Source organism: Vigna umbellata, chromosome 4 (assembly GCF_029865625.1).
Source record: "Vigna umbellata cultivar VRB3 chromosome 4, Vumbellata_1.0, whole genome shotgun sequence".
Lineage (NCBI taxonomy): Eukaryota > Viridiplantae > Streptophyta > Magnoliopsida > Fabales > Fabaceae > Vigna > Vigna umbellata.
In genome coordinates this window covers 38,984,671-39,056,759 of record NC_142168.1, presented here as the reverse complement: position 1 = coordinate 39,056,759, position 72,089 = coordinate 38,984,671, and the positions used below count along the sequence as shown (strand labels likewise).

The 72,089-nt window shown below is 31.2% G+C and overlaps 5 protein-coding genes across 8 annotated transcripts; 3 read left to right on the top strand and 2 right to left on the bottom strand.

Moving 5' to 3' along the window:
* The first annotated feature begins 24,219 nt into the window (after window positions 1-24,219).
* LOC124839185 (cytochrome P450 85A-like) lies at window positions 24,220-28,345 on the top strand. 3 transcript variants are annotated; one of them, XM_088114676.1, is made up of 10 exons: window positions 24,623-24,746; window positions 24,965-25,229; window positions 25,310-25,631; window positions 25,730-25,879; window positions 25,984-26,229; window positions 26,463-26,549; window positions 26,713-26,791; window positions 27,265-27,371; window positions 27,580-27,704; window positions 28,137-28,345. In XM_088114676.1, the coding sequence occupies exons 3-10, from the start codon at window positions 25,362-25,364 to the stop codon at window positions 28,222-28,224; spliced, it is 1,152 nt and encodes a 383-aa protein (XP_087970802.1). In that variant the 5' UTR covers window positions 24,623-24,746; window positions 24,965-25,229; window positions 25,310-25,361; the 3' UTR covers window positions 28,225-28,345. The 3 variants fall into 3 exon arrangements, with proteins under 3 accessions (XP_087970801.1, XP_087970800.1, XP_087970802.1); XM_088114675.1 differs by lacking the exon at window positions 24,965-25,229 and having other exon boundaries at window positions 24,220-24,746; window positions 25,757-25,879; XM_088114674.1 differs by lacking the exon at window positions 24,965-25,229 and having other exon boundaries at window positions 24,234-24,746.
* An 11,318-nt stretch (window positions 28,346-39,663) lies between these two features.
* Window positions 39,664-42,646, top strand: LOC124845016 (UDP-arabinopyranose mutase 1-like). The gene is made up of 4 exons (XM_088114391.1): window positions 39,664-40,281; window positions 41,057-41,307; window positions 41,426-41,594; window positions 41,975-42,646. Exons 1-4 carry the CDS (start codon window positions 39,952-39,954, stop codon window positions 42,302-42,304), a joined length of 1,080 nt encoding a protein of 359 aa, XP_087970517.1. The 5' UTR covers window positions 39,664-39,951; the 3' UTR covers window positions 42,305-42,646.
* A 2,211-nt stretch (window positions 42,647-44,857) lies between these two features.
* LOC124845013 (tRNA (guanine(26)-N(2))-dimethyltransferase 2-like) lies at window positions 44,858-50,631 on the bottom strand. 2 transcript variants are annotated; one of them, XM_047322034.2, is made up of 13 exons: window positions 50,261-50,631; window positions 49,529-49,876; window positions 49,273-49,360; window positions 48,592-48,713; window positions 48,365-48,504; window positions 48,203-48,275; window positions 47,921-48,009; window positions 47,691-47,796; window positions 46,545-46,757; window positions 46,244-46,438; window positions 45,940-46,017; window positions 45,255-45,450; window positions 44,858-45,118 (listed from the first exon to the last, which is right to left on the bottom strand). In XM_047322034.2, exons 1-13 carry the CDS (start codon window positions 50,534-50,536, stop codon window positions 45,105-45,107), a joined length of 1,938 nt encoding a protein of 645 aa, XP_047177990.1. In that variant the 5' UTR covers window positions 50,537-50,631; the 3' UTR covers window positions 44,858-45,104. The 2 variants fall into 2 exon arrangements, with proteins under 2 accessions (XP_047177990.1, XP_047177989.1); XM_047322033.2 differs by having other exon boundaries at window positions 44,858-45,450; window positions 50,261-50,629.
* A 7,536-nt stretch (window positions 50,632-58,167) lies between these two features.
* On the top strand, window positions 58,168-60,600 carry LOC124845011 (COBRA-like protein 4). The gene is made up of 6 exons (XM_047322030.2): window positions 58,168-58,399; window positions 58,485-58,564; window positions 58,887-59,343; window positions 59,432-59,579; window positions 59,708-59,985; window positions 60,078-60,600. Exons 1-6 carry the CDS (start codon window positions 58,348-58,350, stop codon window positions 60,356-60,358), a joined length of 1,296 nt encoding a protein of 431 aa, XP_047177986.1. The 5' UTR covers window positions 58,168-58,347; the 3' UTR covers window positions 60,359-60,600.
* A 353-nt stretch (window positions 60,601-60,953) lies between these two features.
* On the bottom strand, window positions 60,954-65,989 carry LOC124845010 (protein COBRA-like). The gene is made up of 6 exons (XM_047322028.2): window positions 65,707-65,989; window positions 64,609-64,688; window positions 63,535-63,991; window positions 62,927-63,086; window positions 62,550-62,833; window positions 60,954-61,632 (listed from the first exon to the last, which is right to left on the bottom strand). Exons 1-6 carry the CDS (start codon window positions 65,810-65,812, stop codon window positions 61,343-61,345), a joined length of 1,377 nt encoding a protein of 458 aa, XP_047177984.1. The 5' UTR covers window positions 65,813-65,989; the 3' UTR covers window positions 60,954-61,342.
* Between the last annotated feature and the right edge of the window lie 6,100 nt (window positions 65,990-72,089).

The window sequence follows — 72,089 nt, the reverse complement described above, 5'->3', positions numbered from 1 at the left end:
ATCAACATATATCTTTATTCAATCAAGACTAGATAATGTCAACCACACTAATATTAGTTACAAGACTAATTAGTAATTAAGTCATGTGGTCTAAGGTTCATCTAGGTAGGGATCTATAAACAATAATATAACACATTTAATTAGTGTACTTGTTATCATATGATGCATTAATTGACTTAAGTGTTAGAGTGTCTTCTATAGATATAATCATTACTCAGAATAGAAAGGACGTGTACCCCTTGGAGAGCACGAGTACCTGGTGTGTGGAGCTAAATGCACTTGAGGTTGGAAGTCTTTGTAGGATATAATTGACCTTGGACGAACAATTGGAACTTATCGTGGAGCCCGCTTATATTATGTGAAGAAAAGAATTTATGGTGTCAATGAGAAGCAATATGACTAAAGAAAAAGAAGCAGAACCCTCATTGAGAGAAAGGCTACTAAGAACGTTGTCTTGGTTCATAAGATTTCATTGCACCCGCATACACTCAATGAGAATGAACGAAAAAACAATTACAATATCAAGATTGGAGGAGCAACTAGCGCCTCCTTGGCAGTAGGAGAAGCTCGTGGGCACCCCTTCATAGATGTCATTACAGATACCCCGCTCCCTAAAGAGATGAAAGCCCTTATCTCGAATTGTTATGACGACAACATTGACCTTGATGAACATGTTATCATATATGTCACCCAAACCAGACTTTACTCGATTGATGATGTTGTCAAGTGCAAGGCCTTTCCTACGAGCTTGAAAGGACCCGCTATAGAATGATTCACCTGCCTACCCCCTACTCCATCGATTGTTTTGATACCCTGACGTCGTCGTTCACGATACAATTCACCACTAGCTGGCACCGTCATCTCACCTCCCTGACTCTTCTTAATGTTAGGCAGAAGAAAGGAGAGCCTCTATGAACCTTCAAGTTTTAAAATTTTTAAATCATGCTTCTTGAAAACCCATGTGTTATGGCTGAGCACCAAAAATGACACTTGAGCACGCAACATGTATTTTCAGTTAAAGCTCAACCTAACCACTCTAATTGCTTTCTCTCAACATCATCTCAACCATAATGAACTTAAACTTATTGCATCCTAATACCACTTATTAAAAGACACTTATATACAATATTAACAAATTTAGGGTGCCTCCTAATAACGCTTGTTTAACTTCATTAGCTCAATCCCTTTACACTTTTAGAGATCATCAAAGTATGTGATGGTGGTACATCCTTTAAAGCCACCACCCAAATAAGCCTTCAACCTTTAACCATTAACCAACCATCTCCTCTTATTGATTGGATCTTCTATCTATATGGCTCTATATGACTTCACATTTCTCATAATTAATGGTCTTAAGCATTTGGACCTTAGTTTTCCTACAAATAATTTTCATCCTTGAATTGAATAATAGGACTTGTTGACCAGGCTTCAATTCCCTCTTCAGAATCCCTTTGCTATAATAGGCCTCCACCTTGACTTTGTATATAGAGGATGATTCATAGGCATCTAGCTTTATTCCTTCCAGCTCACTGATTTGAAGCTTCCTCTTTTCACTTGTAGGTTTCAAATCAAAATTTTAAGGCTTTCAAGGCCTAAAGTGCTTTGTGCTCCAACTCTATAGTTAGGTGACAAGCTCTGTCATACATTAACTAAAATGGAGTTAGTCCATAGAGGTTTTAAAAGCAGTTTTGTATGCCCACAAAGTATCATCAATCTTCAAAGACCCTTCTAAAGCTTACAATAGTTTTCTATAAAATTTTCTTAAGAGACGTCATTGGTTAGGGGTGATATGGGTTGGAATTCTATGCTTTACCTTATAATGCTCAAAGACCTTCATTAGATGCTTATTGCATAAATGAGTACATTTATCACTAATTAGCACTCTTGTTGTGCTAAATCTGGAAAAGATATTCTTTTTGAGAAATTTGACTACTATTCTAGAGTTAAGCTTCTTGACAACATCTACTTCAATCCATTTTGAGACATAGCCCACTGCCATAAGGATGTATTCATTTGAGTAGGATGTTGGCAATGGTCCTATAGAGTATATTCCCTAATCATAAAAAATTTATACTTCAAGCATGCTTTATAGGGGAAGCTCATATCTTTTAGAAATTCCCCCAGCTCATTGCCATTTACCACAACTCTTGCAATGCTCATAAGCATCTCTAAAGATGGAGGGCCAATAAAATCCATATTGTAACACTTTTGCAATTGTCTTTTCCCCACTATAATGTCCCCTATATGGTGAGTTATAGCAATCCCACAACACATCCCTGACTTTCTCGCCAAATATACATCTTCTTAGTAAGCCATGAACATCAATTTTGAACAAGAATCATCTCAAATGAATTAGTTGGCATCTTTTAACAACTTTTTCCTCTTTAACAATTATATTTCTCTATAACTACTCCAATCATTTTGAAATTGGGCATGTCAGCAAACCAGGGCCCTAAGTGTACTAAAAACATCTTCTCATAAGGGAATTCTTCCAAAATCACTTCTTTATGGTTAGTAACATCTTCGTTGGATAGTCATGATAAGTTGTCTGCTACAAGATTTTCACTCCTTATTTTATCTTTAAAGGTCAAATCAATTTCTTACAGAGACAAGATCCATCTGATCAATCTTGGCTTTGAATCACTCTTTATCAAGAGGTATTTAATTATTGTGTGATTAGTTTCAATTATGATGGGTGATCCTTTGAGGTATGCACAAAATTTTCTAATCCATAAACTATATCTAGAAACTCTTTTTCAGTTGTGACATAATTGACTTGGGCCTCATTGACCACTTTACTAGCATAGTGGATTACATTAATATGGTTATTCTTTCTTTGTCCCATAACAACTTCAACTACAAAGTCACTAGCATCACATATAATTTCAAAGTTGTGATTCCAGCTTGGTACAGGGGCTAAGCTTAGTTTTTGTTTCAGCATTGAAAAAGCTTCTAAGCATTCTTTGTCAAATGAAAATTGGTCTCCTTTATCAGCAAATTGCTAAGAGGTTTACCATTTTTTTGTTTAAGAAGCTTCTAATGCCCTTTACATTGGTTGGGGGAAGGAGTTTTGCTACTACATCAACCTTCGCTAGATCCACTTCTATGGCTTTTCCAGAAACTTTGTGCTCAAGAACAATTCCCTCCTTCACAATGAAATGGCACATCTCCCAGTTCAAAACCAAATTAGTTTCACACATCTCAAACAAATTGTAATAAGATTCTTCAAGCATGACTTAAATGAGGGTCTAAAGACTAAAATGTCATTTATGAATATTTTTATGTCTTTCTCCACCAAATTTGAAAAGTGGCTAACGTACATCTTTGGAATGTGGTTGGAGCATTGCATAACCTAAATGGAATTTTTCTTTAACTAGACACTCTAAATGGGTAAGTAAGGGTTGTTTATTCCTGATCTTGTGGATCCATTGTTATTTGGTTATAGTCAGAGTATCCATCTAAGAAACAATAATAAGCTTGGCCAACCAACCTTTCCAACATCCAGTCCAAGAAGGGAAGTGTGAAGTGGTCTTTTTTAGTGGATTGATTAAACTTTCTATACTCAATGCACATTTTTCATCCAATGATAGTTTTTTAGGGGACTAATTCATTCTTTTCATTCTAAAAAATTGTCATTCCTCCTTGGGGACCACTTGGATAGGGTTGACCTAAACACTGTCTAAAATTGGGTATATCATTCCAATCTCAAGTAATTTCATCACTTCCTTCCTTACAACGTCCTTTTGTTTAGGATTTAGGCACATTTGTGGCTGGTCTACTGACTTATAATTTTCTTCCATCACCATTTTATGCATACAGTAGGAAGGGTTAATTCCTTTTAAATAAGATAGGGTCCATCAAATAGTTCACTGACTAGCCTTTAATACCTCCACCAATTGTGTTCTATTTTGATGAATTAGTTGTCGAGAATAACAGAATTACCACCATTTTCTTTAAGAAAAACATATTTCAAGGTGGCAGTTGCTTCAGTTTTAGTTGTTGTTCTTGTACCTCTTCATGACTGAGTTCTAATTTTTGAGTTCCGAAGAAGGAGATTTTCTTAAAACTATCTGAATCTCATATGCTTTTTCTAACATTGTTAGTGATGGCCTTCTCTAGTAGCTCAACAGTTATGAGTTTCCCTTGCACTTCACAACAAACTACATTTAACACGTCAACTCTAAAGCAATCCTTCTTGTCATAGGATGGTTTATGGCTTCAAATGCATTAAAATTGACCTCATCATCCTATACCCATACTTTTAGTTTTCCATTGTCAACATCTATGATGACTTTTGCTGTCTTCACGAAGGGTCTTCCTAGAATGAGAGGGACTTTAGGTCTTCTACAATTCCATATTAATATTTAACAGATTTGTTATCCAGTTGAAGTGTCATTTTAGTAGGCTAAATTTCCATATCTTCAATCCTCTATAGCATAGATAAAGACATCAAATTAATACTAGCACCAAGGACAAGTAGTGCCTTGTCTATTGTCAAGTTACCAATTTCCACAAGTAGTGTAAAGTTACTTGGATCCCAAGATTTTTTAGGTAGAGATTTTTGAATGATCGTGTTGCAACCAACTTCTAATTCAATAATATCTTTCTTATGAGTCCTTATTTTCTTTGTAAGCAGATCTTTCAAGAACTTGACATAGGTCGGCATCTGCTTCTTTGCCTCAGTGAAGGGTATTGATCTGCAACTTCTTGATCATATCTACAAATTTGGTAAATTGCCTTTCCTTATTCTTCCTTGATGGTGCATGAGGATAAGGCAAATTAATCACAGAAGGACTTCTTCGTCAATGTTCTTCTTGGTTTTCTCTCCTTTTTCTTCCTTATTTTTTTTTTCCGTTTTATTTTTCTGTATTTATATCTTCTAAATTATTTACATCTACTTCTATTTTATTTTTACTTTTATCTTCTACTCCATTTTCTACTTCTCCCTCTTTCTATTTTATTCTTCTTCGGCTTCTTTCTCAAACTCTCTTGCTAAATTGTCTCAAATCCCCGTGTTTATCAATATATCTTATCTAGTACTGATAAACTTACATTGCTCTTTGGATTTACTTGAGTGTTGGCTAAACATTAACTTCATTCTTAATAAGTTAGTTGCTTAGATATCTACCTAGCTTGTACTTCCACATTTTTTAAGGAGGATTCAATATATTTCTGGTTAGTAGTTGAGACTTGAATGAACTGAGTCAAAGGTTCATCTATTTTGGAAAACTATCTTGTTGGAAATTTTGATTTCCATGGTAAGTTTTTTGCTGAGATTGCCTTTATGAATTTTCAGCCTCTTATTTCTAATCAGAATTTTGGTTCTAGTTGTTCTTCATGTTTGAATTTTGGTGTTAGTTGAAATTGTGTTATCTTCTTGGTCCATTCATGAAATAAGCTTGCCCTTCTTTAGATGGCCTTATTATTGGGAAAGAATATCCCCACAACCTGCACTTTACTCATTTGTTTCTTTATTTTCTCCATATGTTGTGAAATCAACTTGTTCAGAGCATGCTGCCTAATTGAGTTTCACCCACTCCTGGTTTCCACTAGACAATCCTGGTATCTACTTGTTACCCTGCCTAGTAGGTTTTTAACTCAACTAAGCTAACAATTAAGTGTTTGAATTCTTTTACCAGATAGATACCAGGAGTGGGTGAAACTCAATTAGGCAGCGTTATATTCAAGTGTTATAAGCAATTGATAAAGTGAAATCTATCCCTAGCATCACAGGATATCAAGTATTCTTGTTCAGATAAGATTTTAGAAATACTTTCCAGTCAAAACTAAAACCCACATTCATGAAACTATTGATCAGATAGAATCAAGCACTAAGAGAAGAACAAAAATACCAATATTGAATAAAATAGAAATGCTATATATAAATATCATCAGATTACATCCGAGTTTGAATCGATTACATTCAATCCCAAGAGAAAAGATCAGCCGCTCATCGTAGCCATTAGCATTCTAAGAGATGAAGAAGAAGATCCTACAGCTAAAGTGGAAGAAAAACTCTTTGGGTAACTTCTTTCTTCGCAACTTTCCCTCTCTTTTCTTTCTGAATCGTGAGTATATGCTAGATGATTATCGCTTAAGCAAGAAGAAACTTCTTGGAGAAGAGAGTCATTTTGGCTTAAGCTAAATTATTTTCGCTTAAGCGAGAATGACTTTTAAATCAATGGCTTCCTAGATGAATCTAGCTTAAACGAGATCATTTTAGCTTGGGTGAATTGTTGCAGGATTTACTATTCTCTCTTTTCTCTTTTCTCTTAATTTACCTGGAACATATACAAAATAGGGATCAAATGATTTCCTTTCAATCAACAACTTGGAAACATATGATTACATTTCATCTTTCTTAGATTGGGGAAAATTGATACAAATGTACACAATTTAATACATAAGTGCCAAAATTCCATATGAAAATTTACTACTTTTTTTGCACTTATAATGTACGTAGTCTCTTGATCTTCTCTTCAAGTGATCTTCTATTTATTAACTTCATGGGAAAAGATCTGTCATATAATGCTTGTGTTCGATCTTCAAATCTTCGTAGCTTTTTCGTAGGTAGCAGTCATAGGTTAAAGTCAATGTGTCTGAGCAGGGATCCTATTTCAGTACTTTAACTAGAGTAGGTTGTACGATATGTTCAGTGCGTGTTTTGATGCTAAGACCATTTCGTGAATGTCTTCTTTGTTTCTAACGTCCACTTTTGACTTTTACATGTTGGAGCAGGTGTATACTTGAAATAGGAAATTGCAAAGAGTAGAGTAGATATGCATGCAAGCATATATGTCCTTTCACTTATAAGTTTTTAAACGTTGTGCATTTAATGTTTTTCATTGTGTGTTGAAAATAACTAATGCTTTTCAAGTTTTCTATTCATATAGATAGTTTAAAATAGATCTGATCGTTTAAGAATTTATGGAAAGATACCAAGGAATTCATAAAGGTTTCATCGTTGGATGAAAACACTCTTAGGTACAAGATATTGTTTAGCCTTTAAGAGGTGTATACCAACAGGACATCATTTAGTGATCTTTGCTCAGTACAAGAGCACCTTTAAGAAAGTGTTACCTAACACATTGTTTTAGGAGCATTGTTTGTAGCTTTAGCGCATATACTAAAAACATCATTTAGCACTTTGTTGCATTGTTTAGTAAAATACAATAGAAGCGCGTTTAGTATAAATATCATAAAGCTCATTAACGTGTTTACTGAAATATCATTTGATAGTGCGTTGACTGTTATAATAGCATGTTTACTAAAATATCCTTCAGTGACCCTTTCATAAACCATCTTCGATTACTAACGACAGGAACGTTTGATCCTAACACGTTTACTTGAAACATTTTCTTGTTTATTCAGACGTCATAGTGCTTTTTCGTAAGGCGTCTTTCATTCAACGATATTAATTTCACAAAGATAATACTTTGTCAAATACTTATTTCATTTATCGTTGTTTGTTAAACTTCAAAACATGGAGGCGTTAGACAGTCTTGTCTTATAGATGATATTGTTTTAGCAATCTCCCCCTTTTTTATGTTTAAGAAATACACATCTAAACAATATGGTTTTCAATTAGCACAAGAAGTATATTTTTATTATGTGATTTCATGTGCTCTATGTGCTCCTTCTAACTTAAATGTCCTACCATCTATCATAGTTGACTTAGATGTCCTACCGTCTATCATGGTTTTCTCTTCTCTTCTTTTGTTTAACATTTCATATCATATCTCTCCCCTTTATTTGATAAAGATAAAAAAGGGTGGGTTGGCATACCTGTCTCCTTTGTTCGTATATACATTTTATGGACCAATCCTTTTAATACGAAGGAAAATAACCAGCAAAATTTGAGAGATCATTCATGAGAAGAAATGGTTAAGATTTCTCGGAGGATGGAAGATGTAAGGAAGGAAGATAATATGCTTGATTTAAATAGAGGTGAACGTTGTTTATAGCTTGTGTACAATGATCAAGGAGTTATGATATTTGTCAAATCTAATTAATGTATATTGTAAGCTTAAACCTGAGATAAGATTTTGTTTTTCTTGAGAATAGAGATATTATGAGAAAGGGGTATTGATGTAACGAATAGGTCTTAGAAAAGGTGGAAGAGTCATAGGATTCATTTTCTCGATAAAGAATAAGAGTTGATAATTTGGTTGACATGCAAAGAGTGATAAGACAAGTCATTACAAAGACTCTGATTTATGATTATGTTGATATGACATTTAGAGTCCTTTTGTAACCTAGACGATTTACCATAGATATCGTTGGGGCTCAAACCTACACGATATACCATAGATAACGAAAGATTCTTTTAACACCACTAAGGTGGGTTTCTCTTGGGGTTTCTCTTGGATTTGACTGAAATCTAGCGCATAGACAGACGCTAAACATTATATAAGGTCTAGACGTTGTAAGATATAAAAGTTAACCTATCATTTATCAATAAGTAGTGTTGTCCACTTTTGTAGAGCATTTGTCTAGATGAAGATCGATAATGCTAATGAGATTGTTGTCACACACATTCCTTACATCCTTAATAATGTGTATAAGTGTATTGTGAATGAAAAATATATGAAACTGAGTCTCTGATATCTAAGTATAAGTGTATGTGTATAACTCTTCTTTAATGAAGGAGAAACTCCTCTTTAATGAAGGAGAAGAAAAATAAAAAGAAAAGAGAAATAAAGAAGGGGAGAGAATTAGTATTTCAGCATGATGAACTTCAAATTATACTTTTTGTTAGAACTAATGAACCTTGTTTCTCAATACCAAGAGAGGGTGGATTGGTGCTTTATAAAAACGTACACTTTTTAAATCTTTTTCGCAAATATCAATGATCTTGAAATCTTTATTGTGCAATAAGCAAATATGTATGCAATGAAACTGAAAATGTAAAGAGATAAGGAGAGAAGATCAAACACAATTTTTATCTTGGTTTGGCCTCAATGCCTACATCCAGTCACCTTCCCGATCAACCTTAGATTGGAGAGTATTTCACTATAATGATCAGAGTATTACAGTAAAGGCTTTACAGAGCACACTCAAATGTAAACACCTTACAAACTCTCAATCAAATATACAACGGAATACACTTGCAATCACATAACCCTTTTTCCCTGTTGTAGAAACCCTTTGAGAATCCCCTCTCAAAGTCAAGAGCTCTTCACTCTTCTTCATGACGCGCACGTCCAGGGAAATAACAAATCAAAGATTGCCAAATCTTCTCCTGATCAAAACAGATGCACCTTCAGTCGTGCTAATGTGATCAACCAATAGAGTCCAGTCAATTACCTCTCAAGAATTCCTCAAGATTCTTCAAATTCTTCGCATTCTTGATTCTTGGAGCGTTTGTTCAACCTGTAACACTTTTCTCACAGAGAATATCAAATATAACAATTTTCAATTGATCAAAAGTTACATAAATTCAAACAATGCGTCAATATATAGTTTTTATCAATTCTGACGCAAAACAATCGATTATTATACTTATGTAATCGGTTACATTAAACAAATGTAACAAGATTACAACAAACTCAGCTCTTAATTGAATGCTCAATTAATGTAATCGATTTGCATTTAATGTTAGTCAAACATATTTAAAAAATATGACCATTAAAACATTTTGACTAAGCTAAAAACAATTTTCAAAACTTAATAGACTTAATTGAATACACAACACATGTAATCGTTAATCTTAACACTTAAAAGAATTTTGAAATCTTTTTCTTCTCAAAAACTCATGACAACACATTTGAAAATAGTATATGTAAACACACGAGTTTTAATCGATTCAACAACTAATGTAATCAATTTAAACTAGTTGTTTTGCCACAGTTCAAAACATAAGCTGTCTGATGACCTTAATTTATTACTACAACACATGTAATCTATTATTCATGTAGATATGCTTTTGTGCATGTGGTTTTTCTTTATACAGAAACATACAATGTGCATACACAAATATAATCACATCATAATCACCATAGTATGCATAAGCAACACAGTATGTCCAACATATGCATTTATCACAATATATGCATTTATCACAATAAGCACGTACAAAATCACATATGTATAACACAACACAAAAACACTTTTCTGTTGTGACATTGCAACATTCATGTGTTGTTGCTATTAATGTGTTGTCATCATCAAAAATAGCTTAACATGGATTGGGTTCAACTATCACATTATCCCCCTATCAACACTTTTCATTTTGGTTTGGAAAATGTAGCAGAAAAGCCTTTATCTATGTTTTTTTTTCAAGTAAAATCCACAGGACATCAAGCCCATAAATACAATAAAACAATGGTCCATAACAGTAGAAGTTATAACATTCATTATGAGGCATGATCATCATCTATTATTCATTCACTCTTGAAGCCTTTATGTTTTGTGTTGTTGTATTAACTTTCCTTAGCTCCTTAAAAATAGAAATTTCAAGCTTCAATCTATCATAAGCATTCTTCATTATTTGTTAATTTTTCCTTCTCCATTTTGTTTGTCTTATATTCCCACATTCTATGATGACGACCCACTTGAATTTGCTCTTGGTAGAGAATATGATGAATGTAAATATGTTTAAGTTACTACAGGTATAAAGGCTCACTGCTATGGGATCTATGTGTTGTAAAAATGACATTAGCTTTGTACACCTGTACACAATTGCTTGTTTAACCAAAAATGACTTTAGCTTTGTAAACCGGCACACGTGAACCTAACTTTATCTCTATAAACCTGTACACATATTCCTTACTCTAGACCTTCAATCCTAACCTTAATTGGTGTATGTTGATTATTAAGATAATTTTCATGATGTCATTCTTGTAAAGTTGCGAATATCTGCTTGTTTGACCAAAATTGGTTTTTATAGCCAAGTGCAACCTAATATCCTAGAATATGTTGGTTTTTTGCTTGCTGAATTTTTCCACATTCCTATTTGAAAGAATTTTGGTTACTTCATAGATGACCAATGCAAGATCACCAACAAACACTTAAAAACAAAATGATGTTTGAATTTTTCTTGAGAAGGAAAGGATTGTTGTACGTTGGAATGATGATTGTCAACCAATTGGAGATGGTGGAGCGTTGTGAATTTGTTCTTGAGGAGTATTGCTAGAAATTTCAAGGCATTTCCTATTTGCTATTCTACTTGGAAGAATATTTCTAAATATTGCAAAGAAGACATAATTCAAAATACCATTGTAAGTAATGTCTATTTTCAATTTCCAATTCAGTTATTGGGTACTTGTTAATTTTAATTCAAATATTTTCTTAAGGCAATGTTTGCAGTTAATTATGATGTTCAAATAAATTGCATCTTGAAAGTGCTTAATCATAAATGGAGATATTATCAACAATAATTGTGACAATAAAGAGGTGATGGCACGCGTACTAGACATGAATTGATTGTGATGGCTCTAGAAGGAATAGATAGAGATCATTAGACTTCTTTTGTTAACTATCAATTTAATGCAAGAAGAAAGGTAAAACATATATTTGTTCTCTTAAAATTATGTTATGATTTAATTAATTTTCTATGACAATGTTAAGAGATTGTCCTAAAAACTAAACACAATAGGACAAAGCAAACTCTTGCTCGCATAAAGGGGTCCAAGAGAATCACAAGGAAGAGAGAATAAATGGTGAAGCATTATTGTTCTTCAGTGTTCTACTTCTCATAATATTTATGACATACTTAATATATATAATCATCGTTTTCATAGGAAAGAGAGTGTGGGCACAAAGTTAGTAAAGGAGAAGTTTCGATAGCTACCCATAAGAAGACCAATAGAGCTTTTGTTAGTGACGAGGCAAGGGAAATTGGTGTAAGTTACCTTGGGATTGATTTTTCCATTCTTGCTTATTAACTTGTTGCTTCGGCAAGATTCCATCCACACTTTGGATGTGATAACCAATTTTACAAACTACACTAGTAGTTCTGACTTTTCATTCATTAATATTTATATCATTAGTGTTCTAGTTTGACACACACTATAATTTTCTTCTATCTTTATCCATTTTGGTGGTAGACTACTACATTGCTAGTTAAACTTGTATTCGTTCACTAATATCTGAGGGTCTAAATGCAATTTGAAATGAAGTAAGATAATTGAGCAATTTCATACTTTAGAAAGTTCAGTGCAAAATTGGTTCCATCATGCTGACTTATTTCTATCCTTATCTACAAAGATCAGTTGTTCCTACGCAACAGTGGAGATGTTAATACAATCTCTTTACATCATTTGTATGTGTTCAGTTCAACAAATTTATCTATTTTAAAATAAGTCAGTGTTTTCAAGGAAGATAAAGTGATACATGAAAAGGAGGGTAAGTGAGAATTAATAGATGAAGCATGAAAACCAGTATGCAATGATTTTTTTTTTGTTTTTTTTTTCTATCCCTTTTAAAGACTTTTGATTCTTCACTCTCTCTGTGTTTTCCTTTTGTTTCATTGACATGTCTTGTATCCTGGACTTTCTTAATTCAAGTCTACAATGTAGATGTAGATATATATTATGTAACATAAAATGATTGTCAAAAAACCCTTTATCCTTTTTTAACTAGTAGCATTTTTTAACACCATTTGAAGACTAGGAAATAAAATGGGGCAAGTGATCTGACATAAGAGGTTGATATATGTTAGAAATTTTAGATGCTGAGAAAATATTGTTGTAGGAAGAAAAAAGAGTCATGAAGGACAAATTCAGTATTTATGCATTGGTTCTGATTAAATTTATTTTGGAATTCTACAATGTTTGGTTCTTTATAAATCTATTTTGGAATTGCGCACTTGTTTTCTTTGATTTTTACTATTATTCTATTTTATTATAGCTATTAAAAATATGATACAAATTTCACTAGTCGTTTATTAAATGTTGTATGTAGGAAAAAATAGCAGCATATGAATCCACAACATCCTTTTATCAATCAAAAGAAATATCTAGTTCAGGTTCATTGGCTCATGCTTTAGGAAGTCAAAAGTATTGTGGACACATTTGTAGTCTAGGTTTGGGTCCTTGCCCATCTAAAGTCTTTGCAGTTAATGTTCTTTGTCATAGTGGATCATCTTCAGCTTCTCCTTCTTATGTTGAATTACAAACTTAGGTTGTGAATTGTTGCAAAATTATTAGGGTCAATTGCCTTCATAGTTTGTCATATTTTAACCATCACCAGTGATAATTGTTAAATTTATGAAATAATTTTTTTTAAAATATATTACTCACTAACTATTATTTTATATTGTAGAAAATGATGAATTTAATAAAAAAAACAAAATTGATCATTGTCATTACACATGTTTCTTTTTAATGTTTACTATTGAATAATATTATTATTTCATGTTGAAGAATTAGTTGTATCAAAACATATTTATTGTTTTATTTTATATAATATTCAATTTAGTTTTAAACTATTTGATTATTTGGTTTAGTAAAGCATTTTTATCATAATGAAATAAATTAAATAATACAAAAAAAAAGAAAATAATAATTTCCTTTGCAATCTTGACGGTTTTAAAACCTCCATTAATATCGACAGTTTTTCAAACTCGGTAAGTAGTGACAGTTTTGTGAACCCCTTCAAGTAACAACAGTTTTTAAAACCCATGTGGGTAATAGGATTGCAAAACCCTAGTTAGTTTTGGCAGTTTCCAAAATCCTCTGCAAATAGTGGTGATTTTCCAAAACTCTTGGAAGTCGCAGTGGTTACAAAAAAAACCGTCAATAAATACTTATCATCACTGCTTTTCCTGAAGAATTTCGTAACCACGAAAAATGTATTTTCCTATAGTGTTAAAACCACTAATAACGAGAAAAATAACCCCTTGTAAAATTTCATATTTTTATAGTGCATGTGCCAAGTCGTGTGGACATACATGACATATATACTATACAACAATGTTTGCCACATCAACAAATCTTTAACATAGTTTGTGTACAAGAACTACATTCATTTATTAATAAACTTTAAAGGTAAGAGTAATTCAAAGTTTGGAACATAGACAAAATCCAATTTGGTGTTAATGTTCATGAAGTAAAACGATTTTTAAGCATTTTTTGTTTCATTCTAGACATTGTTGTACGAAGATTACGATGAATATTATTAATTATCTTTAATGTAATTGATTTATGAAAGGTATTGAAGAAAAGTCAAAGGTTGGAAGAGATCTCAATCCCATGATAATAGCAACCGACTTGGAATGGCCCCAACAAACAAACAGAGTTGAGACTATTAACACTGAATTAGGTTTAGACCACTGAAAGTTTGTTCAAAGGATCCTACGTAAGCTGGAACATCCGTTTCGTGCTACCTAGTAATGTCCTTTTCAATGTTCACAAGATGACATTCATAGAGAGTGAATAAGAGAGGGGTAACAACTTCAGCTTTATCTTATCGTTACCGAGTGTCATTATTAGGTCAATTATGTAGAGTGTATTGTTTTGATGTTGTCACAAAATAGAGTCGAAGAGGCTACATTGAGAAGCAGTGTAGCAAACGACATCATAAAGCTTACAAATGAGAGAACAAATATAATAGTATCGTCCTCTCCACCAACAAGACACACACACAGATTGCATTTAATTGTCTTATACAATATTGTACACATGTAAAACACTAATCTTCATTTGATGTACCCTTTTTGAAAGTTTCCCAACCTAACTAATCACTCATGCCACACCATAAAATTTCTGTGGAGATTCATACATTATTTGTAATTAAACAGTAAAATAATTGAATCTATAGCTTAGAAGATGATTTTGTCATTTGAATGCCTAACTGAAGGCTATATACAATATTAATATAAAAGATGATTTTTCAAGGTTGTATTTGAGATACGATCGAGAAGAACTTTTAGATATTAGTAGGGTTCAACCAAATCTAGGCTTATGTTCAAGAGTGTAAAACTTGCGTTCTACCATAGATTAAACATGTTTCCAAACACATCCTAAATATAACAGAGCTCAAAGTGAGTTTGTAATGACAAAAACTGTGATCAAGCTCTATTCAAGAACGACCGAGTCAAAACAAAGTTGCAAGCATTTATATTATAATGTATAATAATGAAAAAAAAAAACATGATATGATAAAAAAAGAAAAGTAGCAAGGAAGGGAGAGTTTTGAAGGTTGAAGAGAATGTGTATGGAATAGAATGAGCCAAAAACGGAAGCGTAATGAAAATGGTATGCATCGGCTTTATTGAGACAAAGTGATCAATGAATGTTTGTGGCTAAAATACCATTAATGTGTTGAAAGATGGGATATAGAGCATTTAGTATACATCAAGGACAAGCCAGCTATGATTGGGAAAGTTCAAAATAAGCAGCCAAACAATGTTGAGAAGTAGAGGACAACCCCACGAGAATTGACCAAAAGGGTCGAACGACAAAATCTCATTCCTAAAACAAGAAAATAGCTAGCTAGGGGTTAAACCCTAAAAAGCTTCTGTTAAACCCTAAGGGGGGGTGGGGGGCTTTATAGCTAGGGTAAATATGTTGACTCTTTCTCAAGTCCTAGTTGGACCCGAAATTGTCTTTCAATTTCAATAATTTTTGTTTACGTGGAAACCCACTCACGTGTGCACATGTGCAAGTACATGTATTTTAGAGAGAGAGAAATAGATAGATATACATAGAGATAGAAAGAGATAGAGAGAGATGCCCGATTGCCATTATTAAAGAACAATAATAATTTGATGGTGGAAGGGAGAAGGTAGAAGGGAAAGGTACTCAATTTCTGGGAGGAAAAAGAAAAGCACTAGAGAACAAAATAGAGGCCCTCGTGCAAAGTTGATGTCTCAATGCACATCACAAAATTCGATTTAATCATAAATAAATGAGAAGAGAATAAGCAAATGGAAAAATGGTATATGCTACATGCGTGCGTGTGGGTAGACATTCTTCTCTCTTTTGCATCCATTGCTATGTGCCATTCTCTTTCTCTCTCCAAACCAATTATTACACACTTTTTCTCCAAACCCTAACGTGCGTCTACGAATCCTACCTGTAGTTCCGTGAATCATTTTCATCATGGATTTCTATATCATATTCACATAGATATATAATATATAATATATTCATATCTTTCTTTTTTCATGAATTTATTTGTTTATTTCACTCCTTGTTTTACTTTCGTTTTTTTTTTTTCATTTTCTTTTAGGGTTTGTTTACCATGATTGGTCCGACAGTACCCAACTCAATTATTTGATCTTTAATTAATGTGATCCAGAAAATGGTCCCTGTTATGCCATTTGTCTCTTCACCCCCTGTCCTCAAGTTTGCTATGAGATCCCTAAATCCATCAGTTTATTGCAATGTTCATTTCAGATTTGGAAAGAATAAAAAAGCTAACTTTCAAAGTAAGAATTTTGTCCTGTGAAAAACTGTTCATTGCTCTGAAAAAACTTCCAATCATAAATAGATGACAATCAATGTGTCTTTAATTGATAATCCCCAAAAAACAATTTATATAGATATAATGATTTGACACATTTGTTTAACTTAGTAAGTCAGTATTATAGGACGATTATCATTAGGATTAGTAAAATTATTTAGAATATTACTCATAAAGACTTTCTAACAAATTAATTTGGCGTTTCAAATTTTTCTTGCTGACATAAAAATTTATTTGAAAAATTATTCGGTAGAGTGGTCCTGACTCATTTCCAATTAATTGGATATCAATGTGATGTCTGCACACTCTACAGTTTTAGCCCCAAAAAGTCTTTTTAGTTTACCAATTATGTTTAGGTTATTAAGGGAAGAATTTGTCCAGTATAATAGTTTCGTACCACTTTTAAATGAAATTATTTTTCATAAATGATGTCAGTAATCTTACAAAAAGAAAAACAAGCTTCCATTTTCATCCTAAGTTGATTGTCTCGTTATTAAAAGTAATAATTTTTAACATTCCACTTGCTATGCACCATCAATCTTCTTCGGTTTTTACTTATCCTTTTCTTCTTTCACGTACATACAATATATAATTGACAATGGTTCGGATCACATATGGATAGATACTATCCGTAACCTGACTTACAAATAAAAACTTAATATGCAATCCGCTTATAAGTATTTATTTCAAAAAAACCTAAATATGTTTTTAAATAGAATAATGATATTTTGACAAGATTTTTTTTTGAGAACATCTTAATATTATCTACATGTCGTTCTGTGATTAGTCCAAAATTACTCCATAATCAATAATAATAATCATAAACACCAACATGGACCAATCATAGAATGACACGATAATGTTAAGATGTTGTCAAAAAAATGTTGTCAAATATAATTATCCTTTAAAATATGTGAATACTCATAAATATTAAAATATATATGTTTTATATATTTTAAAATAAAATTTAAATAAAATTAAAAAATGTATATAAAAGATAACATAATATAAATTAAAATTTATTTTTAATTAAATTTAATCTAATAAAATATAAATTAATTTAAATTTAATTTATTTAATAAAATATAAATTAAACTTTTACTTTTATTTTGTTGTGGATAATAGATACCCACGACTTAGATATTATACCCAAACCATTTACAAATACCAAACGAGTGAATTTTATTTTTTATTTTTCAAAATTCTATACATTTATTATACCTCATATTTTCAAATTGCACTCTCCAAAAAAAGTCATAAGTGTTTCAACCTTGTTAAGATTACATAATTAGAATCAATAAGTATAAAAGTTTAAAATCTTTATAATTTTTTCCTAGACATATAGACATATTATTATTTATTTAAAGTTTAAAACATTTTTATGTATTTATTCGACACTTTTAAGAATTAAAAAGAAAAATATATTTAAATTATCTTTAATTTTAATTATGTAACAAAGTGATATAATTAATTTTTTTTATCGAAAAATATTATTTATTAATAGAAGAAGTTAAAACTAATTTTTTTTTATTTTTCTTTTAAAAATTTTCAAATCAATTTTAGAAGTTTCAAATTAAAAAAAGTTGATTTGTAATCTCTTTCTCTCCATTTAATTTTTATGATTAAAGTAATAAACCAATCTTGTAATATAGATGAATGAAGTAGAAAAGAAAATTTGCAGAGTGATGATAATTAGTACATTATAGAAGGGTAAGCGTAGTTGAAAAGAAAGGCTGCATTTTGTTGTATGATTTGAAATCTCTATGGAAGGATCTGGCTGTGGATCCAGACTTTTGTTCTTTGTCACCATCCGATCTACCTTTTGTGGCACTTGATGACAAGTCCTCTCCCTGGAAGCAAAGTCAAAAAACAAAACGAAGGAAGAGAAGATAACATACAGAAATCAGTCACACTCAAAATCATGTCTCATTAAAATCATAAAACATGCTGATGAGACTTATGATCATCACACACTCCCACACCAACCCAGAAAACTGTACGGGATGTGGCCCTTCATAACTCATTTCTCTGGTGCACTGCAACTCTCTTCATACATACTTCACAGACAATAGGATCTTCATCTCTCTATAATCTCCACCAAACAAACAAACAAACAAACATGTACATATCATCACAACAAATTTTAACTTTTATAATCAAGTTTTTCTGCTTTTACAGTCATGGATTCTACTGAATCATCTTTACTTGATTGTGATTGAACTATGCTCCACAGTGAACATCCATTCACAACTTCTTGTTCATAAATATATATTATTGTATCATTCATTAGGGTAAGTATAAATTTATTAGATTGAGTTAAATTATATTTTTAATAGATTAATTAAAAGATTAATTACGAAAATGATTATGCTAAGATGAAAATGACAGTTTCGATGATAACAGTATGGCAGGGGAAGGGCCTTCATCCCATCTAGATCGAATGACTGTGATTGGCCACCATCCTTTTGTAAGGTTAGTGTCCAATTGTACGTTCATGCACACTGCAGAGATATGAATATCCTTAATTGGCTTTATGTTTTAGAGTCGTGTTTCTAATTTTTAGGATATTATTAATAATAAAGGACTGTCTGAAAGAGAACGTTGTACGTTTGTTTGAACAAATCTTGCCTTCGATGTAAACTTTCATGGATTATAAACAAAAGAAACACATTTTTTATACAAGTTTTTCTTTTGGGGGTGTTTGCTGCTTTGAATTAAGTTGGTTAATTTTGAATAGTTGAAAACAATTCAAGAGTTTGTCCAGATTAATTTCAGAAACTATTAAGAATATAATATAATGGGTAATTTACATAAATTTTCTAGTCAATTTGCATGAAAAAATAATTCTAAATATAATTTAAGTTCTTATCCTCTAAAATAAAGAATATTTATTTTAGTTTTTATAATCGATATTTTTTTCTTTAGATAATTAACACATCTGGTTAAAAGTCTCGTATTTTATTTGAAGTAAATAAAAATCTTATTTTGTAAGTTGATTGTATAAAATTAAATTAAAATTATAATTTACATTTTTTTATTATATGAGAATCATAAATTAGATTCTATTTTAGTCAAATTTATTTAAAATTTACCATTTTGTGTTTTAAAAGTGTTTAAAAAATTTAAAAGAAACTATATTAAATTACCTTATTTTGAACTTTTAAATAATATAAGATATTTATGTCCAATAAAATGTTTCTTAATAAGTGAATAAAAAGATACTATTTTTCCTCTTTATTGTTTTTTTCCTTTATGAGACTATCTAATCAAAAAGACTGGGGACAAACAGAGAAAGGTGAATTGGTTTTGAAATGATCTTGACATGAATGTTTTCAGAATTTGTAATACAAGAAATTGGAAGAAAGATGATGAATGTTGCAAAACTGATTAAAACTGAACTATCCAGTCGTGTTAAATGGAGACGTACCTTATTAATATAAAATTCCTAAGAAACATACTTTCCACTGTGCTTTATCTTATTATCTCATAAAACTCCAAAACTTCAACTCTCACAATTCAATAGTTATTTTCTGATTCTAACAATTTTATAAAATGAAAATAAAAGCAAGCCAATTTGGTAACAGAACTCCATCTTAAAAAAAATAGAAAAGGGTAATATTTTCTGTTTATAGTAATCAGTTATTAGGAATAACGAAATGTTTTTTAATAAGCATAATAAAGGGAATTTAGAATAAATGAAGAATAAATATTTTTATTGTTTTAAGTTATAAGATTATTTATAAAAGAAAACATTTTATTATCTATTTGTGTCTTTATAAGTTCTTGTGAAAAAAATGTGTGGTATTGGAAAATGAAATTGAACTAAAATAGATATATTTTGACTTAGGATGTTAAATTTTTAAATTTTGGTATATGAGAAAAAACATATTTCAATGACAAGTTGATCATGTGATATATATATCTACTATAATGAAATAATTTTCTCTATGAAAGTTTTTGTATAGTATTGAGCTCACGCTATCTGAAAAATTCTCATAATTCTTTTATAGATGGTTTTTTTTCTGGGGGAGATAATATAATTATAATGAGTTTAGCTCACTAAGGAATTAAAATTAAGAGTTAAATTTTAATATTTAATTAGTTTTAAATATTGATCTTTTAAAATATAATATAAATCTTGATTTTTTTTATCATAAGTCTAATTAATTTTTATAGTTTCAACTTTTCATGTTCATATTTATACAGGTTTTTATAATTTTATTTTTTTTGTGTTTTAGTTTTATCATATGGATTTAGTTTCGTTCTCATGTTTTATGTAATTGTTTTTACAGTGTAAAAGTATATAATAATATTTAATAATTTTTTCAATATTTTGTTGAGGTGTGAATGAAATGTTATATGATATTATTTTTAATTAAACACTAATAAAGAATAAGTTATGATGTAAGGAAAATTTTTAATGATCACAATATAGGTTCAAAAAATGAGATAATGAAATAGTTTTAGTTTTCTTTGTTTATATTTGACTATATCTAATTTTTAAGTTAGTTTAGCAAAACGTTATTATTTAAAAACTATAATTGTTCATATTTAACTCTATAAACATTTAAGCATAGATTTAAGGTACAATCTTATGCATGCAGAGAATGTGATTAAGTAAATTTGACTAAAAGTGGTAGCTAGTTCTCTAATAAATATTAGAGGACAAAAGCTAATAAATAAAGGTATGGAACTGGACTATTATCATAAATGAGTGACCCTATGTATAAAACATCTAATAAATATCTTTTTTTATCTTTTATTTGTTGTAAAGTTTCATAACAGACAATAGTATTTTATAAATTTATATTTTAGTGTGTACAACATATTATTTTATTTTATTTTGCATAAAATATAGCCTAAACATGTAAATTAAACTTCATAATTTTGTAGACAATTACTCTAGTTTCAAAAATTCAAACCTTTTAATTTATACAAGAAAATAAAAAGTGATTTTAACTAGAATATGCCAACACAACTAGAATACATTGTAAAACACACTTAAAAATTAAGGTTTAATAGCCAACTTTGTCCCTAGTTTGGTTGGCAAATCTCAATTTAGTCCCTCTTTATAAAAATGTTTGAAATTGGTCCTTACTTTTAAATTTTTGAGTTAAAATAGTCTCTTCCGTTAAGTATAACCAAACGGAGTTAATGGGTTAATGATGTGGCACTACTTATTGATTACATGTCAAAAAATGTGCTTACCTGTTGGTTAATTAGGAAATAAATTAGGGAAGAAAGGATTTTATTCAGAAATGATTTTTTAATTGGGGAAATAAAATAATCTGCAACTGTTTCATTCATTTTTTCTAAAAAAAAATAATATCTCTTGTATCTGGGCCCATAACCCCAATCTATCTTCATCCTCTTCTCCCCTCTCTGCGCCACCCATATCAACACAGAACCATCATCATTTTCATACCCCTTCTTATGCTGCCACCAACCATCACACTCTCCATCTTTACGTACCTTCATTCACCAACATCTCTTTAACCTGCACCCAGAAAGCAAAACAATATCTAGAGAAGAAAAACATTAAGTGAAGAAGACTAGCCAATAAATATCACACTCCCCAAAAATCAAATTCAATCTGCTTCATTTTCTTAATCCAATAAAAAATGAGGCAGAATCTACTCCCATCATCTTCATCAAATTTTAACCTAGGATTTCATTCCCCATTTCCCCAATTTCTTTTTAGTACACAAACCCTAATCCGCACCCTTTAGTGAAGAAATCCGCTGTCCAACGATAACGATAATAGAGACCGATCCTTATTATATGATTGGTGAGTTCATTCGCGTTACCGGTGCCGAGGTTGTTGCGGCGAGTTCCCTCGCCCAAAAGATTGGTTCCTTCTTCGTTCTGAACCGCGGCGTCGTCGGCTACAGTCCGACGGGTAGTATGGTGGTGCTCTTGGTGGCGGTGTCAGCGTGAGTGGTTGGCTGCTGCAACCGGCACGGGTCTCAGCCAGCCGGAGGAGATGCAGCGGATCGAGGCGGTGGCGATCCTGGTTCATGTCATTGGCGTTACAGGAATAGACGAGACTCCTCTCGCGCGCGAAAAGCGGGGACGAAGGTTTCGACCTGCTGCGTCCAGCGTAGGTGGCGTCGTCGATGATGCTCTTTGCTGGCAGAAAAGAGGTGCGACGCCGCGAGTGGGGAGAAGATGGCTGCTCAATTAAAAAAACCCAAAACCCAATTTCTGAATAAAATCCTTTCTTCCCCAATTAAAAAATCCTTTCTGAATAAAATGCTTTCTTCCCTAACTTATTTCCTAATTAACCAACACGTAAGCACATTTTTTGACACGTAATCAATAAGTAGTGCCACATCATTAACCCATTAACTCCGTTATTGAGATTTGCCAACCAAGCTAGGGAAAAAGTTGACTATTAAACCAAAAATTAAAGAAAGCTTTAAACCCTCTAATAGTCCTCCTATTTATAGGAAAATCTCAAATGAGTCTTCTTGTTAAAAACGGTCTCAATTGGATCTCAAATTTTTGAAAAATTATAACAATTATGCCCTTTCCATTAGGTGCTTCAGACGATGTTAACAGATGTTGAGTTGTAATTTTTTTTAAAACATCGGTTAACACTATCTGGAAAGGACGTAATTGTTATGAATTTTCAAAATTTAGGATTCAATTGAGACGGTTACCGACTTAAGATTCTCCTACAAATATGAGGATCATCCGAAAGTTTAAACTTAAAGAAATTACCTATAAAAGGTTTTGTATAAACACCCACCCATGTTTGTTTTAATAAAATAATTTTACCAAATTAAACTATGAAATGAAGTTCATTTTGAAGAAAGTACTCAAATAATTTATATAAAAAAACTGAAAAGACCAAGCACTTGTAAAAAACAAAATCTATAAATTTAATAACTCAGATTTTGAGGGAAAAGTGATTTAAATTCTTCTTATGAGTACAAAATCACATTTAGATAATCTAATCTTTCTTTAAAAAAAAAAAACATTAATAACATGAGAGTTTATAGTTCATCTTAGAACTGGTAATAACAACACCAAGTAATGTTGAAAATGAAACAAAGAGTGAGGTTTTAGGTTCAAAGTTGCAGCTAGTGTTTGAAGAGAAGCAAAAATCCCTTTGCCCTTCTCTCCTCACATATTCACATGGTAACTCAAGGAGAGTGTCTTGTAGTGGGATTGTGTATTTCCATGACCAGATCTTATTGACAGACATGTGAAGAACTGGGGCTGGCTATGACCACCTTTTCCTTTAGGTCCAATGGGGTGCTATGCATGTGCCTTTTCTATAAACTATTTCCACTTTTTCCCCTTCTACCTTCAAGATAAACTGCACAATTTCTTTTCTATTCCCTTATTTTTAAGTCTTTCTTGCTCATACATTAACTTCTGCAAATACTCTTTTTAATACTTTAACCAAATGCTTAAGAAACCTGAGATGACATTATTTATCAATCATTTGTCACATATTTGAATTTAAATTACATATGTTTCTTAAAGTTCCCTGTTTCCTCGATAAACTCTACACTTAATACCAAAGACTGAAGCAGTCACAGTATTTACTCAATTAACTATAATCAATTATAAACCTCACAAACAAACATTTCCAGCTTAAAATCTCGAAGGGCTAAATGGGTTGTAAATATTTTATCTATAAATCATTGAAGACTGCATATGTCTGTTGTATTTAAGTTGCTCACCTCCCTAAAATCCTCATAAAAGCCATCCCCACTTTTTTTTTTTATGTAATTTCCTAGTTCAAATTTGATGTTAAGGCATTTATTTATTATCCTCTGTAAAAAAAAATTATACTGTCAATAAAAGTTGTCTTTTTTTTAATGATTCTTCGGAAAGTTAACCATGTTATTAGTGCATATGACAGTTTATAATAATATTAGATGATAGTTTAGTCCAAAAAGTGCATATGTTACTTATTTTTCAGATTTGTGTTATGGTTATTGTTGGAATAGGAAATGCTACAACCTTATAGAGTGAAGTTTTTTTTTTTTTTTTTGTCTTTATGGTTAATTCTTATTCTTATATGAAATGGAAGCACAAGGTGAAGGGCCTATATATATGTGTGTTTATGTGCACCCTTGTGGTGACTACAACAGAAAAGGTTGTACCTTTTTTTTGAAGTCTCTTTTGGGTTCAGCAATGGCTGTGTTCATGGCAATATTGGGTGTAGTGGTGGTGCTCTGTTTTTGCTCTGCTCTCTTGAGGTGGAATGAAGTAAGGTACAGGAAAAAAGGTTTGCCTCCTGGCACAATGGGTTGGCCAGTTTTTGGGGAGACAACAGAGTTTCTCAAACAGGGTCCAAACTTCATGAAAAACCAGAGAGCAAGGTAACAAACAACTACAGTAACTAACTGCATCATTACATGGTTTTCCTCATATTTATAGTTGTGTGAGTATGTGTGCAAGGAGTCTTCATCATGTCCACTTGCATAAGTGGTTTGCAACACTTTTTTACAGCCTTTGCTGCTTCTGTTGTTAGTTTCATGTTGTTTCAAAGTTCCATGTTTCAAAGTTAAACTCTTTCTGTGTTTAACTTGTTGGGTAGGTACTAGGCCTAGCACATTGATTCAAGAGTTATTGAGCATAAAACCAATGAAAAGTTGTGTTTGGGGGTGGAGAAAGAAGGGAATTGGAAATGGAAGATCAAGGGGAATGAGCTAAGCTAACAGAGTTTGGTTTAATGGTACTTTTGGTGTCCCTAAAGAATAATTTATGGCTTGCACACATCATCAGGATGCTGCCCATTTGACAAATCTTTTTTTTTTTCTTACTTAATGGTGGTTTCTTAAATTAGTTAAACCGGGTGTGAGGTAAGCACTGTTCATGCATGTACTTTTACCTCATTAGTAATGATTGTTAACTTTTATTTTACCTTTTGTCAAAATGGCAGGTATGGCAGTTTTTTCAAATCCCACATACTTGGTTGTCCTACCATTGTGTCCATGGATCCAGAGCTTAATAGATACATCCTAATGAATGAGGCAAAAGGTCTTGTTCCTGGATACCCTCAATCCATGTTAGATATCTTAGGCAAATGTAACATTGCAGCTGTTCATGGCTCCACCCACAAGTACATGAGAGGAGCACTGCTTTCCATCATTAGCCCCACCTCGATCAGAGATCAGCTTTTGCCAAAAATTGATGAGTTCATCAGAGCCCACCTTAGCAACTGGGATAACAAAGTCATCAACATTCAAGAGAAAACCAAGGAGGTTTGTGTTGCTAATTCATCAATCAAATTCATCAACTAAAGGAAAAAAAAAACAAAACTTACACAACTTTCTTCTAAATTCTCAAACATTTGATACAGATGGCCTTCCTCTCATCTCTGAAGCAGATTGCTGGCAGAGAATCTGTCTCGTTGTCTGACTCATTCATGACAGAGTTCTTTAAGCTTGTTCTTGGAACCATTTCTCTCCCTATTAACCTTCCTGGGACAAATTACCACCGTGGATTCCAGGTCTCATCATTCATCTTTTCCCATCTTAGTTTGCATGATTTATTTCACATCTTAGTTTTCTCTTCATCACAACAAGGCTTTGTTTGATTTAATTCCTCTTGCAGGCAAGGAAGACTATGGTCAATGTTCTGAGTAAGCTACTGGAGGAAAGAAGAGCATCCAATGAAACCTACCATGACATGCTTGGTTGCTTGATGGCAAGAGAGGAAAACAGATACAAACTAAGTGATGAAGAAATCATTGATCTGGTGATAACGGTCATATATTCTGGTTATGAAACTGTTTCAACTACATCAATGATGGCAGTGAAGTACCTCCATGACCATCCCAAAGCTCTTGAAGAACTCAGAGTAAGTGAAAAACACTATTAGTCCTTAGCTTTCATAAAGGAAAATATTTATTGACGCCATTTCACAATCATATCATAAAAAAAATAACCTTTTCTATTTGTAACAAAAAGAGAAAGTGAAAAGTAGTGAAGTTATGTTATATGGTGTAAAAAAAAATTGGGTGTAAAAATAGACAGACTTTAATTTCTTATGTTTCTGTGCTGACTATGTTGTGTGTGAAATATTTGTTGCAGAAAGAGCATTTGGCCATAAGAGAGAGGAAAAAGCATGATGAGCCAATTGACTGGAATGACCTCAAGTCAATGAGTTTTACTCGAGCGGTAAGAACTGTGTGCCATTTCTGTCACATTAAGTGGTTGTTTTTCTAAGTAACCACAGTTAGTGTCTCATAGTGTTTTGAACCACACGTCAGAGAAAAAAAAAAGTAGTTGCTTTTTAAATGATTGCCAAGAAGATTTGATCAAGCTTTTGTACATTTTGCAGGTGATTTTTGAGACCTCTAGATTGGCCACAATAGTTAATGGGGTCCTAAGGAAAACCACTCAAGACATGGAACTAAACGGTGGGTTTCATTAGGTGCTATAGCTTTTTGCTGTGTTATGGGCTCAAGAAGCTGTTTTTTGACTTTAAGAGCTTCTTTTTTTGGTCACTTCTACAGCATCAATGATTCAGTATCAATATAAAATATGTAAAATTGTAACTTCCAAGAGAAATTCATCCGAGATAAGTAATAATACACACACACACACCTGGCAATTTGGCCATCAATTCAACAACCACACAAAGACAATTCCACTATAAAACAAGTTTTCCAGATAAGGAGGTACCTTTCCTCCCAACTTTCTTCTGCCTTTTAGCACTAAATTAAATGCGTTAGCAAAAGTAAAGGATTAGAAAAGTAAGAATGAATGAAAGGATAGGGTGTCCTTGACGAGTTTTGCACCAGCACACAAGTATTCCACTATTCACCATAAATGACAGCAGCACCTTCTTGTTGCAGTCAACAATGTCACTGATCCACATTGTTGTTTTCAGGCTATTTGATTCCCAAAGGATGGAGAATATATGTGTACACAAGAGAGATCAACTATGACCCTTTTCTATATCCTGATCCTCTCACTTTCAACCCATGGAGATGGCTGGTTAGTCTAACAAAACAACCTTTTTCCTTTACTTTTTCTTATGTCAAAAGTTTTTCTTGATCTACCATATCAGATACTTGCCATCACACTCCATATATTGTGACTGTTACTGTCCTATAAGTTTCTCACATAAAAAGCAAAATTAGTATACATGGTCATCACCCTCTTGATAATAATAATAATAATAACCTTCAATTTCCAATTGCAGGATAAGAGTCTCGAATCAAAAAACTACTTCTTGATATTTGGAGGAGGCACCAGACTATGTCCAGGAAAAGAGTTGGGAATAACAGAAATTTCCACTTTCCTACACTACTTTGTAACCAGATACAGGTGACAGATTAAGTTATTCACTTGAATTTATCTTCAATATACTTTCAGTGTAAAAAAATTTACATTCTGAATCAGTCAAAAGTCATGATGGTCCACTGAAATCAGTTTACATTATTCATCAATCATGATGGTTACTAAATAACAGTATCAATATCTTGCAAACTGTGACTGTATAATAATATAACAGTATAAAGTTCCTTAATACTACTTTATTCAATCAAACATTTGGTGGGCACAAAGAATTTGTAAAAATTTGAAAAGAAGTATTGTTTACTCTACCTGCTTTTGACAAATTTGGATTCTCTAAATGGCTCACATACATCTAGAGAAATTATTATTATCCATCATTGAGCATTTATTTGTCTGGTTTGAAATTTTAAACCAGTCTTAAGCTGTTTTTCTGACATGTTGAATATATAATGTTGATTGCAGGTGGGAAGAAGTGGGAGGGGATAAACTAATGAAATTTCCTAGAGTTCAGGCACCTAATGGACTGCACATAAGGGTGACATCTTACTAAATAGGCAGTGACTGTATTGTACAGTAATGAGATGAGATGTAGCTACAGATGTAGGCTATGTGGATGGAAATTATCTAACAAATAATACAAAATGCAAGAAAATTCATTTTTCTTCTTCATATATCCCATTCTTTGTTTTCCATCTTTTTTCCTTATTAGAAAAACTTTTTATCTTTTTGGGTTATTCCCTTTATGCTCTCTTTTCCATTATCAAAAAATAGATGGGCCTAATATTGGTTTAACATGAGTCAAGTGGGCTATCTCATTGGTCTACAACTTTTATTGGCCCATTTTTTAGTTTGGCTAAATTCAAACCTAAACTTCAACCTCGTTCAATGAATAAATTTCTTAAAAGACTTAATTATATTTTGTTACTAAAATTTGAACTAACTCCAGTTTTGGCTTTTTCAGTTTTTTAAATTACTTTATTTACATAAAAAGTACATTTTAAAATGAGGAACTAGAATGTTGTTTTTGTAACTTATTCAGTTTTAAAATAGTAAATTTGAGAGACTAAAATTGTATTTTTTTTTTCAAATTTTAGAGGTTTAAATGATTTTTAAAAGAATTGAAGGGCTTAAACTAGATTTATTCTACTTTTCAATAATAAAAAATGTAATTAAGACTTTGTTAAAAATAAATAATTTTTTAAAAAAAATATTAAGACCACCCACAAGTCCAGCCCATTATGAACCACAGTTGCAATTCAATGTAATATAAGTTATGTCCTTTTACGTACAAAAGAATAAATGAATGTAAAACTAGTTAATAATTAATTTCTACGAGCTCATTTTAATTATATTTAACAATTCAAAACTTATCTTATTAAAATGTTAAATACGTGTGCATCGATCTAGGATATAATATAAGCCCAGCAGGCCCAACAACTTTGTGCTGTTCTGTCCAGGCCCATGTTAGTGTAGTTCATGGAATTTGCAATTGGATAATTTTCAAAATTTGAGTTAATATTTATACTCCACTTTCTTGCTTCTGCACTCACTGATTTTGTTATTATAATTTATCCTTAATTGAATTTATCTTGGAGTCTAACTTCTTGTTAATAAAAGATAATCTAACTTTTCTCCACTAAAAAAATGGTAAACACGTTACTTTGTGCACATCCTTCATTTAACTTGGGAAAAAACTTTTTCACAGATTCTAGTAGAGAAAAATAATCGGAATGAATTTCTTTTTATAAGCTAAAACTAGTTTAGGCACACATTGAATATAAATTTTGAAATAATTATTTGAAAAAAAATTAGAAATTAGTTTACACATAAAAGTTAATTTTAGCTTTTAGAAAATTTGGCTAAATCCCATGATCTACAGCCGTGCTTTGTGCTTTAGTTTTTAAGGTCTTAAATTTAAATTCTATAAATAAATAAATAAAGTGGTTGAAAAGATAAATTTCACTAAGAATAATTTATCAAGTTGTCCAAAAAAAAAAGTTATTTTACACCAAAATCCAACCATAATTCTTTCAAGAAAAAAAATAGACTTTTGAGAATGACAAAAAGATTCCAATAGAAAAACAATAATAAGAAACAACAATATTTACACAAATAAAAAAGATATTCAATTTTTTTTATTAGATATGGGATGGGACTTTTCATCAATTGCATGAAAAACTCAAGCTTAAATATATTTCTAACACCAATTTCAATGATTAATTGCTCTATTTTTTTTCTTGAAATAATTATCAAAACGTAACATGGTCAACTTAATGAACTTCTCTAACATTTATTGATCTTCTAATTTAACCTGTTTTTTGACATAAAAATATGGCACTTAGGCATAGCCATGGCTACTACACCTATTAGCCCACAATATTTTATCACTTCAATTTCTTCTCTTTGAAGCTTCTTCATTCACAATCTTCAACACAAAAAGTCATTCAAATTCCAACGTTTGGTCATGTGTGTTTTAATTAAACATTCTTTTGCTGAATTCCTAATGTGTAATTTATGTCACCAAATCTTGAAGTTACTTTTAGTAGGTATAAATTTAATTACTTTGAAAAGAAAGTATAAATTCAATTAGTGTAAAAGAAGAAGGTATAATTTTAATTTGTATGCACTTTCACCCAATCTTTGGGGTATAAACTTGATTGTTAAACATTTCAACAATCTCTCTCTATATAAATTACAATAAATTTTAGATATAAACTAGAATTTATAATTTAAAATTATGAGACAACTGATATGTTATGTGATTTTTTTTTTCCTCTTCCAAAGGTACATTTCCCTCCTCAATTTTATTATAACCAGAAACTAAAATTTGGCAATGCTGCTTTATTAATGGTAAAAAAATAGTACTATTTTGAGAAAATTAAATTAAATATTAGAGTAATATTTAAAATAGCTTTTTTTTTTGTTTGACTTAAGTATCTTCAAATGAAGTTAAAGTCTTTAAGTGTGTCAACTATTAGACATTATTTAATGCTCACATTCCCCTCTTCATATTGCATTTCTTAGAGATCAAATTTTCAACGAAAGAACCACTTAATAATGCCACGATCCTTTATTGGCTCACTCTGCTTGTAAGAAAATTATAAAAAAAAATATCTTGATATTGTAAAGTTTGGTTTCGTAAGTTATTAATAAATAAATTAATTAATTAAATAAAAATAATGCCGATTATAGATGAAAAGAAAAAATTAAAAAACAATACAAATTTTATGATCTTGATCTCCCATGTTTTGTTTGGTAGAGAAATTACATAGGACTGAAAACAAAAGGGTTAAAAAAAGTTAAGATATAAAATAAAAGGTAAAAGTTTGTAAAAGTGTTTAAATTGAAGTATATAAATGGATTCTTGTAATTAAATTTGTCAATTTAATTTAATTGGTGTAATTTGAAAAACAAAAAGTTTATAAATATATATTTAATTACCATTTCATTCAAGAATGCTTTTGCATTCCAATTTTTTTATTAAACATTGATAACTTATAATGAAATGCTTTTGCATTCCAATTTTTTTTATTAAACATTGATAACTTATTTTTAAGTATTTTAAGTCAAGATGACACTATCCAAATAATAAAAATAGTTATTTTAATATACAAGTTAATTTATTTTTCTTGAATATGAATTTAGTAATGTATCGAGTAGACATGCAATTTCTTTAGATAGATAAGATTTTTTAAGATATACATTGTTAAAATTTATAAAATTTTGTGTACTTTTTTCACTCTCCATTTACATAATAAATATTTTAATCAACTCAACATTGACAAACCAAGTTGAGCATTGAATTTCATGTTATTTTGTCATCAACCTCTTTATTTTTTTCAACTATGGCTTTCCTTTTTTCTTCACCAAACTTTCTTCCTTTTCTATTACTAAATTTCCTTTAGATTTAATGTTAGCTTGTGACCTAAAAAAAATATGGATTGATTTTTCGTGTATCATTAACTACTAAAGCAAATATCTACCTTCTTTTGTGACAACATATTATGAGTTCCTCCTCTAATTGTAGTCAAGATTTGTGTTTATTTTTATAATCTTTCCAAAGTTGATGCTATTTTTCTTCAAACCATCAATTATTTATGGTTGTTTTTATTTGAACACTTGTCTAAAATTTAAATATAGTGTACTTATTTCATGAATAGAATCAGTCAAGTAATCACTTCTTTTTTGCGAGCTATATGTTGGTATAACCATATTATATGTCTACTATTTGTTGAGTACTTATGGACAATCAACATAACTACCTCCAGCCGATTTAGCAAAAGGTAACCTAAAAGATTTTATATTATGAACAAGTATATTGTACAACATATTTTAGTATCAATGTTTTTGTCATGTCATGTTAAAATTTGTTCTCAATTTAGTATAACATTGTGTCTTAACTTGTTACTTTAAAAGTTTATTAAAACTTCACTAAAATGTTTTAGAGAATCACATAGGATATTGAGGTCAATGAAAGATCTTGTCAATAGATGGATTACAAAACATGATTTTAACTCTTTGATTAATTGAAATCCAATGTATATTTTGAATTATCAAGATTACTAATATGACAATGGAGTGTTTTTATGAGGGATAATTTTTCCTAAAGTTTTGTTAAAGAAAGTGGTGGCTCAGCAAGTCATGTCATCAGGATGTTCTAAAGAAAATCTCATGATTGAGCAAATGTAACATTTCTTACCAAACTAGTAAATTTTGCTTTCGTGAAACCAATAGTGATAATATTAAAATCCCAAAACGAGACTTTTAGTGTGGATCAATATTTGTTTGTTATTGATTAGCTAGAGGAGATTTGTCCTTTTAGTGGTCTTTTCTTTTAGTTTTTCGCCTTTTATCAAATATCATTCTTTTGAGTTTTTTAATTTAAAAAATTAAAGTAAAATATTTGTCGTGTCATGTCCATAAGTGACAAACCTCACTATACAATTTTTTATCAACTTCAGCTTCTTTAATCTAGTAATGAATCATAATTACTTCATGGAATTCATGTACTTTATAAAATCCTTTGTCATGACAAGAAAAGTTGGTTTAACATACAAATATTCTTGTCGATAATCATATGATTGATAATGTTGGTCATTATTCTTGGGTAAAAATGCATCATTCTTCCTAAATTAAGTGTTTTTTTCAAGTGCCTTTTATTAGTTCTTTCACTCAACCAGGATTGATAACTTTTTTTCTTTAACTCATTTATTGGTCGTGATTTCTTCATCTTTGATATACTATATGCAACACAAATATAACCCTTAGTTATGTTTTCTATTTTTCTTTATATTAAAGGCTTTTCGAATGGGTAATGATAATTGCATAAATAAAAAAGGTGGTAAACATGGACCAATTGAGGTCATTTTGACTCAGTCAACTAAAATTTCTTATATGTTTTTTAAATTCAATATCTCTTTTTGTTTTAATTTATATATATATATATATATATATATATATATATATATATATATATATATTGTATATGTATATTAAAATCACACTTAATGATGTGAATATTTTCTAAGTCTTTAATTAGTTAGTTAATGTCTCTAATTGGATAAATTTTATTTTTACATGTTAAATTATTATATTATAATTAGTAATTGAAACTTAATATGCAAGTATTACTAATATAAGTTATAATATTATTACATATTTGTATACTTCAGATAATACATTATAAAAAAGTTAATTTTTTAAAAGAGAATTTTTTAGTTTAAAAGAATTTGTCAAACCAAGCTAGTATATTGAAAATTTTAACTTACCTTACCAAATTAGTGGTTAGCTAACTGTTGATCCATTTTACCATTCTTGAAATTGAAGAAAAGGAAAAAGGGAAAGAAAACAAGCATTCAAAGAATAATCCCAAGGAACATGAGAAGAAACAATTTTCTCACTAGAAAAGTTCCGTACTTTTTTGTTGTTTGGATTTGTAAATTGTAGGATTTATTTCCCTTAATTTATTTGTAATTTCATGTGAAATAGTAATTGTAATTTAGATTGTAATTGCCTTTAGTTGAAATTCAATCAAACCAAATACGAGCATCAAGTTCACACAAGAGAAAGAAGAAGCATAGGAAATGTGACACATTGTGACACAAATATGAAAAACATGGGATTGATATTTGTCATTGATCTAGATCTAGAAGATTTTAGATTTTAATTTTTGAATTTTTCTTTCCTTTGCAACATATTTGGCCGAGGCTAGTTTGAATGGCTATATAGAGTAATTCTCTTTCTTTGTAAATCACTTTTACAATATATGAAATTTGAAATTTGTGAGAATTTTGAGACACCTATAAGAATAATCTCCTTTCACGAGTCTTTTATTAATTTTTTAGAGTGAAATGAAAATTATTCCTTGAAAATTATCTTGAAGATGAAGATGGAGATCTTCGGTCTTAAGTGGCATGTAAACTATCTCTAAAGTGTTATCCATTTTTGTCATTTACTTTGTTCATATTTTTATGCTCTTTTTCTTCTTTCATTCTCTTATCTTTATGTCAACTCCTTTGTTTTTGCTTTCTTCATGTCAGAACCATTAAAATCCACCCAAAACCCAACTGACTGGAAGACATGTGTCGAGGAAGGGAAGCTGGAAAACGGAAAGTGGAAGACAGATGTGAGCAATGGAGTGGCCGTTCGGTTTTGACGGTGGAAGAAAAACTCTAAGTTTTCAAACTTCACGCCACTTTCTGCATGCACCCTTCTTCCCCAGAATTCTGAAACTTTCATTCTCTCCTCCTTCTCTCTAACAATCTCATTCTTCTTTCTACAAATTCTTACCTTTTCTTTCCTCCGATCATCATTCAGGCACCATTTCCACTCTTCCGGTGTCAAGAGCTTTCGATTGAACCGATTGATTTGTGAAGCTGAGTTGATAAGTTCTTCTCTTCACTCAGTCGTGCGGTCTTCTGGACATGCAAGCCAAGTTCTAGTTTCATGTGTTGATCACTCTTCTAAAATGAGTAGTTCTGATAGTGTTTTGGTTTTACTTGGTTTAGTTTTGGAGAATTGTTGAGCGTTGAGGGTAGAAGGATTTGTAGAGGTGAATCAGTAATCCTACCTGTGAACGTTCGGTCACATTAGAGGTAAGGGAAGCTTATATAATTTGATTTTTATGTTTGTTTGGAATGTATGTATGTTCGTTGAATTGCTGAATTAATATGAAATATGATGGATTGCTATGTTTTGACTGTATGAAGTATGAAAATTTACTATGATATGGATGTACGAAATTAAGAAGATAGATGTTGAGAAATGAATTTAAATCATTCTAAGTATGAAATTCCATATGAAAATGTATGTTCGTTACTGAATGGTCTTTGACCGTTCGGTTTTCTCGAGGACTCGTTTGGAACTAGATTCTTTCATTTGGATGGAATTCCAGTTGAGGACTGAGCGTCTTCGTTTAGTAAAATTTTTATATCAACGTTCAACCAAGGATATTCGTTCTTTGGTATTCTGTTAAAAATTGAAGTATACCTATGTGTATTTGTATATCTCGTTCGTTCTTGAACAATAGTTAATTGATATTGTATATTTATCAAGTCTTTATTCTATAAACTATTTAGTGTTAGGTCTTTCACCAAGCGCTCGTACTATTTAGTGCTAGGTCTTTCACCAAGTACTCGTACTAAGTAAGTGTTAGGTCTTACACCAAGCGTTTGTTCTCCTTTCAGTAATCTATCTTGATAATAAGAGCGCTCGTCCAAATTCCATAGAGTCCGCTCTATACCGTGCTCGGTCTTCGATTGACATTCTGTTTTGTTGATGTTAACTCATAAGTAAGCTAAGTATTTATAGCGTTCGATTTCTTTATATGATTTCTTCAAGTACTATCAATTGATGTCTTATAGTGTCAGTCTCCATTGGTTTCGGCCTAGAGTCTTAGTACTCGGCCTAGGCTTCACGGTGTTCGGTCTAAACGTTCATGAGTCAGTTCATTTAATTGGCTCACTTTGTAAATCACATTCGTTTCTATTAGTCCTTGTGAAATATTATGGAAATCGGTCTCTTCCCAACACCAATAGTCACTCTCTCGGTTTTGATCCGTTTTGGAACTAAAAACCTCTTGGTTTACGTTCGGGGTTGAAGATTTACGTTCGGTATTTGGTATCTTAATGAATTTTTGTTCAAATTGGTTCAGTTGAGGTTTAATAATGAAAGATGATGGAGTACGATATGGACGAAACGTATTTGATTATGAAAGAGTATTCCGGGGAGGAATATCTCATGAATGGACATTGGAATTTGGTAAAGTATGAATGTGGGCATGCTAAGCTGGCGGTTCATCCTGATTTCCGTGATTACTCATTCTCATGTAGAGAAGGGTAAGTCATGTGTGGGAATGGCAAGAGGTCCTAGTCCTTATGATTAAGTTGGACAGATAGGACTAACCTCGGGTGGCAGTTGTTGAGGGTATCCCAGTTACTACATCACCCGGATGCACGAACGTCGTAGCTACACAGAATTCATACAGTCCGGACAGTCAGAGTCTAGCATTAGGCTTTGCATGTAAAAGTGAATGAACTATATCGTTTATTTGAATTGTGTGAAATCCATGTTGATATTTGAATTGAATTACATAAGCTTACCCTATGTTTTCTATCTTGTCTGTTTTGTACGTTCGGTTGTCTTTCTGTTGCAATGATCATCCATGTGGATGTGAGCAGAAGGAGACGAGCTGTTGGAAGAAGAAAATTTAGTCGAGGTAGAAGTTAACACCGAACAGTAGAACCGTTCGGTCAATATTTTAGTTTAGTTGTACGATGATCGTTCGATCATATTTTCCCTTTTCTTTTGTAGGATCGTTCGGTATAAGTCTTTTGTAAACCGTACGGTCAGGATTGCATCTTTGTACAGTTTTAACTTTCTCGTTATTTCTGTAAGGTCGTTCGGTCGTAAGCGCACAACCTATTTCTTGTAAGACTGAACTGTAATATATTAGATGTGATTATTCTATTGTATGGTTTTACACTGTATTTTTGGGATGTTACACTTTACTTCTTAATTTGTCTAAGCTATCCTATATTTTTGTAGAGTCCATAATTCAAGCTTCATATAAATTAATTTCATACTATATGAAGTAAAGATGAGGTTCAATTCTAGACTTAATTTCATGTTTATATGTTAAGCTTCTAATACATATTTAAACTGTCATGTTAGCATAAATTCCTTTGACACACACATCCACAAGCATACCTACATTTGGTCATGGAACTTTTGTGGTGACAGTGAAAAAACGTCCCAAATACCCGTTCAAAGATTCTCCTACATGTATTAAACAACTCTCACATCTTCAGTTATTTAGTTGCGACTTTGATCCTAAACATTTATTTGAAAGAAGATACATTTATTTGAAATTCCATGGTTATTCTTTTACAATGTTATATTTTTTAGATCTTCTCATCCTTTTATATATTTCTTTCGTATGTAGGAAAATTTTCACCTTTTTGGTGACAACTAAACTGTTTTAGCCAAATTCTCTAAAATGAATTTTTGAGACTCTAGTTAGATATTCAATATAACTAATATTTTCCATTAAATTGTTTATTTATAAGCTTAGAGTTAGTTATGGTTAAATAATACAATGCCAATTAGAAGATGGAATGTTCATGTGTTACCTCGTGCTCGTGACATGTCAACAATGATGTTCATGTGTTATGGCTAACCACTTCAATTATGGAATTACTTTAACTAACCTTTAAATCTACTTTTTAGTTTTCTCACCATTGAATACAGTATCATATAATAATTAGTATCTTCAAGGATTAAAGAAGAATCAAATTCTAAGTTAACTAATACACATAAGTTATAAACTAGTGCAACATTGTATATAAATTGAAAATTGTAACAATATAATAAAAATATAAATGAAAGAAAAATATGTTTATTATAATAATATTTTATTGATTTATTATTATTATTATTATTATAATAAATTACAAACTTCAAATTTATTATAAATATATTTTAAACTCAAAATTAAAATAAATTCTCATTAAATCATCTCTAAATTTATGGACTCGTGAGAAGTCTTACATACAGTTTCTAAATAAATAAACATTAGATGTAAGGCTCAAATTCAAAAGATTCCTTAGGTTGAAATATCATATTTTGTTTTAAAAGATAATGCATTTTGTTGTATTTTTTTAAATTATGTGGGGAATTATTGAAAATATTTAATATAATTTAAAAAATAAATAATAAAATAAAATCCTACTGTTAATAATATTTTTCTGCAACATTAATTTTAGAAATAAATACTATTTATGTGTATAGGGTCTTTTACATTTATTTTATTGATTACAAATTATTATTATTTAAAAATCAAATTTATTACAATTGACTATTAAGTCTATCTCTACTACTACTTATAAATATCACTTATACACGAGAAAAACATACAACATACACACCAACTCATTAAGAGTGTTTTTAGTCTTATGTTATATATTGTCTTTAAGACATTGGTGTTTATAAGATTTAGAAATTCTTCACTGTACTTTATTGGTACGTGGATTTTTGTATCTTATGAGAGAAATACATATAATTTTATTTTGGGGAGATAAATGTATATATTTTTTTGTTTTGTGCTATGTAGTAAGAGCGTTTTCTCTCTAAAGACAATGTTATGTGTGTCTCAATCCAGACTATTTTTACTCCTTTGTTTATTTACCTTTATCTTATATTCATATTCTTTGTTATAAAATTAGTTGGATCTAATTAATATTTTTTTATCCTTATTTGTATCTATTCTTATATAATTATTATTATTATTATTATTTATTTATTAATTTTCTAGTTCTATATGAGTTTTTGAGAAACAGAGTTAATTTATTCTCTCCAAAAGAATGTTCCTTAATTATTAGAAGAATACTTGATATATTCAATCTTTCAAGTATTAGCTCACAAAATGAGTAATAGAAAATCAATGTTAACTGTCTTGTCTGGAAGAAAGTTTCTCAAATAAGATGTCTTGTTGCTCAAGCATCACCTCTCTATTTTCTTAAGCTTATATTTAAGTGTTTAGTGTACTATTTTGAGATGATATTGAATGGATGATTGTAGCATATCTATTTTGGTGAGAAATTTGTGAAAGCATTGAATAAGTATAAACTGAAAGATGTGATGATTTATTTGGATAAGAGGTGACAAATACCTGAAATGATATTTTAATTTCATTTTCTTATGGTATTGAGTGTTACAACTCATTAACGAAATATCAATAGTTTAAATAATATAAATTAAAATATCATGTGATAGTTAACACAAGTCAAGTATTAATCTATACTACTATTTGTTTAACTAAGGCCTTTTGAAATACTTTACACAAACAAGTTTCTTTACTATTTTATTATTTTTCTTTTTAACTCTTTTCTTTCTTTCACCCACGTTTTGAATGCTGTTAACATTTTTTAATCGTTTGTGCTTAAAACCCATACAAAAATAAAAAATCCGTAAATTATATTTGTAATTATCTAAAATTTTCGAAGTACAATTTTAGTCCTTTTTTAAAAGAAATTATTCATTTCTTATCGGTCTAAAATATATCATTTGTCAAACACTGTTTAAACCACTTTTTTATAGGAAGTTTTCTAAATCGCTAGAAAATTAAAAGTGTTACATTAAAGATTAAAGATATGAATAAAAAAGCAGTAAATTTTATAATCTAAAACTGAATTTTGAAATTTGTAAAATGATAAAAAAAAAAACCATTTTTTCCCCTCAAGATCAGCCCACGCGTTTCTAAATTAAATCTAGCAAATTTACAATCATTTGATTTCAAGCTTTTCCCAACCCCCGACAGCTTCAAATCAAAAGATTTAAAAATGTAATTTTTAGTCGCAATGTATTAACAATACACATTATTACATTACCCCTGTTTTCATTAACACATGATAACTCCTTAGACATAACATAAAACACAAATCTCTAACGATTGTTTTCTGTTTTGTTCGACGGTGCAACACTGATGTTGGCATTTCTCTCTCTCTCTCTCTCATCCACAAAAGTTACCACATCTTGCGGGCATTAGCTCTTGAAGAAGTCATTGTTACCTTAAACATTCAGAGACATGAACCTTTAATGTATACACCCCATACTAGTGCCGATAACTTAGGCATTGCACGTGTTACACCCTTCTCTTTTCCCCTTAATACTCCTACAACCTCCCTCTCTTTCCCTTCAAAAGCTCACTCTTTTTCTCCCTTCTCTTCACCCTTTCCCTTTCTCTTTCTCCTTCTCTCTGCAACGTAACCTTCTTCTTGCAATGGCAACTGCAACTTCCTATGTCACATCGCCACCTCCATTGAAAAATGAGCTTGACATCGTTATCCCCACCATAAGGAACCTTGACTTTCTTGAGATGTGGAGGCCATTCTTTGAGCCTTACCATTTGATCATTGTGCAGGATGGTGACCCCACCAAAACCATTAAGGTTCCACCTGGTTTTGACTATGAACTCTACAACCGCAATGACATCAACAAGCTTCTCGGTCCAAGGGCCTCTTGCATCTCCTTCAAGGACTCTGCTTGCCGCTGCTTTGGCTACATGGTGTCTAAGAAGAAGTACATCTTCACCATTGATGATGACTGCTTTGTGAGTTTTTCTTTCCTTTCACCTTTCTGGGTGTCTCGATTTTGTTAATGGACAAAATCTACACGCATGGATTTCCAGAGTGACACAAATTTTGATTAAGTACAGAACAAAAAGCATATGGAAAAACCACATCAAAGTTCTGCATTTGTTTGCTCTTCTGTTCGATGTTTGGAGAGATCTTGAAGTGTTTTTTTTGAACTGAGTGACCAATTTCATGCCTCCATGCAACAATGATTTTGGTTGCAGATTCCCCTGTGCCCTCTAGATTACGGATTCTGTTATTCTGCTCTGCATCATTGCTATTCTCCAAATGTTTTCAATGTGCAACTGGTTCTGTTGCTGTTTTCTTTTTTACTTTTTGGCCATTGCATGAGTTAGATCCATGTTTTGAGGTCTGTGATGATGAACTTCCTCTTCAAGGTGTTTAGATTATTATTGAAATATTATTTTGCTCATCTGTGCTATGAGATTTGGTAGTTTTAAGCATTGTCTTTGAAAATTGCCTTTCTTCTTACAATTCTACCTGCTAGGGTGTAATTTTTACTGCAAAATATTACATTGGTATATATTCCATAGTGTTAACTTTGTCCATTATCTGTTGAACTCACATGTCAGTAGTGCCATATCTTCTGCGGACCTTGGATTTATCAGTTGATTTTATAATCATTTGTCTATACTTTTATATGATGATTAATATCTAACTTTTTCTGCTGCTACATTTTTCTGAATTAAATTAAATTAAATTATTCACTAGTTTATTGTTTTTATGGCCCAGGTTGCCAGTGAACCATCTGGAAAAAAGATTAATGCTCTTGAGCAGCATATTAAAAACCTTCTGTGTCCATCCACACCATACTTCTTCAATACCCTTTATGACCCCTTCAGAGAAGGAGCAGATTATGTTCGTGGATACCCTTTTAGTCTTCGTGAAGGTGCACCAACTGCAGTTTCTCATGGTCTTTGGCTCAACATCCCAGACTATGATGCTCCTACACAACTTGTGAAGCCTCTTGAGAGGAACACTAGGTATATATATAGTACCATATAACATAGCAATACCCTTATTTTGAACCTTCTACCTAACAAAAACTACAAAGTGTTAGCCTATACAATTTTGATTGTGACTCTTGTCATTGTGTACAAGGTATGTGGATGCTGTTCTGACCATTCCAAAAGGCACTTTATTCCCAATGTGCGGAATGAACTTGGCATTCGATCGTGATCTCATTGGACCTGCGATGTACTTTGGTCTCATGGGAGATGGTCAACCAATTGGACGCTACGATGATATGTGGGCTGGTTGGTGCTGCAAGGTCAGTTTCTTTGCTTTATTCCAGTGTAAAACTTTATAGGAACAGTTAAATGGATATTTTGTAATGCTTAAATTTGTACATACAATTGTTTTACCAAAAGTTCCCATTAGACAGTTAGTAAAATTAAGCAGTTATTTCTTCTGATAACATGATCTAATCACACACTTATTGAATCAGTACTTGTTATGTCAGTACTCATCAAAGCAGAACTAAGGTTAGATTGTTTTCATTAAGTTATTCTGCAAAGTTTCCTTAAACACGTACATAAATTTGTGTTATAGATAAGTTCGGTAAATAGATTCCTTACATGCATACCCTTATAAGCTATATGAATATTATAGCAAAAAAACAAATGAGAAACTTTGATGACGGTGATTCAGGTGATCTGTGATCATCTGGGGCTAGGAATCAAGACTGGTCTTCCATACATCTATCACAGCAAGGCAAGCAACCCATTTGTTAACCTGAGGAAAGAGTACAAAGGCATATTCTGGCAGGAGGACATTATTCCATTCTTCCAGAATGTTGTGCTTCCAAAAGAATGCACCACAGTGCAGAAGTGCTACATTGAACTCTCCAAGCAAGTCAAGGAAAAGCTTTCAAAGATTGATCCTTACTTTGACAAGCTGGCAGATGCCATGGTTACTTGGATTGAGGCTTGGGATGATCTTAACCCTGTTGGAGCATCTAAGGCCAATGGCAAAGCATAAACAGGTCTTGGTTAGCAACCACTGAAACTGGACTAGAAGTCGAACTATTTTTATTCTGTACTTTTTTTAAGTATTTCTTTTCGATTTACAATTAGTGTCACTTAAGTTTGCAGCATTGTTAGCTGTAATTCTATTTTTTTCACTTCATGCTTTGAGATTATGAAGAATAAAGTACAATGGTCTAGTTGTTTTCTTGTGATTTTTGTACCCTTAGTAGACACACATCACTCAGGACCTTATCACTTGCTGGTTCTGAAGTTCAAGTGAAGCAAGTGTTATTATAGGAAGAATATCAATGTATGGCTCATTACCAAATCAACAGTGATCGAGTTTTCAAACTGATATGTTCAGGAAGTTTGATTTTTCTTCTGTAATTTTTCTGCCACTCAAATCATCTCCTTTTCATCAAATGCTAGCTTGAATTTCTAAACATAAAATATTTATAACAGTGATTTCCCTCTCATGAGAAGATGAAACAATCCAATTAGAGTTTAACTTCCATTCGCAGACAATGTAAGAAAATAATTTCATCAATCAACAAAAATAATTATTTATCAATATAACTTTTAAGTTAATTATTATAAGATTCAATATGCTTATCAAATATAACTATTTGTGATTGGATGAAAATGCAAAAACTCTTTACGATGTCTGTATGTAGACTATTTATTCAGCCAGTTTATATGAAAAACTACAAATAACTTCGAAAACTTGTCAAACCAAATTGATGGAGATAGAAATAGTTGCTGGTATAGAGAATTTGGAAATACTAGTTATAGAACAAGACAAGAAAACCAGTATTTTGGTAGAATAAACTTTCCAGTGTCAACTTTTTTTGTTACTAGTTTTCTTATTACTGCAATAGAAAACTTATGTTGTTGATATTATGGTAGTTTGATTTCTGGCACTGAACTTTGGTATTTCTTCGATTGCACGAATAAAGCAAAACTACAGCAACACTAAAATGTGATGATGAAAATTTCATTAACTCACTGCTGTCTGCATTCACATGAGATGATTACGTAAACATTAATTGTAGTGTAGCTGCAATGGACACGTTTGCAAGTCCTTTATGTGATGTGGAAGGTTGTGACATAGGTTTAATGTGAGAAATTGTTGTGCATGAGCAGTGGCTAGCTGTATTTTGGTTCCATTGGATGGTCATAATTGAAAGTTTGTAATAAACTGTGTAATGTACTAAACTAGGTGCTCAGTTAGTTCTGGCAATTTATTGTGACATTGGGATATGTGACCTTAGGTGTCTGAGGTGGTGAATCCGTATAGTTGTTGTCCATAGCTTTTGGGATTTTATTTAGTACTTACAGAATATGCCACTGTTCTGTTCTTAGCTACTGTTGTTTTACTCTCACCGACACTGGTGGTGAATCTTCAAAAAAAAATTACATAATTCACACTGTTATTAAAAATTTTATTTTAAATTAATATGATTTCATGGAAAGATTGATAAAGTTTTATTAAGGATTATTTTTATTAGATATTGGATTTGAGCAGTATCATTCAGCAGGTTTAATCACTTCAGTTCATCTAAGTAGTTTGAGGGTGAACTTTTTCAGAATTGTAGACACTGTTGCTAAAATTGCTGTGAATCGAACCTGCAAAAATTAATTAAGAATAAGGAAAAATTCCTCCTATATTTTTTTTTTCAAATCTTTCTTGCTCCAAGATTTATAAAATAAATAAAAAAACCAAAAAATTATGTATAATAAATGTTATTTAATTATGTAAATATTTATAATCTTATAAGAAATGCGATAACCAAAAAAATAAGTTTTTTGTTGATTTAAATTTTCACCTAACTTCAAATAATGATATGTTAATTTATTGTTTAACATAACATTAAAAAATATACATTTTGCTATTATCAATTCAATCACAATTGAGCTAATCCGTTATCCATTATAAATCAATCTGATTTTAAAAATACTAATGTTTATCTGTTTTGAAATATATTTGAGCATTACAAGCAATCTCTTCTTTTTTAATTAACACGTCCATTTTAAGACAGAACATTTACAATTTTCTATTAAGAATATTCTCCATGAGTTAAAAATGTGTGGCAAGTCATTTATAACAGACATTTCTGCATCTAACAATGTTTTGTAGACGCAAACAAAATGTTGACAAAATTGAACCCTGTATGTTCCTCAATTAAAATGGCAGTACAGTCCACACCATTTAAAGCCAACCATTCTTAATGAAATTTCAATATGAAGATAAACTAGTAAACATAGTCATGTTATATTGCTGTAAATTAACATCACACTTCATGAATCTCAACAATCTTAATACCAATAATAAATTCTTGGAATAAACTACATAATAAATAAAATCGGTTCCATGCACATGGATTGCACCAATTCAGTGACTATTTTTTTAAAAAAACATTATATAACCACCAAACATTTTGAGCATCCTTCAAGAACCTGCATACTCAAGTGTAGTGACCATTAAATGTCATTATTTTTACACTAGGAAAGGACTTCAACAGCTTCTATACAAGAGGGAAAAGACAGAAATATGTAGAGCTAAACGTGAAAGGCAATATTTCAATTTCCTTTTATTTTTCTTTTTCGCTCAATGTTTGAAACTTCAACTACTATAAGAAACAACAAATACAGTCACTAGGAAAAAATAATCCACACAGTACAATTTCCATAATAATCCCAAAAAGACAAAAATAAATGACAAATTCTAACATCTAATTTGATGCATGGTGCCTTAATCTCCCCTCAGCATTTTGCATACTTGTTAATTGAGAAACAAGGCACATTATCTACTTTTACTCGTTTACCTCTGCAAAATTTAGTGAAGACAAATGGATTTCTTTAGTAACCATAATTTAGAACTCCATGACCTCTAGATTGATGAAAATAATTTCAAAACTTTTTGAGCTAAGATGTGACAGTATCTTCAGTCCTTGGCTTCTTACTTTTCGGTTCTTCTTCGTCTTCCTGATTGAGAGCTCCATTGATAGCTTCAGGACCCAAAAGAGAGACATGCTTGCTAGTAATTGTACGACCTGCCCTCAGTTTTGGACCCCAGTGTCTTTCAGGATTTGGAAGAAAGCGTGCAACTTTCTTAGCTTGAGCCTTGCTGAGAGATGCTACAGCACGAGAAAAATTGGCCTGAAAAGGACAGACAAGGAAAGTTCTAGTCAACACACCACACCTGATCACAGTCCAACCAAACCATATGCCAAAATACGAACAATAACCAATATCTAAGTTCATGGAAATTCACCACATGGCCCAAAGTCTTGCTACACAATAAGTAAATAACAACGGATATAAGTTACATTACACAAATATTTTCCCATGTCTTAGTAGTTCATGGTTTTAACTAATATATGTTTAGTAACTTGTTGAAAGATGTTTGTGGTGCTTAGGGCTTCATAATACCAAGTTTGGCCAAACAAAGTTTTGTAAAAGCATAAGCTTTGTATTACTTCTAACTCACCCACCACAAACCTGTGCACACATCTCAGTTTAGATCAAATCCTCCTCCATGACTTGCTTGAATTATCCACCCAATAGCACATAATAAAAAATGTTGGGATAAGGAGAAGGGGAGTAACCCCATCTTGTATGAGACCAAAGCTTTAATGATTAACATACCTGTAGAACTGGTTCCTTTGAAAGTATGATGCTTCCTGATTGATCTGCTGGCTGAGGCTTCACTGGATGATTTTTTACCTGAAGGGAGAGATAATCAATGAATTGAGTAAAAATGCAAATCATTCTTTACAAATTTTCCCAGTATACCCAAGCAAACCAAATAAGTTCTACTCAGCGTCTTTAAATGGGCCAATGTGTTTTTATCTAGGAGTGTTTTATATACATGTCAGAAAAATCTAATTCCGCAGCAAAAAACAAAGCCAACATATAAATAAAAAGGTTTTAACCATGCGTGATAACTTACCCAGCAACGCATAATATCCCAAATAACATCCATGGGTGCATCTGATTTGAGCCCCAATGGATTAACATGAGTTCCAGATATACGATAGCCTGCATTGATCACTGCAGAACGGAAAATAATTGCTGATGGAGAAGTACATTTGAGGGTCGCACAGAGGTTGTGCAGACTCAAAAATAGGGGAACATCAGGCAATTCCTGCAAAGAATATACTCATTTAATATTAGAGTTTAGAAGATTTGGGTGAATTAATTGCAATGTAAAATGTTACGTGCATGCATCTTAAATGAACATGGAAACACACCTCTGATATTGTAGTCAACACAGCTGAAATGCGATCGTAAGCTGGATATCTGTCTTTCATAGATTTCACATCTGCTAGAATAGCAGCTACCCATTCTTGGTCGTGGATAGGAGCAGACCATATAGGACCACCCATATTGAATTTTTTCCCACAGTCAGTGCATTCTTGAGGAACAACAGGACCAAAGCCAGGCAAATATCTGACACTGGTATTCTGAAAAAGTAAAATGAAATTATGTTCCTCCCCTCAACATGTCATGGTTTTTAAACAGCCAAGAAAGCAACAAGTAGTATAACATGCCAACCCCTTGGTCTATTGCTAAAGCATAACCCCAATCCTCAAAACACAGTGGTCAAGAGAACGATAAAATTTAAGTATAATTTAGACAACGTCCCATGATGTTAGAGAAATAATTTGCACTTATGTTCTTTTTTGTTTAAAAGTTGTACTACCTCCCTTATTTTGTTAAGGTGATTTTGTGCATCGTTCGTACTTTAAAGGAGAGGTGTGTGTAATTTTTTTAGTAAAAGGGTGTCCAAATATGCAAGGTGTGATTAGTGCTAACCATGGAGATCAGTGTATTTCTCTATTTGGATCCTTAGTGTGGTAGTTTTAATTCTTTGTTGCGTATTGCAGTCCAGGCAAACTTCACCAGCACTAAACTCAATATATGAAATTAAACATTCGAACAGAATGGTAAAAGTAACACTTCCAGATGTCATAATAGAATTGATTATCCACCACAACTCCATATTACATTTTATACTATGCAAAGAAATAACTAAAAAGTTACGTAAATTGAGATGAGCTAAATGCCCTCTAACTATCTTTATTTTCTACTCAGTTCATCCCTGGCACAAAAAAAAGGACAGATCGAATAAAACATATGAATCCTTCTTCACTAGAACGAGTAACTCACTTTAGAGTGTAATGGCAGTAATATCTGTCATTGGGTAGAAAATTAATATTCAAAATTACGTGCATTTAAAAAAAATACATGCATATATACATAACAAATCATACAAATGTCAAGAACGACTTATTATCATGACAGCAGGTCTAGGTGTACAAAGAAGTTAGAAAACATTGAATCAGAACGTATTGTGTCAAAATGATGACAATAACAGACTAGAACAGGGTACACACCTTGGAAATGGTCCTTCCAATGGGCTGCAGGTGGAAAGAATCACAACCAGTACACTGATAAACATATGAAAGCTTTAGGGGAGTGTTTTTCATAGCACTGGCAGAACTGCAACCAAGTATTTCCTCTTTCAGTCAACGTAAAAGAAAATTATATTTTATGTCACAATCATTAATTTGCAAACACTAACAATATTTACTGAAGCACATGATAACAAAAGTAGAGAACTTACGTATATATGCGAACAAAAACACGTAGATAAAAGTCCATCTGCACGGATAGCACAGGAACAATATACCTCTTGTACCGATTAGCATGACTCTGCAATTGGTAAGAAAACATCACACTTAAACTTTCATAATATAGATAGATACTAAACTGATTCAAACTTTTGCACAATATTTGGTCTTTGATGACTGATTGACTATTTAACATCAATCTACGCATCCAAATAACAGGAGGATACAAATTAAGTATTAACAAACATTCAAGAAATTCCACATGATATATATACCTCAATGCAAGCCAGCACAATCCTCAAAGCCATTTCATGGCAATATTTCCCTCTCAATGGGTATGATCCATATCTAGTATGAATAGCAATTCTTAGATGTTCAGTCCACCAATCAAACAAATGCCAAAGAAAGTTTAAAGCCAATAAGAGTAATAACATTACTTCGAATAGCAGACCTCCCCATTCCCACCACAGAGCACAGCCATGTCTGTCGCAGTACACATCAGCATACCTCCATCAACAACAGATTGAACTGCTGAATCCAGAAACACAGAAGGTGAACCATAAGGATCAAGATCAACCTGAAAAAAATATCACCCATAAAGATCATGAAAAGCACATTTCCTCAGAAAGGTTAACACAAGTACATAATCGTAGCATCCACTTACCACATCAAATTCTTTAGGGTGGGTTATCATATATACACGAGCGTCAGCAAGATGAGACTCAACTTTTGAAACTGCAACTGAACCATTGAATTTGATGTTTCTTCTACAAGCATCAACAGAAGCTGCCAAATGCAAAACAAAAAGAAAATGCAGTAAGCATGCAGATGCTTAATGATAGGACGTAGGGTGATAGGTATAATGGGTTTAGGATAGAAGGAAGAGGAAATGAGAGGGCAGTTAGGAGGGAAGAGTTGTTTGACAGTTAGTTAGCTAGTGGGAAGGGGAAAAGAGACTTTATAAATAGGGTGTGGGTTCTGTACAGGGGGCAGGATTGATTTTAGTATTCTTTTGTAAAGACAGGAACTTTTTGTCCTGTGGAGGGGGATTAGGCTCCCTGGCTTTTGCCAATTGTGTACATTGTTTGAATAGTCAATACAGGAACTCATTCTTTTTACCGATTGAGTTCTTGAGTGTGAGTGTGTGAGTGATTGTTTTAGATAGGTTTCATACCCAGAAACCTATCACTTAAGCTGAAAAATCAAAGTAAACTAATCTCAAAACAGATAATATCAATTGTAAATACTCAATGAGCAGACAAACCATACAAAGGAAGAACTTTCTATGTTTAAAACTATAGAATAAAATTCAAGGACAATATAAGCTGAAAAACCCGTGAAACACCTTGATCGTTGTCCACAGCAACAACCTGACCAATTCCATCCACTTCGCGGGCATATCTGAGAGACCTTAGCCCAGATGCAGACAAAGCCTGTATGCCGGCAAGAGAACAGTTATATTATACACATGATACTTGATCTGGATTTGAATTTCAGTGAAAAATATTTAAATTAAATCAATATTGAATATACAACAATGATGGTGTCAAGATGACGTTAAAGAGTTCCTATATAAATAAAATATAGCAACTACACAAAACCTCAAGAACTCTCGGGGGCTTCAGTTCCCTCCGTCCCTTTCCTTCTGAACCATTGATTTGACCTTCTGTAGTGCTGCACTCTTCAGTGACCTTCACTGACTCTTCTTCCACAGTGCTGCAAGGTTCTTCTGGAGATATCTCTTCCTCTATTTTGCATTCCCCATTAGATTTATGTTCTTCTGGTGGAGTTGTGTCAAGTTCTTCCTCCTTAACCAATTCAGAAGGTTCATTATTTTCAAGTACCTTTGGCGCCCCTTTTGTTTTCTTGGACAACTGCGCCTCGTGCTCTTGCTTCCTTTTCGATATAAATGTTCTCAAAACAGCGACTGATATGTCCCTGTTATTAACCTAATAATTATAAAAAAGGAAGAAGGGTCAGTCTATACTAAACGAATATTGAATTCATCAGTTCACGCCTAGAAGAAAAAGTTAATAAACAGAGGAATTACATATAAACGTAACAAAAGAGAACGAATAAAGGCTTTCTCATAAAATCATACTAGTAACCATCTTAATAACCAATAACCGTCATCTCAAACAATTGAAAAGGTTCTAACATCATCCAATTCTTCAACTTTCAACATTTGCCTATCATGAAACATACAAAAGATGTATCTGATGACATAGGGAAAACTACAAATTTCAACTGGGTTTCCCAGCACAAGCAATATTTCAAAGCCAAACCCCCAAAAAAACTAAAATTTATGTAAATAAAAAGGCAAACTTCATCACCTGAGTTTTGTTGTAGAAGACTTCATTTTTTGCGTGCATGAGAATCTCAGCTTCTCCTTCCTTTATGATTTTGTAGTCATTGAGATCTGAAGACATTGTCGTTCCTATATCATGCAAAAACAAATTTACGGTGTGGTCCTTCTCTTCTGCTCGTTCTACGGTTTTCGAGCAGAAAAATGACCAAACCTTGAAAAGAGAAAGAGGTTTTGTTCCGATTCTAGTTGCTGTAACAAGCTTCAATTGCAGTTTTAGAACGTGGGAATGGGTAACCAACATAGCAAGGGTTTATATACATGGTTTTCAATTGCAATAACTGAAAACCCTATTGCGAAATTTTCAATTTTTCTTATGCAAAAGCGAAACAGTTTTTGTTTTTTTTTTCTTAAACCCTAACTGCAACTCAATGAATGCCTCGTAGGGTCAAAGTCAAAAAAATTACCAAAGTCGTAAATTACAGAAACGAGTCTTTCTAAGAAAATATACTAAAAAGAGTAAATATTATGTAATGGCCTCGTAATATAAATTACCGTTAATAAATTTATTATTTATGTAATATTACGTAAATATTAAAATCAATCATTCATATATAATTATTTAGTATTTAATTATATCAACTAAAATTATTTTATTATTTAAAATTAAAATAAAACAATGTTTCATTTGAATTTAATTTAAAAACAAGTATAATTATAACTATGTTACTTTAATTACTTTAAAATAATTTTCCAAATCTCTATTTATATAAATTACAATAAAAGTGTTCTCAACTATGAAAAGTTTGTAAAAGTTTCTCTTCAACGAAAATAATGTTGGAGATTTTTTTGTAACTCATATCTTTGAATTTATTTAACCAATATAAAGAAAATTTGTTTTCAATATATATTTTTTTAATTTTATCCATATTTTTAATTAAAATAATTGCATTTTCATTTTTACCTTTAAACGACCATTGCAGTTAACCAAAATTTAATTATTATATAAATTAAAATAATTTTTTGGAATTTATATTTTTAATAAATGCTTTTTAAAATTCAAATAATTATTTGATAATAAAAATTTATATAAATTATTTTTTTCATAATTATTTTTAATAATATTATTTTTTAGTTTAATAAATATTGGCTATAATAGAAAAAGAAAATAGAGACACATCCATGGACTAAATAAATAAATAAGTTATCAAAAATAAAATTTAATCATAACGTCCCAATTCGATATAAATTTTATTTTAATAAAATTTTATTTTAGTAAAATTGATAAATCAATTAGTCTTTCATCACTTCATTTTATATATATATATATATATATATATATATATATATATATATATATATGATTTTAAACTTAATAAATTATATAAGAGTCATGTTATATATATAATAAACTCTCTTTTATCTTCTCAGTATTAATCTATATAACTTATACTATATACAAAGATTTTTTTCACACACTTATTAAGCGATACACGAATATAACATTGCATATTAAAACGAGATAATATATAACTAACTAGAGAAGTATAATAAAAATATATTAAACGAGTCATTTTATAGATTGATTATATGAGTTTAGGAATACTTTGACTAAATGAGTTGTTTAGGAATTAGCAAAGCAATTTAAGAATGCATATTAGACAACTCATTCATATATTGATTAGACAAATCTAACATTATACATTAGACAAGCTTTTTCAAACATAGATTATATGACTCTAATAATATATATTAGACGAGTATGTTCATTGACTAATTAGATAAATCTTGCAATATACGTTACTAATTTGACGAGTTAAATAATACACGTTACACAAGTCTATTCATGCACTAACGAGACAAATATTTTGTGCATAAAACATAAAACAAGTCATTTCATGCATTAGTTTGACGAGTCTAAGAATACGTGTTAGGTGAGTCTATCAATTGAGTGATTAAACGAGTCTAGCAATACAAATTGGATGTGTTTTTCCATACACTAATTAAATGAGTCTAGCAATATATATTAGATGAGTTTATTTATACACATTATTTTGGGGTACGAGTTTGAGGTCTCTTACTCAAAACACTCCAAGTTGTCTTGAAGACCTGATAGGCTCCCTAATGGTCCTCCATCATCCAAGTTACATTGTTCCCTCTCCTTTCTTGTCCAAGTTGTGTAGAGAGGTACCTATCAAAGGCACTCTGACACTCAAGTCAATAATATGATCGATCAATTAGCACAACAAGTAATACATATTATGTGCATTCTCCCCATTAAGTCATACCTGAGACTTTTATTTATAATAATTGTGATGGACCTTTACCTTTCGCTGGCCTAATGATGACTCAATCACACCCTAATCTACATTAGGGGCCTAATTAGTCATTACCATTGATAATTTGATCATACTATTAAGTCATAATGGGTATGACCTAGAGGAACTCGACGCAAAGCAGCTCATTCTTGAAGGATGACGACTTAGGTGGTCGACCTGATTAGACGACCTGGGTGGAAGACCTAGGTGAATGGCTTAGGTGGTCGGCCTAGGTGGTCGGCTTGGGTGGTCGCCGTGGGTGGTCGGCTTGGGTGGATGACTTGGGTGGTCGGCTTAGGTGGTTAGCCTGGCCTAGGTGGTCAGCCTTTGTGGTGATCGGTCCTAGGGAAGGTCGTACGGTACACACATATTATATGAGTCTATTAATACACATTAGATAACTCTATTCATTATCCGATTAGATATATCTTACAATACGCATTAGACGAATATATTCATACACATTTGATAAATGTAACAATAATATCAAATGAATATGTTCATATATTGATTAAACGAGTCTAATATTTAATATTAGATGAATCTATTCATGCATTAATTATACACATTAGACCAATATGTCCATAAATTGATTTATATTTATAATGAATATACTCAACACATATTTGCATAGTCTATTCTTTTTATTTTTATAGAATTTACTCTATATTTTTTCACATGTTATATCCTTTATATTTTTATAAAATTTATTCTTTATATTTTTACATATATATTGACTTTTTAAACTTACGAATAATTTTTCATGTTGATTTTATTTAAAATTTAATTATAAACTTAAAATATTATTATTTTCTTCAACCTCTAAATATCTTTTAATATAATATATATTTAAATATTTTTTAATATAATATATATTTAGTAATGTTTGGGATAGTGGGTCAATAACTACTCCTCTACAATTAATTGATAGTTTTCAATCATCACCTTCTATTCCAGTTATCGTTATCCTCGGTATCCCATGTTTAGTTTTGAGAGTGTGGGGTGATGTACCTATCAAAAGCACTCTCACACTCAAGTTAGTTGAATTTCATAATAAATGTAATCACCTTCCTCCTTACCTTACCTTTGTATTTATAGGTTTTGGAGTGAGTTTTAATTAGGGTTAACCCAATTAAGGCCCAAGAGTTCATAAGTATGTTTTGTCTTGTTAATCATGTAAGGTTTTATGAAGAGCAATTTACATTGTATTTATCGATCGCGTCATCCTCGAAACGTATACCGACTATAATGTATATGGACCCCTCCAAGTTTGTTTCGAAAGATGTTCGGTTTCGACGAGTTGGCCAGTTAGTCAACGTAGGAGAATACATTAACCGATCGATCATACAGTATAACTGAATTGATTTTTTTTTAACAAATATAAGAACCAAATAAAACATAACACTGATATTAACACATGTTAATCACCTTGACACATGATATTGTTATTGTCACGTGACACAATATTAACTTAACACGTGACTTTTTTTCTTAAATTAAGAAAAATTAAAAATAAATAAATAATTTTTTTTATAAATATTTAAAAATATTAAAATAACTATGAAGTAACACGGAAAAATAGATTAACGAAAATCGATTCTTATTAAAAAAAATATTAAGACAAAATTGACAAAATCGAATGAAAATAAAGACTAAATTGGTATTATAACTTTTTTATTTTTTATTAATTTTAATCCAATTTAATTTGATCTCTATGAAGTTGTAGTATGTTCCATTAACAGAGTTATAGATTTAGAGTTTTCTTATTAAAATTTGTAATTATAAAATATTCTCTTTTTAATTTTAAAGCATGCTTTCTTTTAAATAGAAAAAATTGTTTAAATATTTAAATTGTTAGATAATTTAATATTTAAAAATACATTTTGTTAATATAACAATAAAATAAAAATATAATTGTTATATTACTATTATTTTTATTAATATTAGTGAAAATAAATGCGGTAAATTAATATGTACATTAATTTTATATTTAATGTCCTCTTTAATATATATTTATTTATGTTTATCTTGTTTTGTTAAAATTTGATTTTTGTTTGATATAATTAAATCTAAAATGAAAAGGAGGTGATAATTAAGCTGTGCTTGTATTTGAAGATGGATTTAAGAGTGTGAATTTGAAGAAAAAAAAGGAAGTGAAGATAAGAAATAAATATATTTGAGATGAAAAGTTTGTGAAAATTAAGGATAACTATGGATTGAATTTTTAAAGATCCAATCTAAATTCAATATAGATTGAGAAATTTGGAGTAAATTGTGGATTCAAATATGATTTTGTTGCAAAACAACTAGTTTGTTTTTTTTTCTAAAAAAAATCCAAAATATTTCGATCGATATTTAAGTCCATATCCATTTCTAATTTATATTTTTAATGAAAATTAATTTTTTTATAAATCTAATTTTAATTTTAAATCTATATTTTAAAAATAAAATAACTACTTCATTTAATACATAAATTCATAAAAAGTTAAATAATATATAAAATATAATAACATTAATGACATTAAAGATTAATAATAAATTATATAAATTCTTAACATTTAAAGAAAAAACTAACAATGGATTAATGACTAATAACATCGATTGAAACAGCGTTTTCAATTCCTAGATTTTAATAAATCCAATTCTAAATACTGTACAGATTCCGAAATCTAGTGCTTTCAATATGCATCTTGAATTGGACATGTTAATCTTAAAATAGTAGAAGCTGCTTAATAACTACTGCAACAGACTTAATATCAGTAAATGCCAAACAATTCTTATGTAAACAATTTTTTTAACAATTTTTTTAACAATTTTTTAATAATAAATTATTTATTATTATTTTATTAATTCTTATATTTAAAACGAATCAATTATAAATTATTATATACTGTGTCAAAAAATTATTAAAAAAAATCGTTAAAAAAACATTTTTCATTCATATATGAGAGTTCACTACACATCATCAAATAACAACAATATTAATCTCCATATCAAAAGCCCATTCACGACAAATGTAAAGTAAGAATTTGATCATTGAAAAAGGAGCAACAATTATATATTTCTAACATTAAGCTAATAGAAACATAGGAGCCACCTAAAAGCAATTATATATGAAAACAACAATGGACGTCCATTCATGTACTTATTGGTTACAAGAGACATGGGGCTTGAGCTTTAACTTAAAGAAATTATGTTGTAATCAACATCTTCTTGAGAAACCAACTCTAAGAAATGAAAAAGTTATCATTATTTAATACATATTTAATTGTAATATTATTACATAATTGAAACATTAACCTACTTTGGTAACACATTGAAGCTTTTTAAAATCATAGTCTAACAATGATGTTAAATGTTTGTCTTTTAAAAACTACAATATGGATCAAACACTGTTTCTCTTGTGCTAAATGCAGATTCATATGCTATCATGGAAACATGCATAGCTAATAATTCTTGTGCTATGTTTGAAAGGATTCAAAATCTACATTAATTAATTTTCCACCAATCAAGAATGTTCAAAATCCAACTAGAAAATCCAACGTTTTGCTCAATCGAAATCCAACAAAAAAAGAGAGAGATTAAAATTAGAAAAGGAAACGAAAGATACATTTGCATTACGAATTAGATTTATCTTGGATCAATTATAAAGAAAGAAGAGAGAAAAATAATTTATGATTTATTGTATTGAAATTTTAAATTAGAAAATGAGTTTCAGATTTTGGTGGAAAGAAAATGATGGTTTCGATTCAGATTTCTTTGGATATGAGCATATCCAAATAAAAAATTTGGATTTTCCAGATTTTAAATTCCATATAAATAAAATAGGAAAATCTGGTTTAGAGAAATTATGCAATAAGGATCACAACTAAAAAACAAAATTTAGAAAATGGGTATTTTGTCCACCTTAGTGAAAGCTGTGAGTAATATGATAGATTTGATGGATTAAAAGAATAATTTAATAGATGAAATTGTAAGATAAAAATATATTAAAACAAATTAATTATTTTATTTATTCTTTTAATTATAATAATAATAATAAAATGTATTTATAAATATTTATTATTATTCCTATATATTTGTATTCTTTAATTATTTATTATATTATAATGAAAGAATAAATATATTGTTATTAGAAAGAGATAATATGAAATTTATAATAACTACCTTTCTTTGCATCCTAGCGAAGAAATTCTGAAACATAATTCTTTCTCGTTTTCTGTGATTTTATGCATCAAACTTTATAAAACCATTGTTTTTCTTCGCTCCGTTTGCAGAAACAAAGAGAGGAAAAATAAATGAGAGGTAAGATATAAGAAAAAATGTGAAATAATTTTACATATAGTAACAAGTATATTGAAAAGTAAAATATGTATATAACCGAAAGAAAAATATTTTTATATTTAGTTAAAAATTAATATTATCTAATAATTTTAGTTGAATTGAGTTTAATTTCAGATTTAACATAGTAGAATTCTTACCCAACACGTAAGAGAATATGTTAGGCGTTGGATTATCTTTTAACTCAACTGCAAAGAAAACTGAAATCAATTTATGTGAGTTGAATTAAGTTCTAAGAGACAATATACACCCATATTTATAGTGGATAAATAATCACTTTAAATATAAATAAAATTTTAAAAAATAAATATTAGAAGACAAATTTTAAGTTTCTGAATGTGCCTGCACCTTTAATATCAATTTGTTTAAACAAATAAATAATATTATGTGATGATATTTTTTTATTAGTTTTTTCAAATATTTAACCGATCGTGTATAAATTTAGTAACATGGGATTATTCTCACTTAAACAATGATGTTGAATTCATGTCCTAAGCATTCAGGACATTAAATATTTGAAAGATTTTTTTCTTCACATGGTGATCTCATTCATCAACGTATGCAACACTGTATGGCTATTTATTCTCTTTATTAAATCATTTAGTTAAAGTTTCTCTTTTTTTTTTCTTTAATTCTCTTAGTTTCAAAGTTTGTTTTATAAGTTAGTGCATAGACAGCATTTCTATGTTAATAACTTAAATTAAAAAAAAAAAAAAACTCATTTTGTAACCTTATTATTTACACACACACACACACTAAGACTAAATTAAATGATTTTAAGTATAAAGATTAAAGATAAATTTCGTACTATTTTATTTAAAGACTTTATGAGACCGACATATCTACCAAATGTACAAGAACACCATTGTAATTGGTCTCTGCCAAATTTATCCAACCATTTGTACGTCCATATCAAGTGAATCAACCATCATTATTGGAGAATTTTCGAAGGAATGAGAGAAATTTGCACTTCCAAACTAGAAAGGGAAAAAGGGGGCATTGAAAAAAGAACTTCTTTTCTTTTGAAAAACCTTGTTTCCATTCTCACTGTGTCAAGTTTCTTGATTTGAAGTATGACAAAAGAAAAAAGAAAACAAAGTTTCTTGATTAAGGAATTTCCTTTCCCTTTCAAACACGACCGTTGAAGTGTTATGTTCACTCTCACAGCATGTTGTTCTGATCTGTAGCGGTAGCTTTAAGAAAGGGAAACTTAAACAGAAACTCCAAGTGTAAGATAGTGATATATAGCAACAAAAATGTGCAGGTTCATAACAACCATTAGGTGAGACATAACTGGAACCACAAGAGAATTCCCTCGAAGGTTCTTCTACAATATTATACATGCAATGCCTTAGCATTGTTCCTCTCAACAACTCTTGATCTATAAAACTTTTCTCACTCATAGTTTCTTGGAGCCAATTGTAGCAGTTCATAACATCAAACACATATTCAGACAATGAGGCTTGTCATTTCAACTTTCTGTGTTCTTGTGTTATTCTCTTGTGCTGGTCAGATACAAGTTTCACTATATGTTGATTTTGTTTCACTAACACATGAATATTCAACTAATGTTATAACTTTTTGCTGTCTCAGTTGCTTATGATCCTTTGGATCCAAACGGAAACATAACAATCAAATGGGATATCATGTCTTGGACACCAGATGGCTATGTGGTAACACAATCTGCATTTCTACTTGTTCTATAATTAAGCGTGTTTGTTTGCAAAATGGATTTCCATGCAATGGAGTTATACTTAATGCTTTCATTTTCTTAAAAACAAGTTTATAAGAAAACTCAGTATAATGTTTTGATTTAGCTTAAGAATTAGTTAAAGTTGCTTTAACAAATTGCTGCAGTAAAATGCATGAACGAAACCAGCCTAAGTATTAAACAGAAAAGTGCCAAAATAAAATATGTAACTGTTAGTTGTTTAATCAAATGCTTGAGTCATGCAATGAATTCACCTGATTTATGGCTATTGCATTTTCTTTCAGGCAACTGTAACAGTCCACAATTTCCAAATGTTTCGGCACATCATGAATCCTGGATGGACCTTGGGATGGACATGGGCCAAGAGAGAAGTGATTTGGTCCATGATAGGAGCTCAAGCCACAGAGCAAGGAGATTGTTCTAAGTTCAAAGGCAACATACCTCATTGCTGCAAGAAAACTCCCACAGTTGTAGATCTACTCCCTGGTGTTCCTTACAACCAGCAATTCACAAACTGCTGCAAGGGTGGAGTGGTGGCTGCATGGGGCCAAGATCCTTCACAAGCTATCTCATCCTTCCAAATTAGTGTAGGCCAAGCTGGTACCACAAACAAGACAGTGAAACTTCCCAAGAATTTCACTCTCTTGGCTCCTGGACCAGGCTATTCCTGTGGCCCTGCCAAGATTGTTCCTTCCACCACTTTCCTTACCTCTGACAAGCGCCGCAAGACTCAAGCACTAAGTATGATCTCTAACCTCACAATTTCAGTTTGAACACCAATTTCACCATTAAAAACTCTCAAAAATCTCATTTGCTTTTTCTTATGCAGTGACATGGAATGTTACCTGCACATACTCACAGTTCCTGGCAAGAAAGAATCCAAGTTGTTGTGTATCTTTGTCTTCCTTCTATAATGAAACTATCACCCCTTGTCCCTCTTGTGCCTGTGGCTGCCACAACAAGAAGAATTGTGTCAAGTAAGATTTCTGTAAACGTTAAAATAGTAAAAGGGTCATGCACAATCTCAAGAAATCTGTTAATATGTGTTATGTAAATTAATAGAGAATTTCCAATAACTTCTTATCACTGTTGGTGTGGTATGCAGGCGTGACTCCAAAATTCTCAGCATGGTGGGTCTCCACACTCCCAAGAAAGACAATGAACCATTGTTGCGGTGCACTCATCACATGTGTCCAATCAGGGTTCACTGGCATGTCAAGGTTAACTATAAGGACTATTGGAGAGTCAAGATTGCCATTACAAACTTCAATTACAGGATGAATCACTCTCTCTGGTCTCTTGCTGTTCAGCATCCAAATCTTAATAATCTCACCCAAGTTTTCAGTTTTAATTACAAGCCTCTTCTTCCCTATGGTTCAATAAGTGAGTGCAAGCAAATCAATCTTCTCGAGTTTCTAGAATAATTCCATAACTTTAAGAATGAGTTTTCAAGCATGTTGTTATTGTGCATGCAGATGACACTGGCATGTTCTATGGCATGAAATACTTCAATGATCTTCTAATGGAAGCTGGACCAACTGGGAATGTTCAATCAGAGTTGCTTCTTCAGAAGGACAAGGATACATTCACATTCAAGCAGGGGTGGGCTTTTCCTCGCAAGATCTACTTTAATGGCGATGAGTGCATGATGCCTCCACCTGACACCTACCCATTTCTACCTAACTCAGCACCTCCAAGCCTAATTACCTTCCCACCATCTATTTTCTTGCTGCTTTTCTTTTTAGCAGCGTGGTGAACAACTGCATAGTGTGTCAGAATTTTTGTGAAAATTTTGAAAATACCTTCTCCATGATAACGTGACAATAGGCATGAATACTCAAATTCTTTGGAAACACCTAGCCAATCTCATGGCTGTGTTTTTCTGACATGAGCAACAGGGATGCTGAATGTAAATCTCAACAGTGATTTTGTCCTAATCATAGATTCCTGATGCTGTCACAGCAATGCCATAATGAATAATACATACGTCTTCTAGTCTTTCTTTGGACTACATTTACAGCATGTTTGGATGAGCGCGTTGAGTTTTAGTTAAAATTAAGTTCAAAGAAATACAATTCAAGTTTAGAAGTTTATCATTAAAACAACAGTCATTTTGGAACCAAGCATGAAAATACTCTCATTAAATAATTTAAATGTAGTTAAAATTTAGTTATACTAATAAATCTACAAAAAATAATTTATTTATAGTTATATTTGAGATGGAAAGAAGATTGAATATTTACAATCATGTTTACTAGTGTGTTTAAACGATCTTACCTGAATAAAAACACGCAGGAACATGTATAAAAAATAAATACATGTACCAAACACATACTAAATGAATCATCACCTCCCAAAACATACAATGATGATTCCAATGTGGCTGCAATGAATAAGCAGTGATCATTTCTAGTACAGACTTGCGTTTATGAATTATTCCATTTACTGTGTACCTTTAAATATTTCTTATACTTACAGAATCAACTATGGAGCAAAAATGAATAAACACATCATTACACTAAAACAAATAGAAATAACAATGTAGTAGCCAATTCAATCGCCCCATATGCTGGAACTTAGAAACAAATCAAGGGGGCAACAAAGCTACTAATGAAATTTTTCTGTGGATGTCTTACTCCAGCTTGGTTCAAATCCCAAATTGGTATCCCAAAAATGAGTCAAAACTTGTCACATCGAAGAGTTGTTCATGACAGATTTGAGGGTGGCATGCATAGGAACTTTAAGCGTATGCATGCAATACTAAGGCCACCAAAGAGGTCATCATCAAAACAAGCAGGGAAACCTCTTGCCTGGAACCAGCATTAGGTAACCATGGATAGGCATCAGGTGGTGGCATCACACAAACGTCACCATTGAAATAGACTCTCCGAGGGAAGGCCCAACCCTTGTCAAAAGTGAAAGTTGATTTATCCTTTTTGAATAGTAGTTCAGACTGTGCATTACCATCAGAACCAGCTTGCATGAGAAAATCATTGTAGAACTTAACTCCCCACAACATTGCGGTATCATCTGTTAAAAGCAACACAGATAAATTATTTTTGTTCCTCCACAAAAAATACATGCTCTATGGTGAAAACAAGAATTGTTGCTCTTGCAGTAATTATCACCAGAATGTTTAGAAAAGTCACTTTCAAGTATGTGTGCATTCCAAAGGTTGGTCAAATTTTAAAAAAATACATATTGAAAGAAAAATATATTTGAAAAATTTAAAACTGTAATGAATGAATGCGGAGGTAGAATCTTTTTGAAAATTTTGAAATTATAAACAAGAAATATATATATATATATATGATTCATAAAGCAGTTTATGTCATTCTTAAGATGGAGCATGGAAAAAAATTGAGTCACTTTAAAATATGTAGGAGTGGATCAGCCAGAGTTTGGAGAATAAAATGAATATTTTAATGAAAAGATTAAAAAAATGAGAAATTTTTTTGAGAAGAAAATAATTAACAAAAAAATTACAATCAATTAATTGCTTTGAGAGCATATGCAATTGAGATTTGAAAGCAAAAAATTTAACATAAAAAGTAAAACTGGTAGTAATTGATAAATTAAGCATTTTAGAAAGTATGCAAATAGAGTGTTAAGAAACGGTGAGGCTACATGTCTTGAAGAAGAACAAATTCAGATTACAACAGAAGATAATCTAACACTCAAGAAGTTGGACTCTTAATATATTAATAGGAAGGATAAGTAAATATACTACCCAAGAAATTTGACAACTCCTCATAATCCTAGAGTGGCTGTCTACCAACAATTGTACCAAGCCTACACTACATTCAATTTGTGTTTTGCTTTTCCACAATGTATCCTAAGAGACAATCCTGTTTGAGACACTATCAGACACTGCATTCAATTAAGTTAAATAGTTATGAGTATTTCAACGTATCTAAAGTTGTAAGTCTTTGAAAGATAACACTTACTTATTGATCCGTATGGAGTTATTGACTGGTAGTTGAAACTGAAAAGCTGGGTCAGATTGTCAAAGTTTGGATGTTGAACAACCAAGTTCCAGTCAGAATAGTTCATCCTGTAATTGAAATTAGTAACAGTGACCTTCACGCGCCAGTACTCCTTGTAGTTAAGCTTAACATGCCAGTGAACTCGGACAGGACACATATGACGAGTACATCGAACCAAAGGTGCAATACTACTTTTATCAGGTCCAGGGTTGGAAACAACTGATGCTAGATGTGGTGAATCTGGCCTGTAATGATATGAAAAAAGGACATGTGATGTTATTATACAGTTTTTGTTTGTGTTAAGAAAAAAAATCAGTGCACCAAGCATTAAAACCTACTTTACACAGTCCCCTGTTAGTGATGAGTTGCCCTGGCAGCCACATGCACATGTAGAGCAGGGAACAACAGTATTGTTATAGAAAGACGAGAGCGAGACGCAGCAAGTGGGTGTTCTCTGAGCAAGAAATTGTGAATATGTGCATGTCACGTTCCATGTCACTGTGATACATCAGAGCAATGATAAGTTCAAACTATATTGATGGATCTTGCTAATGTGAAGTAAAAACATGGAACAACTGTTAACTTAGGTTCTATTTGAATAAGCTTCTCAGTAAGAACTTAAAGTTATAGGAGAAGAAAATAAGAATTGAGTTTCCCTCATGAGAAAAAATCAACTTATGCACTTCAACTTTTGAAAAAGTTAAATGCGAGAGCTTCCATGAAAGTAAGTGTGTACAAGTTGAGTTTAGCTTATAGGAAAAAGCCAATTCAGTTTACCTTCCTTGTTTATTCTCCTACAGCGTTTATGGAAAACTTTATCTAAACATGACCTTAGACCAGTTTTAAAATATCATCAGAGTACCAGATTTTAGCACTAACAAAAACTACAACAAATAGATAATTAACTGAAAAGTGTGGAAATGAACATAAAAGTCCAGTAACTTACTGAGAGCTTGGGTCACTCTTCTTTTGTCTGGTTGTATGAATTGAGTTGGTTTCACAATTTTCGCCGGGCTACATGTGTAACCGGGGCCTGGTGCTTTCAAGGTGAAGCTTTGTGGCAGTTTGACAGTTTTGTTGGTGGTACCAGCACTACCTACACTGATTTGAAAGGCTGCAACTGCTTTGGATGGATCCTGTGCCCATGAGCTGAGTACACCACCTTTGCAGCAGTTTGCAATTTGTTGATTGTAAGGTGTTCCGGGAAGTAAATCTACAACTATGGGGTTCTTTTTACAGCAATGTGGGATGTTTCCCTTAAATCTTGAGCAATCCCCTTGTTCATTGGTCTGACCTCCCACCATGCTCCATATCACCTCCTTCTTTGCCCATGTCCATCCTAGTGACCACCCAGGTGCTGAGATATGACGGTATTTTTGGAAATTGTTCATTGTAACAACAGCCTGTCCATTCAATTGCTTCTTAGACATAACTAAATGAAAAAAAATAAGCCAAATATTCTAAATAGCTCTAGCCAATAATATAAATAAACTCGTGTTTATACTAGTTTTCATTCAATTACAGTAGTTTTACAACTTGCACAGTAAAAACTGAACACAATCTTGAATTTTCTGTGAAAATTGGATAGTAGTGTAATTTGGAATTCAAATCCTGTCATATTCCTAATTGGAACAAGTGGAATGGTAGAAAGTACAAATACACTCTTTGCTAATTGAAATTCATATGGGACCCAATAAATACAAACTGGGATCACACGATTTTAATGGATGCCATCATATGAATTTCAATCAACAGTGAAGGGTGATAGAGAACATATTGCTTTCATTTCTCAGTGAACAAAATGATTTTGCTTCTAGATCTTTTAAGCAAGATATATTATCCAAGTAAGAACTGAAATATAACATGAGATGGAACTAATGCGAACATGCAGATTCATCACAAAATATAAGCCTAACTAGAAGAGAGAAAGAGGGACAAATACCTTTATGACCATGTCTAACTGTAAATAGATTATTTGCTTCTGATATTAATAGGTGAAACTGAAAAATAATGTACTTACTACATAACCATCAGGTGTCCAACTTATAATATCCCATTTGATTGTGATATTTCCATTTGGATCAAGTGGATCATAAGCTTCTGAAAGATAAACAGTAAAACTTAAAATTTAAATTAATTTATGAAAGGGGGGACAATGTAAACAGTGAACTTCTACATTTTCCTACATCCTCAAGCACATTAAACCAAAAAGACAGTGATGATACTCATGAAAGGTGCGATGAAAAATTGATAAAGCAAATGATCAAAGAAAGTAAACAAGCCAACATTTATACAAGCAAATAACTAGTTCATGAAATCATACTACTACACTTTACATATTCAAACACCCTGATAAAAAAACCACGTCCAATGTCATATCAATTTTTAACCAGCATCTTACAACAATACAGATAACCATAAGTTCAGCATCTTACAACAATACAGATAATCATAAGTCCAGCATCTTACAACAACCAAGATTTAGAAAAAACGAAAAAAAAGAATTAGGAAGGAATCCAAAATCCATATTTTCCACTACAGCCATAGGCATCATCAACATGAAAAGTCACCACAAGCCAATAAAAAATCAAAATGTTCAAGAGTGTCAACAGTGTTTTTAGTTCTCATGTTCTACAAGTTCCTGGAAAACACGTCATCCTTGTTTTTCGTGCCCCATTCCTAGAACCGTAATTTTTCCTCCTTACATTGAAATACCCAAACCTTGGTCACTAAGGAACGAAACGTAGACGAAACATGCGATTTCACGACTAAAATTTGGCACTTCAAATTACAGAGACGAAAATTCAAGGTTTAAACAATCAGAAACTAAACCCAAAGACAACCCATTTCTCAGAAACTAAAAAGCTATCAACCCATTTCCAAAACTTGGACAAAGTCCATCACCATTCATCACCCAACAAAGCGCACCACCAATCTCAAACATTCATTCCAATTCAACACGCCGTGAGGACCACGTCATGTAAAAAGGAACAAACAATAAAACACAAACAATCTCGTACCCAACAGAAAAACACGACACCCCCACCAATCGAAAGCACGGAACACACGAAAAATCCAAAACTTTAACTAGAAAAAAGAGGAGCATGAGTGCAGGAACCTGTTGAAGTGAAGCACGTGCAAAAGAAGAGAAGCAAAAGCAGAATGCATGGGCAGGGTTTGAAGAAGGATCGGATCGTGGGTGTGAAGGTGAAAAGGAAAAACATTTTCCTTTGAACAAAGGGAATGTTGGGGCGTTCAGAATTTTTTGTTGGAGTGAGAGGGAAAGAGAACAGAGTGAGTAAAAAGGAACAGAGGAAGAGAGAAAGAGAGAGAGAGAAGAGTCTGTGTGGAAAAATTACGCGGCCTAAACTGACTGTTTTGTTGTGTCCAGTTGGCGAGTGTTTGTCAGAGCAAGAGATGGTGGACTATGAAATCCCACTGTAAGCACTGCCAAAACTTCTAAAAAATTCAGCCCACTTTACACTTTTCTATTTTATTTTTCATGTTTTTGAAATACATATATATGTATTTCATAATAATAATCAGATGTTTCACTATCATTATTCCTATTTACAATTTTGGAAGGAAATGGAAATAAATAAATCACAATTTATTGTTTTTTATTAAACATTAAATGAAAGAAAAAAATAATTAATGTCAACAAATGAATTTGAAATTTATGGTTAATTTCTATTTCTTTAATATTTTCAACTAAAATGTAATGTTAAATGTAACTAAAAGGTGATTATTATAAAGTTAATAAATTTAATTAATTAATTAATTAATTAATTATATATATATATATATATATATATATATATATATATATATAAAAGTATAGAAAAATATTGTCCTATCAGTAGATAACTTATTTAGATTTTGATTTTTTTTTTAATTTTAATTTAAACTTTATTCTTCCTTTTCCTGTGTTCTAAAGCCGTGGTTTAGGTCAATCGATGAGTGCTTAAATTAAAATAAAGAAAGGGTGATTTGTATACCTTAAATTTTAAATTTGATATAAAATTATAAAATTAAATAATAAAGAGTAAACTAAAGAAACACATTAAAAAGCAGTATTACAAAAATTTCTTTTATCAACCATATAATCTTAATGTTTTTGAAAATTAAAGGATGCACTCGAAATGAAATGGTAGTAATAATCATGACAAATAATTTACAAACTTAAAGTTTCGCATTCCAAATAAAGTAGCTTATGAAAAATAAAACCTGTAGAAGCTTACGACTGTGTAAATGTTTTTAATTATAGAATTAGATTATGTGAAAAATAAATAAAAGAATTAGAAGGTTACGTAAAAGTTTATTAATTTATTTCTTTAAAAACTCTTATATTAAAAAATATTATCATAAAATCATTTACTGTTCTTTTTCTTCCAAAATCTTCAATCTTCTTTCTTAAGATTCACAAAGTGAGGAATGGAACGCGCCCAGCTACCACCAGCTAAGTTAATTTATCCGAAACTAAATAAAAAAGCACTTTCACTTCTGTACTTTTTAAAACATTAAAAATTAATAAAAATAAGTAATAAAAGTGACTGTTTCCAGAATATAGTTAAAAATATGAGTAGTTAAAAATTAACATAAAAATTATAAATAGTGGAATAGATCATAACATTTGTTAGAATTCATTAGAAAGTTTTATAAGCACATTTTTAATATGAAATTGTGACAGAATATTTAAACTGACAACATTGTGTGCGAAATAACGGTCGGAAAGAAAATATATATAGGCAAAAACTTCATATCTAATTTATATATGCTTAACTTTTTAGTAATAAATAAAAAATTGTGAAAGTGCTTTTGAAAAATGGCTTTATGTGAAAAGCGATTACTTGCGTCTAACAATGTTCAAACAAGTTAGCAATGGGTCCAGACTATCAGGGAAGAGCGTTTTTGAAGTGCATGTCACTTTCATTTTTTAGACATTTCTTATTACATAAGTAATCAACAAAACTAGAAGTTTTATATTGTTTGTTTCTCTTTTTTTTTTTTACTTTGAATTAAAAATATTAACTTATTTTTTAATCTATTTATGTTTTAAAATATTTGTAAAAGTAATATTAAATAAAAAATGTTCGTGTAATTAAAATGAAAAAAAAAAGACAGAAATAGAAACACTCGAGGAAAATTTTTCTTACATATTTCTTATTTCTTCTTATTCGTTAACGTGTTTTGTTTTGTGTGGAAGGATTATACTGATGTTAGAATTTATTTTGAAATTAATTTTTATTTATAAAAAATTGAATTTATTTGACCTGTCAAGAATCTAGTGCCACGCCCGTGACTGTGACTAAATACAGTCTTTGGAGTGGTAAATGGTTACAACTGAAAGTGACGCACTTTTTTTTTAAGTCAACAGAATGAATAGATGAAGTACGACAGAGGAAACTCATAAGCACGTCATTCTATATATAAGGAAAACGTGTATATGCGAATAACTTTTAATTTTTTTATACCTATTTAACATCTAAGAAAATTTAATATATTTATTTTTATTTAAATTTTTCTAAATTAAAAAATACGAGTATACATATATCATTATTTACAGTCGTGTACTCTTAATTAGTGTTAAATCTACATCCCTTAAACAAAAAATGAATTTACAGTACTTTGAGGTAAATTTATTTTTTAATACCTCGTTCAATTTATTATAATGAGATTTATTAGTTTTATGATATTATTGTTTATAAATGTTTAATTTTACATACCATGTGTATATGGTTTAGACGGTGTTTTAATTAGAAAGTGGATATGAGGGAGATAGAGAGTGTGAATGTGAGGAGAGTGGATAGATTTGAAAAGATAGAAAAAGAATTATAGTGTTGTTTGGATTAAGAGATTTGAAGGAATGAATAAAGGGATTTGAAGAAAAAATCTTGTGAATGATATAATGGATATGATAGATTAAAAAATGTTTTAATTGATAAAAATAATTAATTACTAATTTATTTTTGTATTGAAATTTAATATAATTTAAATTTAAGTAATGGAAATATATTAAATGAATTTGAAATTGTTAATGATAATAAAATTAAAATTGCAAAAATAAAAGGACGTCAGATAACATAAGAAGCTCAGTTTGAATTCTGTAGGTCGGTTTTACTGGTCAACCTTGACAGAAGAGGAAAAGGTCATCAAACTCGACAGTAGAGGAGAAGATAGTCAAGTTCAACAATAGCAAGTATGGTCGGTAAGGTTGGTTTAGCTCAACAAACAAGCTCAATAAACTCGATTTTGCTCGGCAAACTCTGTTTTAATGGTCATTTCACTAAATACATAGAATTGATTCCATTACCAAACAAATATCAGAAGAATATATTTTATCCTTCTTGCAACTACAGAAAGCAAAAACTATAAATTCATGGAATTGATTCCACCGATGCTCATAATTGATTCCAACATCAATGGAATCGATTCCACCACTTCTAGAATCAATTCTACCACAAGCTGAACATGATTCTATCATCCTAGAATCGATTCTACCATTTCAATAGGAGTCTATAATCGATTTCACCACTTCAGTTTTTGTTCAAAATAAAGCAAGTGTGCTCTAGTCTTTTTGTTTGAATGAACATTCCACCTTTTCCAATCTTTGCAATTTTTGAGAACACTCCCTCCCTCTCTCACACAAATAGGCTCTCTTAAATTCCCTCACATGCATGGAAATAGATGCAAGAGTAGATGAAAAATCCGTCTTCACGCATTCGTTCAAACAGTCGACATATGGAATAGAAACAGAGCATTAGTGTGAGGCATGTGTTGGACTAAAAGGTTAATTTACTCTATATAAGGTTAAGTATCATCTCCATAACCATCTTCACTATTTTCATCCAATTCTTCCCTAGATGAAAATTGTACAACCACATTGGTATCAAAAGTTATGTTATTAGTGCATCTAAAATTGGGATCTTTTGTTGCTTCATCTAAGTGAACATTCTCATCATCGTTTTCAATTTGAGCTTGCTCAATCTCAACAGCATTTACATCTCCCTCTTTAGTTATCTATGCATCATCTAACTCAATATGATCAAATAAAAGATCAACAATTTTCCTAATTTGATTATTATTGACTTTAAGTTATACATCACATAAACCAATGTAACTTTTTCTTAAGTAGAGAAATTAATTGATTGTTAGTAAATTCAATCCATTAATATATAATTACATATTCTTTAAAGAGGAGTTGATTAACATGTTAAAAACACGTTTTAACATATTAAAAGGCCAAGACACATTTGTATGATCACAATCACAATTTACATAATTCTAATTACAACTTCAATTTTTTTCACAACATTCTTCATTTTTCTTGACAAAGTCTTTATGTCCCTCATATGGATTCATCAAATAAACATTCCATTTTTTTCTTCTAGATAACAACATCACCATGAGTGATATGGTGGATAAAATGTTACAAATTACGACAATAACAATAACACCATGAACAGAGAAAAGAACATGTGTGTCAAGTCGACCAAATGATGGCGCGATGAATTGGGACAACCACGTCACAAATAACAATGTGAGTAGCAGCGAGTAGTTGAGAAAAAGAAATAACCCTAACATCGAGAATGACAAGTAGTGGAGAATAAGGAAACAAATGAAACCTTAATTATGATAAGGACTTTTTTCACACATCACATCAAATGACTATCATTGTCGTAATTTTTTTGTTAATAAAATCCTCGCTTGATCTCACCAACTTGATTGCAAGATCACGAGTTTGACCAAGTTTATGGCGAGTCTACCAGACTTGCTTAAAAAAAGAGTTTACTTCTAAGTCAACTCATGAATTTGGCAATCATAATTATATGAATAGAAATCAAAATCAAATCCTTTTTATTTCATAATCATCTCTTATATTGATATTTACGTGGATATAAATTGAAATGTAAGTCATTTTGATAATGATAAAAATTACTCTTCTAACACGGTGTACATACATGGATATAAATCAAACCCAAATTTATTTAAAACTATTTTGTAAATAATAAGCAAATAAAGTGTAAAGGGAATGATAAATTTATTTATTCATGTGCCTAATTGAAAACAACTTAAGGAAACTCAATCAAGAAAAAAAACCTTAAAAAGGAAAAAAAAATTGTAAGAAATTTTTAATTGTAATAAAATCAAAGACTACTTATATTTCAATATATTGTGATGTGATCTCCATTAAATATTTCAATATTTTGTGGACATTAGAGACGAAAGAGATAATCATGGAATGTTCATCTCTTAAAGCAAAGTCTAAAAAGATCGTACAACCTATTTTAAGCAAATGACTAAAAAAGCATGTTTATTTTGACAAAGTTGACTTACACGACCACTACTGAGAAAAAGAAGAAAAAGAAAACACAAGTATCAAGACTACAAACTACAAACTACAAACGCAATCTAATAGATAAATATTCATGAAGCCTATATATAGAAGATCTCTCAAGAATAAAATCAAGAGGATAGAATAGAGGATAACCAAAGTGCACAAAGCTTATAACGACATATCCCTCCAAAAGAGAAAAAGAGATAAAAGAGCTCAAAGGAAGAACACATCCGAGGTGAAGAAAAGAGAAGAGAAGAGAAAAAGAGAAAGAGATACTTTCGAGCTTAAGCGTCAAATTTCTTACTGTTGTAAGAGTATAGAGAGAAACACCTATGAGTGTTTAGATTCCATTGTATTGAAATCAAATCCTCTCATAGAGAGATTTAGTATGAATTGCTTGTAAGCAATCTTTGATTGCAATTCTGAAGAGAATTAAAATACTTAACACTAAACTCTTTTGAGTTGAGAAATCTAGGTGTCGTAGTCTAGTATCAAGAGTGATATGAATACGCAAGGAAATCTCGGCAGGGTGCTAAGTACTAGGAATGGTGGGAATACTCAAAGAAAATCTCAGCGAGGTGGCTGAGTGTTAGGAGTGATGCTAATACTCATTTGTAATTGTGTAAAGATTATAGTGGAACCCTCTACGGAAGAGACTGGACGTAGCTTAGTTGGAGCAAACCAGTATAAAATCTCTTATGCTTTTCTCTCTTCTCTTTACTAAACGATCCTTTTAGAAAACCTGTAGTTGAGCTTTATATTTGAAAATATAAGAACTTTCAAGCTAAACGATCCTTTACTTTTAAAGGAAGTTCTTACAAACACTATAGTAGAAGTATTCTGAATAGCACGACAATCTTATCAAAGCATATATTTCAAGTTGAGTGTTTAAGCTTTTGAAAGAATATTTCACATGCTTGACAACGTGCTATATTAGAAGGGTTGCGAAAAACGTTTTCCATAAAGACTATTGAACCCCTTTTTAGTGTTTTTCAGGTACTTCAGTTCATATCTTGGAAATTCAAATGATAGGGGTGTGTCTAATAAGTCTGACTTCTTTCCTGGTTTACCCGTTTTTCGGGATGTCTAGTAGAGTTCTAAGACTTTGTTGACTCTTCATCCTAATAGTGGTTGTGGTGGGATCGTCCTTCTTCTTTTCAAGA

Excerpts from the sequence above, each read along its gene's own strand:
- LOC124839185 (XM_088114674.1), top strand. The coding sequence starts at position 24,448 with ATGGAAGCACAAGGTGAAGGGCCTATATATATGTGTGTTTATGTGCAC. Across the intron at positions 24,747-25,309 it reads ATGAAAAACCAGAGAGCAAG|GTATGGCAGTTTTTTCAAAT; the intron begins GTAACAAACAAC and ends TCAAAATGGCAG. Across the intron at positions 26,230-26,462 it reads AAGCTCTTGAAGAACTCAGA|AAAGAGCATTTGGCCATAAG; the intron begins GTAAGTGAAAAA and ends TATTTGTTGCAG.
- LOC124845016 (XM_088114391.1), top strand. The coding sequence starts at position 39,952 with ATGGCAACTGCAACTTCCTATGTCACATCGCCACCTCCATTGAAAAAT. Across the intron at positions 41,308-41,425 it reads CCTCTTGAGAGGAACACTAG|GTATGTGGATGCTGTTCTGA; the intron begins GTATATATATAG and ends ATTGTGTACAAG. Across the intron at positions 41,595-41,974 it reads GGGCTGGTTGGTGCTGCAAG|GTGATCTGTGATCATCTGGG; the intron begins GTCAGTTTCTTT and ends ACGGTGATTCAG.
- LOC124845013 (XM_047322033.2), bottom strand. The coding sequence starts at position 50,536 with ATGTTGGTTACCCATTCCCACGTTCTAAAACTGCAATTGAAGCTTGTT. Across the intron at positions 49,877-50,260 it reads TCTTCTACAACAAAACTCAG|GTTAATAACAGGGACATATC; the intron begins GTGATGAAGTTT and ends TATAATTATTAG. Across the intron at positions 48,276-48,364 it reads GGGGAGGTCTGCTATTCGAA|ATATGGATCATACCCATTGA; the intron begins GTAATGTTATTA and ends TATTCATACTAG.
- LOC124845011 (XM_047322030.2), top strand. The coding sequence starts at position 58,348 with ATGAGGCTTGTCATTTCAACTTTCTGTGTTCTTGTGTTATTCTCTTGT. Across the intron at positions 58,400-58,484 it reads TGTGTTATTCTCTTGTGCTG|TTGCTTATGATCCTTTGGAT; the intron begins GTCAGATACAAG and ends TTGCTGTCTCAG. Across the intron at positions 59,580-59,707 it reads AACAAGAAGAATTGTGTCAA|GCGTGACTCCAAAATTCTCA; the intron begins GTAAGATTTCTG and ends TGTGGTATGCAG.
- LOC124845010 (XM_047322028.2), bottom strand. The coding sequence starts at position 65,812 with ATGTTTTTCCTTTTCACCTTCACACCCACGATCCGATCCTTCTTCAAA. Across the intron at positions 63,992-64,608 it reads GGACACCTGATGGTTATGTA|GCTGTTGTTACAATGAACAA; the intron begins GTAAGTACATTA and ends TTGAATGGACAG. Across the intron at positions 63,087-63,534 it reads AAGAGTGACCCAAGCTCTCA|TGACATGGAACGTGACATGC; the intron begins GTAAGTTACTGG and ends GATGTATCACAG.